This window comes from Hyperolius riggenbachi, chromosome 2, assembly GCF_040937935.1.
Source record: "Hyperolius riggenbachi isolate aHypRig1 chromosome 2, aHypRig1.pri, whole genome shotgun sequence".
NCBI lineage: Eukaryota > Metazoa > Chordata > Amphibia > Anura > Hyperoliidae > Hyperolius > Hyperolius riggenbachi.
Genome location: NC_090647.1, coordinates 317483019 through 317555107, shown reverse-complemented (window position 1 = coordinate 317555107; position 72089 = coordinate 317483019). Strand labels below are relative to the sequence as shown.

At 44.5% G+C, this 72089-nt stretch overlaps 3 protein-coding genes across 3 annotated transcripts in view; all 3 read right to left on the bottom strand.

Moving 5' to 3' along the window:
• Window positions 1-4398, bottom strand: part of SMPDL3B (sphingomyelin phosphodiesterase acid like 3B) — a 45178-nt gene extending 40780 nt beyond the window's left edge. Inside the window, exons 1-2 of the mRNA XM_068265461.1 lie at window positions 4308-4398; window positions 4010-4223 (exon numbers count right to left, since the gene is read on the bottom strand). Coding sequence (XP_068121562.1) covers window positions 4010-4223; window positions 4308-4368 — 275 coding nt within the window. The 5' untranslated portion in view covers window positions 4369-4398. The remainder of the gene's footprint in view (window positions 1-4009; window positions 4224-4307) is intronic.
• An 18902-nt stretch (window positions 4399-23300) lies between these two features.
• RPA2 (replication protein A2) lies at window positions 23301-49843 on the bottom strand. Its single transcript, XM_068269184.1, has 9 exons — window positions 49698-49843; window positions 47617-47735; window positions 35603-35704; window positions 32832-32945; window positions 32488-32562; window positions 29989-30096; window positions 27047-27175; window positions 25702-25796; window positions 23301-24089 (listed from the first exon to the last, which is right to left on the bottom strand). The coding sequence occupies exons 1-9, from the start codon at window positions 49711-49713 to the stop codon at window positions 24005-24007; spliced, it is 843 nt and encodes a 280-aa protein (XP_068125285.1). The 5' UTR covers window positions 49714-49843; the 3' UTR covers window positions 23301-24004.
• A 12687-nt stretch (window positions 49844-62530) lies between these two features.
• The window catches only part of THEMIS2 (thymocyte selection associated family member 2), a 136386-nt gene continuing 126827 nt past the window's right edge, over window positions 62531-72089 (bottom strand). The window contains exon 7 of the mRNA XM_068266126.1: window positions 62531-62555. Coding sequence (XP_068122227.1) covers window positions 62531-62555 — 25 coding nt within the window. The remainder of the gene's footprint in view (window positions 62556-72089) is intronic.

Below are 72089 nucleotides of genomic sequence, written 5' to 3'. Positions count from 1 at the left end.
AGTAGAACATGAAATATACTATGAACCTGTGAGTCAGAGTGTACCCATTTCAAGAGTTTCCCTCTCCTCAGTGTTGAGGAACTTCAAACAGGGTGGCAGGGTCTCTGCCTGTGATGAATTATGATTCCTGGAGAGGATACGTAAAAAGAGAGGGGAAAAAAGACAAGAGAGCATTATATCAGTCCTCTTCCGAAGAATCAGCGTTAACTTCCTTATTTGCAGCCGGTTCACTAGTGCACGATTGGGAACCAACTGATGCAGGTTTGTGAAGTTGCGAGGTGGCCACGGAGTTGAGGTCTTGCAGTGTCTCTACGTTATCCCAGTTAGGAATCTTGATTGTTGGTAGATTCAGATCGGCGCAGAAATCTGCAAGGCCTGCAGAGTGTAAACAGCTTGCCACCAGCAAATACTGCCAAAGCGAAAGGGAACCTCCAATGGTATGTCAAACCTTTCTCTCTCAGAGCCTTAAGTAGAGGTTGTAGGGCACGTCTTTTCGCTAGGGTGATGCCTGATAAGTCATGATAAAGATGGATAGTGTGGTCGTTAAACAAGATCTCGTCCTGGTTTCTAGCTGCGCGCATGATATCTTCTTTGAGTGGAAAAGATTCGAGGCAGCATATAATGTCTCTAGGCTTATCATTATCAACGTTGCGGGGCTTAAGGGCCCTATGTGCTCTTACAAAGCCAATCTCAGTGTCAGAGGGTCTCTCGAGGAGATCATTAAAGATGGCTGATAAGGCTGTCTTTATCTGCTCAGTGGTCACAGACTCGGGCACTCCCCTGACCCTTATGTTGCTGCGTCGTCCCCTATTGTCTAGGTCCTCCAGATGAGAAGAGTGAGTTAGTAGGAGTTCGTTATGTGAAACAGCCGTCTTATGGAGCATGTTGATCTGTACATCTCTTTTGGATCCCGCTGCCTCTACGGTATTCAAGTGATTGCCAATGGCGACCACCTCTGAACGCACTTCAGCTATGGCTGCATGAAGGGAGGTTTTAATATCCTCCGCCATAGCGTGGATGTCTGCTAGGGTAGGGGCTTTGTGTTGTTTATCACCCACCTTCTGGTTCTGCGTTGGAGAGGAGTCTGGCGAGAGCTGCGTAGTGCGGGTCTCTTTTACCGGCGCCATCTTGGGAGTCTGGGTTGCGGCCTTGCGAGGTTTAAAAATCTCCGGTACCGTTCTCCCAGACTGAGCGAGCGGGAGTCCAGAGTCGGCTGAGGTGCTCTGTGAGCTCCGGGTGCTTCTCATGCCAAGCTGGAGATATAACGAAGCTGATTACGAGGTGCTTTTGGTGGGTATAGCGCGGGAGCTCTGGATCAAGCGGCCATCTCTCGTCGGCGTAAAGCCACGCCCCAGAAAAGTGTTTTTTTAAACAAAAAAAAGTCAACCTTCAATTTTTTGAGAAGATCCTGTATATATCGTGCTGATGTGCAATGCATGAAATGTAGCTCTCAAACAACACACTAGCTAAAGCACAAATAATGACAATTAACAAGACAGACAACAGACAGACGGAATGCTTAGCCAATCTAGTCGCTGCTTCAGCGATGGCAACATTCACACTGAGATAGACAAGACTAGCAGGTAGGAGCGTAACTAATGGGCAGTGATGAGCGAAAATGCAAAAATTCTTTTCACCGAATTCTTGCCGAAAAAAAGCACTAATTTTTTTTCGACAGGCAAATTTTCGAATTTTTCCTGGGTTATTTTCGCCTAATGTCCGTTATTTTCGAGCTAAATTAGAAAGCCCCCTTACAAGCTAATTTTTCAAAAAGACCTTTTAGTTTTGGAGAAAATCAATTTTAAATTACGCCTCAATATACATAGTAATTTTAATTAAAAAAAAATATTTTATCAAGTGCACGTCAGTATTATTTATTACAGAGGCAGAGGGAATCAGCAGCTCGGTCAGAGTGACCATCACCCCCATAAGGCAAGAGAAGCAGGCAGTGGTACATATACCATAAAATGACAGTGGTGGGGGGGGGAGCAGCGGCTCGGGCAGAGTGACCATCACCCCCATAAGTCAGGTCCAGGAGAAGCAGGCAGTGTACATATCCCATAAAATGACAGTGGTGGGGGGGAGGGGGGGGGGAGCAGCGGCTCGGTCAGAGTGACCATCACCCCCATAAGTCAGGAGAAGCAGGCAGTGTACATATCCCATAAAATGACAGTGGCGGGTGGAGCAGCGGCTCGGTCAGAGCGACCATCACCCCCATAAGTCAGGTCAAGGAGAAGCAGTCAATGTACATATTCCATAAATTGACAGTGGCCAGGGGAGGGGCAGCCTCCATATACCTCTCAATACAGTTGTCCTTTAAAGGACAACTGTAGCTAGAAGAATATGGAGGCTATCATTATTTCCTTTGAAACAATACCAGTTGCCTGGCTATCTTGCTAATCCTCTGCCTCTAATACTTTTAGCCATAGACACAAAACAAGCATGCAGCAGATCAGGTCTTTCTGACATTATTTTCAGATCTGACAAGATTAGCTGCATTCATGTTTCTGGTGTGATTCAGACACTACTGCAGCCAAACAGACCAGCTGGGCTGCCAAGCAACTGGTTTTGTTTTAAAAGAAATACATTTGGCAGCCTCCATATACCTCTCACTACAGTTCTCTTTAAAAAAAAAAAAGACTTTTGTTTTAGAATACAACACAATCCAGCCTGCTGTAGCTTGTATTTGTGGAGATTTTCAAACCACAAACACACAATAGGCTTCAAATAAATGAGCAGTAGCCAGCTAAGCTCTCTCTACACCTATCATATCCACTAACTTTTCCCAACAGAGGCTGGTGTGTCAGAGACAGAGCTAATATTATACTCAGGGGGCTGTCTGAGAGAAGACATTACTTCCTATCAATTTTCAATTTTTCATGCTAAGCACACGTCGAATATAACAATTATTTTCGAAATTTCGCATGTCCCCTAAAATTTTCATTGCATATTTTCTATTCATCAATAACTATACAGATTCTGCTGAAAACTACTTAGTTTAACTACCTTGCGACCGCTCCACACCCAAGGGCGTGGCTACGGCGGCAGCACCAGGACCGCCTAACGCCGATTAGCTCCAAGTCCTGGGGCTGCAGTTTGCAGGAGATCGCGCGCATCTCCTGTTCGGGGGGCGGAGCTCTGCCCCCTCTTCAGTCTCCGAGCAGCGATTGCCGCTCGGAAGACTGTTGGACGGCATAATCGCCGTCTATTTACATGTACAGCGCTGCGATCGGCAGCAGCACTGTACTGGGGACAGCCGTGTGACACTTGTTGGGGGACAAGAGAGCGATCGGCTCTCATAGGCAGAAGCCTATGACAGCCGATCGCCAGGATTGTCCGGCTGGGGGGGCAATCAGACCCCACCAACAGAAAGCTCTGTTGTTGGTGTTGGTGGTGGTGGTGGTGGTGGTGGTGGGGGGGGGGGGGGGGAAATCACTCCTCTGCTGTGTTGTGCGGCCCTGCAGCTTGGCCTTAAAGCTGCAGTGGCCAATTACAGAAAAACCAGCCTGGTCTTTAGCACTGTGGTCTCAAGTGGTTAAGTGGTAACGTTGTTGTTATGTTTGCACTATTTATGAACCCACATTGCATTTACAATACTAAGGTAGATAGTAACTAGCCAGCCCAGCAACTATGCATGCTCATTTTCTGACCTGATGTGCCACAAACCTCTTCTCAAACACACGGCAAGTACTCACAAAAATGTAGTTCTTCAATTACAGATTGTACAGTCTCTTTTTTCTTTTTAAATTAAACTCACTGTTCCCATGTCTTGACCAAACAGCTTTTTATTTTGTGGAATATTCCTGCTCCCCAATCCGCAGATCTCTGCTACCTCAAACCTGTAAATTTTTGATTCCATACCTCCTGACAGTTTTAGCAATTCATAGCAAACTTGTTGCCACTTCAGAAAAAAATCCACATGCAGCAAGACTTTCCAGTAACCACTGTCACAAAAACAACACTGACTAGGCTGCCTGTTGCCAGGGTTGTATGCACCCTTTGTACTCACCCAGTCCATAGTATGAAGTCTGGATCTGGCAGGATTGCTTTCATTGCATAAATAGAGGAGTTAATAAGTGCACCAGGAGAGTCACACAGATAATTCCCCCATTTCCCAGGATCTGTAACCAGCTGGTCACCTGCAGACGGACACACTTTCCCTGGGTCAGAAGTCACTGTATAGTTAGGGTCCAAGTGTAAGTCTGTTAGATGCCAAAAATAACCTGTAAAAAGAAAAACAAACAACTTGGCACTCAGTCAGCCTGAAAGTTAGAGAATCTATCTGCTCACTAATCATCATGGATGACCTCTCTCTGCAGAGATGACACCAGTCCAAACGGCAAGAATCAAGGCAAAGCAAAGCTTCATGGTGAAGAGAGCCTGTGCACCACCTGTGGATAATTTATATCCCTCCTCCCTCTGGCACGCTGGTCTATCCTTGTCATCAGTGCTCAGGAAGTATATGTGACTCTTGGCAAGGTCTATCACTTCCCTGCAACTTATATCTTAAGGATTGCACTCACATAGGATGACACTCGTGTCAAAGTTCTTTGCGTTACAGTTTTACAACTTAATTATCTAAAGACAATTCGCCTTTTTATTTTCATAAAAAAGATAAGTATGCCTTTAAATAAACTAGAAAGCAGTCAAAAAAGTGAACTGGTTTGCTGCAAATGTCTAAGAGCAGAGGCTGCACTGACAGGTTGTTAGCCTGCAGGCTAGCAATGAATCTGTTACTATGGAGGGGCAACCCACAGCACACAACAGAGCGGCTTCTGGGGGGTGAGTGGGAAGACAATGCGCTTTGGAGTTGCTTAATCTTTATATAATGTTATTATTATTATTTATTGTATTTATAAAGCGCTGTCTGCCTTCTGTGTACAAAGCAGAAAATGTACAACCCCTAGAGAGAGACTGCAGAGTATTGTGCAATGCGGGGAATACACGATTCATTTTTGAGGCAGATAGATGGATAGATAATTTCCGACATGTCCGATCTCCCGTTTGATCGATTCCTAATAGAAGTGAATGGAAAAAGATAAGAAAAACGAGCGGAAGGTAAGTAAATCGACTGAAGAATCGAGCAGCAAAAACAATCGAGCAGAGAATTGAGCGGCAGAAACGAACCGTGTATGCCCAGCATTACATAGCAGTGCTGTATTGTATGCTTGGTTGTTTCATTGCTACCCGTGTGAGATTGCATTGTGTATATGGTGTTTCCACAGTTTGGGTCTAAAGCCCCTGGATGACCTAAGATATACGTGAATAGAGATGGCCCAAACCTCAGATTTTCAGTTCGCGAACTTCCGCGAAAGTTCGGTTTGCGCGAACTTTCGCGAACCGCAATAGACTTCAATAGGGAGGCGAACTTTAAAAACTAGAAAAATGTATGCTGGCCACAAAAGTGATGGAAAATATGTTTCAAGGGGTCTAACACCTGGAGGGGGGCATGGCGGAGTGGGATACATGACAAAAGTCCACAGGAAAAATCTGGATTAGATGCAAAGCAGCGTTTTAAGAGCAGAAATCACATTGAATGCTAAATTGCAGGCCTAAAGTGCTTTAAAACATCTTGCATGTATATACATCAATCAGGGATTGTAATTAGAGTACTGCTTCACACTGACACACCAAACTCACTGTGTAACGCACTGCAAACAGCTGTTTGCGTAGTGACGGCCATGCTGGACTGGTGCGCACCATGACGAGAGTGCAGGTGATGGCGGCTTTCCAGCCCATATAGTGGGGCTGAGGTAGCTAAATGACAGAACAATGACTGTCCAGCTGATCAAATTTGGTCTGTCCACAATGAAGCAACGACCATATTATCTTTGGTGTGCCACCCTCCGAGACACTCATATAGCCGGCGGTCATTGCTTCATTGTGATACGCAAGCCCCTTCACCGCGGCAAGGTAATGATCATGAAGGGGAATGGGCACATGTACATGTCTTTTGTTTTGTTGTTGTAGCTGCAGTGCAGCCAGAAAAATTAGGCAGGCATGTACATGCACCAGAAAAATTAGTATAGCGGCCGCTGCTAGCATGCCTCATTCATTTTGATAAAGGTGAGGTACTGAACACTTTTGTGACTTAGGCGACTCCTCTTCTCAGTGACAATGCCTCCAGCTTCCCTGAAGGTCCTTTCTGACAGGACGCTTGAGGCAGGGCAAGACAGAAGCTGGATGGCAAATTGGGACAGCTCTGGCCACAGGTCAAGCCTGCGCACCCAGTAGTCCAAGGGTTCATCGCTGCTCACAGTGTCTACATCCACACTTAAGGCCAGGTAGTCGTCTACCTGCCAGTCCAGGCGTTGGTGGAGGGTGGATCCGGAAGGGCTAAGGCGAGGCGTTGGACTAAAGAATGTCTGCATGTCCGACATCACCATGAGATCGCTGGAGCGTCCTGTCCTTGCCTGCGTGGACATGGGAGAAGGATTACTGGCAGTGGTACCTTTTATTGCGTTGTGCTGTGACATCACCCTTAAACGCATTGTAAAGCATAGTTGCCAGCTTGTTCTGCATGTGCTGCATCCTTTCTGCCTTCTGGTGAGTTGATAACATGTCCGCCACTTTGTGCCTATACCGAGGGTCTAGTAGCATGGCCACCCAGTACAGCTCATTCTCCTTGAGTTTTTTTATACGGGGGTCCCTCAACAGGCTGGACAGCATGAAAGACGCCATCTGCACAAAGTTGGATCCAGACGTACTATCCATCTCCTCTTGCTCTTCCTCAGTGACTTCAGGTAAGTCCTCCTCCTCCCCCGGCCACGAACAATACCACGGGAACGTCAAGCAGCACAAGCCCCCTGCGAAGCCTGCTACGGTTGTTCTTCTGCCGCCGTCTCCTCCTCCTCCCAAGAAACACCTTCCTCATCATCCGAGTCTGACTCCTCTTCCCCACACGACTCTTCCTCCTCCTCCCTCCTCTGTGCTGCCGCAGATGTTGAAGAAACATCTGATTCTGATGAAAATTGCTCCATGACCGTTCCTGCCATAACTGTTCCTCTTCATGCTCCTCCACAGCTTGATCCACCACTCTACGCACGGCACGCTCCAGGAAGTAAGCGTACGAGATCAAGTCACTGATGGTGCCTTCACTACTGCAACTCACCAGGTTAGTCACCTCCTCAAACGGCCGCATGAGCCTGCATGCATTTCGCATCAGTGTCCAGTTGTTGGGCCAGAACATCCCCATCTCCCCAGCTTGTGTCCTTTTACTGTAATTGTACAGGTACTGGGTGACGGCTTTCTCCTGTTCAAGCAGGCGAGAGAACATGACCAGGGTCAAATTCCAGCGAGTCGGGCTATCACATATCAAGCGTCTCACCGGCAAGTTGTTTCTCCGCTGAATGTCCGCGAAGCGTGCCATGGCCGTGTAAGACCGCCTGTAATGCCCACACAACTTCCTGGACTGCTTCAGGATGTTCTCTAAGCCTGGGTACTTTGACACAAATCTTTGAATGACTAGATTCAGCACATGTGCCATGCAGGGTACATGTGTCAGCTTTCCCAAATTCAAAGCGGAAAGGAGATTGCTGCCGTTGTCACACACCACGTTGCCGATCTCCAGCTGGTGCGGGGTCAGCCACTGATCCATCTGTTTGTTAAGAACAGCCAGGAGAGCTGGTCCAGTGTGACTTTCCGCTTTGAGGCAAGACATGTCTAAGATGGCGTGACACCGTCATACCTGGCATGCAGCATAGTCCCTGGGGAGATAGGGCTGTGTAGCTGAAGAGGAGATCGCAGTACCAGTAGAGTTGAACTACCACTCAGCCGAGGAGGAGGACGACAGCGAAGAGGATGTAGCAGGAGGAGAGAAGGTGGCAGGAGGCCTGCCTGCAAGCCGTGGAGGTGTCACAAGTTGGTCCGCTGCACATCCACGTACTCCCTGCTTGCCATCGTTCACCAGGTTGACCCAATAGGATGTGTAAGTTATGTACCTGCCCTGACCGTGCTTTGCAGACCAGGCATCCGTGGTCAGGTAGACCCTTGATCCAACGCTGTGTGCCAGACACCACTTGCCTCTCAACTTCACGGTACAGTTTGGGTATCACCTTTTTAGAGAAATAATTGCGGCCTGGTATCTTCCACTGCGGTGTCCCAATGGCCACAAATTTACGGAAGGCCTCAGAGTCCACCAGCCATGCCAGCTGTCAGACGCAAGGGGGTGACTGGCAGAAATTGGCTTCTTCCGCTCAAAGATTTCCTTCATGGACCACCTGGCTGCTGTGGGCAGAGGAGCAGGAACCGCTCAATGGCAGAGGCGGAGTGGAGGAGGGTGGCTGTGAAGGTGCAAGGGAGAAAGCGGCTGAAGATGCTGCACCTGAAGGAGGAAGAGGAGAAGGAGGGTGGCTTTTCTTTTGTGTGCTGATTTTGCTCAGGTGCTCTTCCCATTGCAGTTTGTGCCTTTTCTCCATGTGCCTTCGTAAGGCACTTGTCCCTACGTGAGTGTTGGCCTTTCCATGGCTCAATTTTTGGAGGCAGAGAGAACAGATGGCATTGGTCCGATCTGAGGCAGACACATTAAAAAATGCCTAAACCGCTGAGCCCTCCTGGGGTGATGGCACTATGGTGGCATCAGCAGGTGACGTTGAAGGGCATGCTGGCTGGCTGTACATACGTGGCGATACATGGCGCCGGACACTGCCACCAGCTGTTTCTGATGACGAGCTCCCCCTGCTTCTTTCAGGAACTCGTCTCCTCCTACTCCTCTCTGACTGTCCCCTTGGTCATCTTGTCTCTTAGGAACCCATGTGGGATCCGTATCATCATAATCATCCTGCCCAGCTTCGCTTACCTCAGACACCTCCAAAACTGCACCAACAGCAGGTACTTCATCATCATCCTCCTCCTCACACGTTACCTCCATAGTGTCGCCACCTAACTCAGACATATGAGGTGGTGTAACTTGCTTAGCGTCTTCATCTGGTTGTAACAATAATGGCTGTGAATCAGTTAATTCCCCACCAATTGGCTCCTGCGAAGTGTCAAATGCAACGGATGTGGTGCTTATAGTAGCGCTGGTGGCTGCGGAAGATGAGGTGTTCTGTGTTAAATAGTCAACCACGTCCTGAAAATCTTGGGAGTTGATGGGACATGCCTTCTTCTGAGCACTGTACTTTGGGCCAGGGCCATACGAAATCACATCAACACGACCTCGCACAGACCTGCCGGGTGGCCTTGCTCTGGGTCTGCCTCTACCTCTGCCTCTATCTGTTTTGTCTGTTGTGTCCATATCAGGGGGGATGAAGTGAAAGGTATGCACTGACTTGACTAATACAATGTGCAGTCACACAGGTGCAGTTAACAGGTATGCACGGAGTGGTATATCACACCGTGTGCACTCACGCAGGTAGGTGGGTGCACAGAACACAACGGGTAGGTATATGTAGTGATGAGGTGGGTGCACTGAACACAACAGGTAGGTATATGCAATGATGAGGTGGGTGCACTGAACACAACAGGTAGGTATATGCAGTGATGGGTATTACAATGTGCACCTGTCACACACAGACAGGTAGCGGACAGGCACAGTGACACTGCGTGCGCTCATGTAGGTAGGTGGGTGCACTAAAGTTAACAACAGGTAGGTATATGCAGTGATGGGTATTACAATGTGCACCTGTCACACACAGACAGGTAGCGGACATGCACAGTGACACTGCGTGCGCTCATGTAGGTAGGTGGGTGCACTAAAGTTAACAACAGGTAGGTATATGCAGTGATGGGTATTACAATGTGCACCTGTCACACTCAGACAGGTAGCGGATATGCACAGTGACACTGCGTGCGCTTAACTCACTTAGGTAGGTGGGTGCACTGTGAACAATAGGTAGGTAGGTATATGCAGTGATGGGTATTACAATGTGCACCTGTCACACATAGACAGGTAGTGGACAAGCACAGTGACACTGCATGCGCTCAACTCACGTAGGTAGGTGAGTGCACTGTGAATAACAGTTAGGTAGGTATATGCAGTGATGGGTATTACAATGTGCACCTGTCACACACAGACAGGTAGCAGACAGGCACAGTGACACTGCGTGCGATCAACTCACGTAGGTAGGTGGGTGCACTGTGAACAACAGGTAGGTAGGAATATTCCGTGATGGATATTACAATGTGCACCTGTCACACACAGACAGGTAGCGGACAGGCACAGTGACACTGCGTGCGCTCAACTCATGTAGGTAGGTGGGTGCACTGTGAACAACAGGTAGGTAAGTATATGCTGTAATGGGTATTATAATGTACACCTGTCACACACAGACAGGTAGCGAACAGGCACAGTGACACTGCATGCGCTCAACTCACGTAGGTAGGTGGGTGCACTGTGAAGAACAGGTAGGTAGGTATATGCAGTAATGGGTATTATAATGTGCACCTTTCACACACACAGGGAGTCACTGAAGTGTCGCACACATAGTATGAATTATCAAGGCTGTCTATGCAACACAAGTGTCAGTAGGACACACACAAAAAAATAGATCACAAGAACAAGATTAGCTCTCAAAAGAGCTGTTGTGGGGTGCTATTTTAGTAATAAGAATCAGCAAGGAGCAAGCTAACAAGCCTACAAGAGCCTAACTAATCTTTCCCTATGAGAGTCTGCAGCAGCAGCAGCTGTCCCTTCTCTATTTACTGCAGGCACACGAGTGAGTAAAATGGCTGGCGCTGCCTGCCTGCCTTTTATAAGGGGGGAGTGGCTCCAGGAGGGAGTGTAGCCTGATTGGCTACAATGTGCCTGCTGACTGCTGATGTAGAAGGTCAAAGTACACCCTAATGGTGCATTATGGGGGCGAACCGAACTTCTGGTAAAGTTTGTGGTTCTCTGCGATCGCAAACCCCCTGGAGGTTCGCCGGGAACCGTTTGCCGGCCATCTCTATACGTGAACAAAAGCCTGAGTGTGTGCAGCTCGGCAGCAGTGTTGTAATTGGCATAGACAGGGATAGATCTCCTTTCAGTGCAGGAATGTGCGTGCGTATGATTCGTTTGCAGACGACTGCTAGTCTTGCAAGGTGTGGTTAAATCCCTATATAAGGCTGCTCTTCAATGGAATTCTCTGTCCTCCATTTTAAAAATGGCAATTACCCCATAACAGCTTCCTGGTCAGCACGCTGTTAAACTGTCATATCACCCACTTGCACCCACCTTGCACATTCAGTTGTGACAGCTGCCGATATATAACTGAAAGCAACTGGTATATTTCAGGTCTGACAAAATATTGTCAGAGCTGGAAGGGATCACTGTAACAAGAAAGTGAGTGAGCTTCTGAGAGGAATTGACAGTGAGGTTAGTATATAATATTCATTTGCAGCTACGTCATGTGTTTATTTTAAATAATTTTACTCGCTTCAGGTTCCCTTTAATAGAGATTATTCCCTCAAAGCCGTTTGATGTATAGGGGGCAGAACGGCAGTTAATTGTACCAGACAAGTACAGGGAGCAGCTGTTGAGGTTAGTGCAGGAGATTCCTCCCGCAGGTCACTTTGAGAAAAGCAAGATGAAAGACTGCTGTGCTTGCAACTGCGATTGGCCACATATGTGGACAGTCTTGCAGGCCGACAAGGTTGTGGAGTAATATTGCATGGGTCGGTTTTCCCCATGAGATGCTCACTAATTAAGACCCTCAAATTTGCGAAGCTGTTAATGCAGGGTCCCGGACTCCAGCTCTAAAGAGTGTGCTCCAGACTCCAGTTTGTGGTCCAGACTGATGCCTTGGCCCATGGCCTAGATGCAGTACTAAACCAGGTAAATCCAGCTAGAGAGGAACCTTTGGTTTGGTATTTAAAGAGAAACTCCGACCAAGAATTGAACTTTATCCCAATCAGTAGCTGATACCCACTTTTACATGAAAAATATGATTTTCACAAACAGACCATCAGGGGGCGCTGTATGACTGATTTTGTGCTGAAACCCCTCCCACAAGAGGCTCTGGTACCATACGGTACTCTGGGCAAACTGCCACAATGTAACAATGACACACACAGGAAATGGCTGTTTATAGCTGTCTGTTAAAGCCAGAACAGCTACATAATCTGCCCACAGTAACAATGTCACCATGTAATACATGTCAGAATGTGAATCTGGGAGAGGAAAGATTTTACAATGAGCAAACTCTGACTAAATCATGTATACATAATTATTGTAAAAATTAAGCACCTTTTTATATTAAATTATTTTCACTGGAGTTCCTCTTTAAGTCACTGCTACTCAGGGAGGTATCTTACGCCACCATAGAGAAGTGTGTGTGGCGATTGTGTGAAACCTACAAAAGCAGCAGCATTATCTCTATTGTCGAGAGTTCACGGTTGTCATTCACCATAATTCTCTTATCTGGTTACATCAAGTTTCAGGGGACAACAGTAAATTGCTGCGATGGGGCCTAGTTTTCCAGCAGTATAATTTTAGGATGAACGCAAGGAGGAAACCGATCACGGACACGGCAAAGTCTTGTGGTGGCTGGATAGTGTAATGATTAGGGGCTCTGCCTCTGACACAGGCGCCCTGGGTTAGAATCTCGGCTCTGCATGCTCAGTAAGCCAGCACCTATTCAGTAGGAGACCTTAAGCAAGTCTCCCTAACACTGCTACTGCCTATAGAGCGCATCCTAGTAGCTGAAACTCTGGCGCTTTGAGTCCGCCAAGGGAAAAGCGCGATATAAATGTTATTTGTCTATTTGTATTGTCCCACCAGGCCAGGCTGTCAGTGTAGACGCTAGCAGGATGATTTGGATTATCTTTTACGCAACATTTTAAAAGGGGCAGTTGTGATGCTATGTGTGACAGTACACAGAACATGCTAGCCATCATAGCTAGTAGATCCTATGTGGAATCCATGTTGTCCACATTCTTTCTGCTGTGTCTGAAATACCATTGTATATAAAATGTATACATTTGCATTTTATTCCCTTTGAAGAGTGCTGTAATGACATCTGAATAACACGTAGCCAGCAGCCTCATTTATTTAAAAAATGAGAAGACCAGACAGCTGAGGTGTATAGAGACAGAGAATGTGTATAGTGAAGTGTATTTAAATCATTGTCAAAATAAGTGTCATTGCCATTTTTACTTTTACAAATTGTTTTTATACTTTCTGCATTGTTCCACCTTTTTGGAAAATGTTATTTAATAAATTAGTCTTCTGTGTACTAAGCAGAGAATTTACCTCTCCTAGAGATAAAACTGCTTGTGGTGGCGTGGAGTCTTGCAAGATTTGGTGGAAGAGCGACAGCCTTACTTTACCCCTAAATAAGGCTGCTGCTCCTCCACCTCTCAACCTCACAAACCATCACATCCTCTCTGCTGGCTTGCTGTGGGGGGACAGTTTCTCGACAACAGGAATATGCAAGCTACTGTTGCTTGTAAAAATTGCTGTTCCCCTGCTTTCTGAATCATTGACCCAGAGTGAGCAATGAGATATAATGCATGTTTGGAAGTGTGAGACTGCAGGACAGCTAGGCAACTGAAGTCTTTAAAGTAGCAGCAGCAGCTTTCCGGAAAACTGTGCGACTTGCCCTCATTTAGCTGGCATGATTTGATTGGCCAATTCTCAATGACACTCTTTATAATATTCTGACCTTCATTGCTCTGCACGGAGGTGCACATACTGCTCATTGCTAACCTTCAGGTATGTTACCATCAATTTAAGCTACTTTTCTTGCCTCTTCTCTTTGGTCAGTATTTTGAAAGGTCATAATATTTTTTGTTATGGCTGGGGAAACTATCCTCAGTCAGACTTTGTACATTGCAACTATATTAATTTAAACAGGCCCTGGTCTTTCTTACAGACTACAAGTAGTCCCCGACTTACACTTACGGTATACGCCGGAATATACGGTACACAATAAGATTTTTAGATATCACATGCCTCATGTGCAACTTTTGTCTAATTTTTTGCCTGTCTGCCAGCCTCCTCTCCCCTTCTTGGGGGCTAAGGGGACAGTCCTAAGAGCCAATGAAGGGTTAAGTGCAGAGCAGTGGCAGCAGAGCCTTATACATTACCTGCTTCCAACAGGTCTTCCTCACTCAGCTTCAATTCAGTGTAGCTGCACACATGGCAGCCAATCACTGTTGGCCGGGAGCAGGTTATGTAAAATGCTCTGCATTTAACTCTTTATTTGCTCTAAAGACCAGGCACCTTAGGCCCAGGTCCTGAACACGATGACTGGGGTCACAGGGGCTCTATTTTTACCAGGGCTGTGGAGTCGGTACAAAACTCTTCTGACTCCGACTCCAGGTACCCAAAATGGCTATGACTCCGAAACCTCGACTCCGACTCCTTAGTCTAATACTTACCAAGGCTGTGGATTTTGTATAAAAATCATCCGACTCCTCCCTTCATAAAATCTCTAGGTACCCAAAGTTGCTCCGACTCCTCAACTCCCAACGCCCTGATTTTTACTCCCCTTTCCCCACTGCTTCAGAAGGGTATGACATATTTGGATGTATATCTCCATGATTATATCAGATTACACTCCACCAAGCACGATTTGGAATATGTAAGCAGGATAAAAATGACATATAAGAGGCAAAGAATCTTTGACAAGATATTGGCCACATTGTGCACAGGTTGGAAAACAGAGAAAAAGCAAGATGCCATCGAGACCCAGCAAGAAAATAAAAAACATACTATAAACATCCTCAGCACTTCTCAATGAACGGTTTGAAAATGGACGACCTTAAAAACAGACACAGGCAACAACATGAGGGTAAGAGGGGTGCCACAGGCAACAAGAGCTTTGGACATTATGGCCGTGGTGGAAGCCATCTTTAATATGTATACAGAGGCACCACTAAACCATAAAGTTCAACTGGATAACACTCCCCAGACAGCAGGCCCTTCTAGCACAGATTCTAACTGACCACAAGATATCTTCTGCAAGGTACATTCGTTCAAGAAGAAGGAATCCATCATGGCCGCTGCATGTCAAAAGGTAAGAGATCTCAATGGGGCCAAGATTAATCTCCTACCGGATCTCTCAAGCTGAACGATACAACGTCAAAGGGCACCCCGCCCGCTTCGGTTAGTGCTCTGAGATAAGGTATTTATTGGTGGACTTATCCATTTGCAACCTTTATCTGCAAGGATGGCGCAAATCTGCAGTGTTACTTTAAGGCCTCTTTCACAGTGGGATGCGACATGGGTTTGATGCAACGTTAAAGTTGCACAACGTGCCCCTAACGCAGCGTATGTAGGTTATGAAATTGGATGTTATTTTGCACTGCGTTCTTGGTGCGCCGTTTTCATTGCATACTGATGGAACGAAAACTGTACTGAGCATGTGCAACACACAACGCAGCAGATACATTGCTAAACGCACAGCATGCAGCACTTTTTAATAACGCTACACACTAACGCAACGTATGCACTGTGCATGTCGCACAGACTTTGTATTGCTGTGTGTTACTCTGCGTTAAAGTATTTTACGTGCGACTTTAACGTCGCACTGTGAAAGAGCCCCAACTCCCCTAGAGATCTACAGAAAGTTTAGGAAATATTTGATCTGCTGGCCGTTACTCTAGGCAGGCAGGCGAGCGGGCCGTACAAAGACATCTGGTGGGCCATTTGTGGCCCGCCAGTTGGACAGCGCTGCTCTAGGCAATTGGCCCTTTTACCACCAAACAGCAGGCCTCCCTCAAAGAGGGTGGTGGACCAGGGGCAAGGTAAAGTAGGTATCAATCATCGAGCTAGTAAGTACATTCTTTTCTGGCATGGCCAAGTCAAACCTGCCGACATAGCCATAGAATTTCTTTTTTTCTCAATTATGTGTTACATTTAGATCCTATTAGAGATTGTATGGGAAACAGCAGTCAGAGAAATACATGTGATCTAGGCCTATATACATGATTGTATTTAAGATATATAATGAACGCTGTAGCAGACTAATGCTCCACTATTTTCTTTTCTCCGAGTCCTCAGTGAAGGTAAAGATTAAATATAAGCAGCCCCTTTCCTAGGCCCCAAGAATTATTTTCTCTCCATAAAGTGGGTCTTCACAGCGCTTGTTTGACACATTAAGGGGTCTTCGAGCCTCCAGGATGCTTAAGCGGGATCCCACCCAGCAAGACACTGTATAATATATAGGGTCAATACTAATTATATCTTATAACTTTGGATCTCTTCACCTGAAATATATGATAGAATGACCTTTATTTGGTGCAGTTAGGGAGTTAAGTTATCAAACAGGTGGGTAAGGATAGTGAAACAACTCCGTTAGACTCCTCCTCACCCAAAACTCTCCTGACAAAATCCATGTTGCCATACTCATGCTCTCCTCCCTTGGATTAGTAGACGCCTGGAGAATTGTTCCTGTGCCCGGAAGTCTTGGTGGAGATGGTCCTGCAGCAGCTATTCAAATGTATTATATATTTACATAGAAATGACTGGAGAAAGACTTACAAACTTCTATAAGAAATAGACTCAGACCATGTTCGTTTCAGATTAGAGTTAGAACTCTCACCCATAATCAGCGGAGATTGAATGATAATTTGTTCAGGAACCCACTATGTAGCTGCCCTCCTGACATTTTGGAGGGATGGCCTTTCTCAAGCCCTGTCAGTGTACAAACATTGTCTTTTACAATCGCGCTATTTATACTAACATGAATGGAGATTTAACTAATCATATGCTACCGCCACTCTGTGGCGACCAATCCCCATCTGTCTCGCCAGGCAGACCGCATGGGTAACTTCTCATACATCTGTAAAGCATATGCATATGCTGTGACGTCTCATCCTACATGATGGGGCGGTCTGACATACCCCTAGGCCACGAACGCACCACACCACCGCTGCTGGGTCCTCTGCTATTTGGTCGGCGGTGGTGTGGCGAGACATCCCTCCGAAACGTCACCTACAACTGTCATGTGTTCTTTATATCCTAGGTTCTCAACATGCGGTACGCGTACCCCAGGGGGTACTTCTAATGGGTCCAGGGGGTACTCGGGCTTCATATACTTGACCAAGAATAACAAATTTAGAGATTTAGAAAATTATAATTCTTATTTAAACATCAAATTAGTATTTTAGCTACCGTATTTTTCACCGTATAAGACGCACTTTTTCTCCCCCAAAAATGGGGAGAAAAAGTCCCTGCGTCTTATACGGCAAAGGCAGGGAATCCCCAACTTAATAACGCCCGCCGTTCCGAACCGCCGCCATGTTGGGGATTCCCTGCCTGCTATCCCCATGCCTGCCCGAGTCTCCTGCCCCCCCCCGGATGGAGTGTTAATAGCGGCGGCAACTTACCTTTGGCAGGCTCCTGCGCTGATCATATATCATCGCGCTGCCCCCCCGCTAGCCTCCTCTGCCTCCCCCCTCTGTATCTGGCCCCCCCGGGTGAATGAATAAGTATCGGCAGCTTACCTCCGCAGTGCGCCCGCGATGACTGCAGACGTCCGGCTTCCAGGCACTTCTCGCTCTAGTGGCCGGCTTTGAACTGCGCGTCATCAGTTCAAGCCGGCCACTAGAGCGAGAAGTGCCTGGAAGCCGGACGTCTGCAGTCATCGCGGGCGCACTGCGGAGGTAAGCTGCCGATACTTATTTATTCACCCGGGGGGGCCAGATACAGAGGGGGGAGGCAGAGGAGGCTAGCGGGGGGGCAGCGCAATGATATAGGATCAGCGCAGGAGCCTGCCAAAGGTAAGTTGCCGCCGCTATTGACACTCCATCCGGGGGGGCCAGGAGACGCAGGTGGGAGGGAGGAAGGCTGGGGGGGGGGTAGAGGACATATGGGGGGCACTGGAGGACGTATGGGGGGCACTGGGGGACGTATGGGGGGCACAGGAGGACATATAGGGGCACACAGGAGGACACATGGGGGGCACAGAAGGACACGTGGGGGGGCACATGAGGACACAGGACACATGGGGGGCACAGAAGGACACATGGGGGGCACATTAGGACACACGGGAGGACACATGGGAGGTACAGAAGGACACATGGGGGCACAGGAGGACACATGGGGGGGGGTACATGAGGACACAGGACACATGGGGGCACAGAAGGACACGTGGGGGGGCACATGAGGACACAGGACACATGGGGGGCACAGAAGGACACATGGGGGGCACATTAGGACACACGGGAGGACACATGGGAGGTACAGAAGGACACATGGGGGCACAGGAGGACACATGGGGGGGGGTACATGAGGACACAGGACACATGGGGGCACAGAAGGACACATGGGGGGCACATTAGGACACACAGGAGGACACATGGGAGGTACAGAAGGACACATGGGGGCACAGGAGGACACACAGAAGGACACATGAGGATATGGGGGGCACAGGAGCACACATGAGGACACACAAGGATATGTACAAGACGCTCCTGGAATATGGACGCACCAGGTTTAGTATTTTTTTTTTCCTGGTTTTTGCCCTCTAAACCTGGGTGCGTCTTATATTCCGGAGCGTCTTATACGGCGCGAAATACGGTAATTAAAAGCAATAATAAATGCTTGCATTGTTTAGAACCAATTATCATGTACTACGATTAAATATATATTTGTCAAGGGGTACTTGTGATCATGTTTACTATGCTAGGGGGTACTCGATGAGTACAGGGTTTTAAAAGGGGTACACACTTATAAAATGTTGAGAAACACTGCTTTATATCAATAAAAGAGCTTGCTTATATAGATGGTGCCGGTCTATCTACTACAACATTAAAGCAGGTTACTCCCCCCCTTTGCCTGTAGTGAGTGCTAGGTGTGTAATATAGTCCAGTTTCTGGAGCTCTGCTCATCAATGCAGATAAATCATTCAGGTATAAGGTTTGTTTGAAAGCGCTGCCATGTCTCCCACTATGCAAATTAAAGCAGGTTAAAGTGAACCTCCGGACTAAAAATCGACTCAGCAGCACTGAAAAGGCTTTGTGTTTCTTTAACAGTTTCACAGCATCAGAACTTTGTTTCTCTTATACAAGCCTCATTTTTAGCTGCACAGAAGAAAACTGCCCAGGCTTTTTTCCCCTGATGCTGTGCAAAGCATGATGGGATTTCTGATTTTGTTCTCGTTCTGCTGTTTTGGTGCAATTTTTTTTTTTTTTACATTTTGAATTTGACATTTGAAGCCTAGTGTGTGCAGCTGGGAGTGGTAATCAGGATACAGGACAGTTGGAACTGTGTCTCCTGCTCCTTATCACCTCCTTTCAACCAAAAAGATGGCTGCCCCATGACAAAGATGGCAGCCCCCATGAATCACAAACCTTTGCCTGTTCTTTTAAAACAGGGTGGGTAAGAGATTATATTACCTATCTATTCTAATTAACATAACTAATGTAACTTGATGACAGTATGTTTGTTTAGGCTGAAGTTCCCCTTTAAAGGGAACCTTAACTGTGAGCGTTTTTTTAAAATGAAAGCATTCCATTATTACTTACAGGTAGCTGTATCTATTCTTTCTAATTTCGCCGCTCTGCTCTCCCCCGTTATCCCTCTGTGGCACAGTTTCGTTTTCATGACGTCATCAAGATGGCGGCGACAGCGAGATATTACTTCCGGGGCAGCGTGGAGCCCCGGCTGACTAGCGTTCAGCGTGTTCTCCCTGTCATAATGTGCTTCTGCTGCGTATGAGCACGCAGATAGAGCGTCTCATTGGGGAGCATGCGCATCCACTGTCTAGTCGCACCGCACAACGTGCGGGGCTGCCCATTCTGACACTACACCGGCTGTGTTTCCTCATTGTGCAAAGCACCGCCCACTATTTGGTAGTAAGAGGAACATACAGCCGGCAATATAAAGTTACTTGCAAAAACTTGTAGAAAGCAGTACTTGCAAAACTTTGTTCAAATCCATATATGTTATTGCTATTCACTTACTTATTAGATTAAGGAATTGCCCGCTTTGATTACTGTGAGTCAAATATCTAACAGCTTGCCTTGAGCAATGCTGCCACGCTATTTGTCTCGTGCGAGAAGCTGAGGGGAGTGCTCTCGCACGAGTATGCTACATGGACTAACAGCATGACAAGCGTGGTTCAGTCTGATTCACGCGCACGCTATGATTCTCAATGCGCCTGCGCGCAAGGTGGACTACTGCGCAGGCACGAAGAATAGACGGGCGTTAGAACCAAGTGAGGGAGGCAGATTAGACAGTACTTCCGGGGAAAGTACTGGGCGACTGATCAGTCGTCTGGAAAAGACGCGGCGCACTACAGGGCTCAGAGGGACTAATGGAATCAGCAGACAGTGCGGTAAGCATCTGCTGTGCAACCTACATTGACTGCAATGGTTGTTTTTAAACTAAGTGACGGTTAAGGTTCCCTTTAAAGGGGAACTGAAGTAAGAGGTATACGGAGGCTGCCATATTTATTTCCTTTTAATCAATACCAGTTGCCTGGCAGCCCTGCTGGTCTATTTCTCTGCAGTAGTATCTGAATAACACCAGAAACAAGCATGCAGCTAGTCTTGTCAGATCTGAGTTTAAATTCTGAAACACCCGATCTGCTGCATGCTTGTTCAGGGGCTATGGCTAATAGTATTAGAGGAAGAGGATCAGCAGGGCTGCCAGGCTACTGGTATTGCTTAAAAGGAAATAAACATGGCAGCCTCCATATACCTCTCTCTTCAGCTCCCCTTTAACCTACTTGGCGGTTACCCCGAGCTACAGGGGTAGCCGTCAGAGGTTCTATGCAGAGCAATGTGCACAGCGGGCATTTCAACTCCACTCCCGGGGATTCCAGACATCGGCCACCATCATTCTTCCTCTCCTCCGAGGCTCTGCTTCCACCTGGTGAGATCGCAGTCTGTCTTCATGACGACAGCCAGCAATCTCACTATAGGGTTACAGCACCACCTAGAGGACGGAGGGAAAACTGCAGTACTGGAGCCCAGAGAGGTGAGTGCTGGGGCTGCTGCAGACTCACTCATGGTATGATTTGTACATGCTTTTAAAGCGGAATATAACCCTGCATTTCAACTTTGCTCTAAAACATAATTAACAGCATATTCTATGCAAAAAGCATTTTTTTTTTTACTAGACCAGCATTGGAAGGGTTAAACACAGAGGTTTAAGGTTCCCGGAGAGATATGCAGAAGTTCAGATTGTTACATTCTATTTAGTTATATGTATCTATTGAGAAATATTACACACTCTTTGGCAGTCCTCCAGCTCCTGATAGAGTGAGTCACATTCAACACTTAGATACATTTATGTAAACAAAATGTATCTTTGTCAGCTTCGGATGCGTCTGCAGAAATCTCCAGGAACTTGAAAAAAAGCTGTGTGTAACACTTCCAATGCTGGTCTAGTAAAAAAAAAAAATGCTGGTTGCATATAATATACTGTAAATAATGTTTTAGAGCAAAGTTGAAATGCAGAGTTATATTCCGCTTTAAGGTCTAAAAGCACATGAAAAGAAACTGTACTGCTTTTAGACCCTAAAATCATAAGGAATCAAACCGCCAGGGAGGTTAATAGCAAAGGCCTATTTTCTTACCTTTACATTCCCAGGGCTTACCATTTCTGCTATTATTCTGCCCCGGGAGGATTGTTAATAAAATGTGACTTAAATGCTTAAGCTAGCACTTGGCTAGCTATCTATGCCCCCGCAAGTCCCGCTGCTCTCCCCGATTGGCGTCGTTATATGTACCCCCCAGGGATCCCGTGATGGCGCAGCCTCCCAATCAGCTCCCGGCTTCGCTATGGGGAGGATCAGGACTGTGCAAGACGTCATATCCGAACGTCGCCAGTGACGAGTGAAGCTAAATGGAGTAGCTGCGGCTGTCGCGGAGGGGTAAATATTGCCAGCGGCGGATGGGGGGGGGGGGTGGTTGGGGGTCAGAGAGGTGCGGCGGGGCTTGGGGCACATGGTTAGCTAGCGCAGTGCTAGCTAAAACATATAAATAACATTTTATTCAAAAAAATCCTCCCACGGACACAGCCTCTGACCGCCAGGGAGGTTAAAGGGAACCTGAGGTGAGAGGGCTATTGAGGCAGACATGTTTATTTTTTTTTTAAATAATGCACATTGCCTGGCTGTCCTGCTGACCTGTTGCTTCTAATACTTTAAGCCATAGGCCCTGAACAAGCATGCAGATCAGAGGTCTATGACAAATCTTAAAGAGATTAGATGCATGCTTGCTTCTTTTGTGTGATTTTGACCCTACTGACTAGAAGGATCAGCAGGCCTGGCATTTAAAAAGGAAATAAGTGTCAGCTTCCCTATGTCTCACGTCTTGGGTTCCTTTATATATATATAAAAAAAAAAAAAAAAAAAAAAAAAAAAAAAAAGAATTCTGATAGATCGTTCTGAGGAGCAACTTTACCTTAGCTCCTGATGTGGAAGTAGAATGAGAGACTCCTCCACACATTTGTACATAAGCAACTAAAGCAAAGTGAAAACTTAACTTTAAAGAGACACTGAAGCGAAAAAATATATATGATATAATGAATTGGTTGTGTACTATGAATAATTACTAGAAGATTAGCAGCAAAGAAAATATTCTCATATTTTTATTTTCAAGTATATAGTGTTTTTTCTAACATTGCATCATTCTCTAATATGTGCAGATTACACAACACTCAGGGCTCTTTCACACTAGAGGCTGCGGTAGAAAAGGCTGAAAGTCAGCCTTTTGCTTAACGCCAATACATAGCGGTTTCAAAGCGTTTTGAAAGAGTTTTACAGCCCATATGAAAACGTCCTTTTTTTTTCTTCTATAAAAATAAGTGAACAAGATAGCTGTAAAACGCTTTGAAAAGGCTTTGAAAACGCTGAAGTTGGCGTTTTCCATTGACTATCATTGAAACGCCAACAGCCAACTTCGGCTGTAAACAGCCCTGAAAAAGCTCCTGGGAGCGTTGAAACGCAACGCTCCAAAACGCTGAGTTAGATGTGAAAGGTAAAATGAAAGTCTATGGACTTTTTACCTAGCAAAACGCCGAAAAATCCCTCCGGTGTAAAAGGGCCCTCAGCATTCAAAATGATTCTTTCAGAGCAGTCTGTGAACTAATGAACTCTCCTCTGCCAGAGGAAAAGTAAATAGTTAACTAACAGTTGAGATAATATAAGTCAGAAAACAGCCCTCTCCACCACTTTTGAAAGTTGTAGAGATAATGGCTTTTTTGTATAGAGATAACAACTGGAGTTTCTTAACTCTTCCTGTACTAGAAACAATTAGACTGATGTATCTGATCTTAATGTTTTATTTCTTAGCTGTACTACACATATAAATCATAATATCAGGTTTTTTTTCGCTTCAGTGTCTCTTTAAGTCGGAGTTATCAGGATCAGCAATGATAGTATTTTAGCTCTGAGCGAGGAAAGCTTCCAAATATTTAACCATTGAGGCAGTGAACAAGAAAACCCATTTATTCATGGTTTCCAACACAATTTAAAGTTTATATGTAAGCGACTATAGAACACATTAAACAAATTGCAAACCTCCTAATACAAAACATTTGTAAGTCTGCTACGCATATTTTAAACTGCTGAGATATACAGAACATTGTGGAAACTGTCACTAATAGCAGATTCATCTCAATATGAAAGGTAAGCAGAGTGCCAAAAATTACATTTCCCAGTTTGAAAAACATGCCAGTTTTCAAGTAGGCATTGCTCAGCAAACGTTTTCCACACAGCCAGCATTGTAAAGATGGCCAACTATGACGATATCTTTGGGGAATGAGGGCAATATTTATGCTACTCTGGAAATTTTCTGTAATTAGCTAGATGAAGAATGATGCTCATATGCCAAACTAGTACAGAGCAATAAAGCAGAATTCCATGGCAAGCCTTCCATTTTCTGCTTCTGTAACTTCAGTGTGAGCATTGCATATTCATTTTTTACTACTCCTCTAGAGCGGTTTCTTGGGCTCTAAACAAGGCAGAAAAAGAAATCGATATTGACTGCAAGGGTTTGTGTCATTTTTGAGAGTGGTGCACAAGAGTCCTCTGCATGGCTAGATACAAGCCAAACTTGCCAAGAACGGCCAGCTGCTGCTGTGTGTTCATGTAGGCAGCCAAAAAAGTCCTTGTTTTCTTTCCATAAACTATTAATCTGCATCTGTTGACTTGTAATGGTCATCATCTATAGTGGAATAAATGTGGCCTTCATTGCTGAGAAAGTCCAGTGTTTGTCTATGGGGGGAGAAAAAAAAATGATATGAGTAATGGAAGATCAAACTAAAATGGAGATACATAAGACGAACTCAATGTTCACTAGTGATGGAATCGCGAGTAGATAACTACTCTAATTTGTGATTCTAATGAGGCTTAATTGCCTCAGCTGAGCACATGGGAGACAGGGGGTTACTTACCCATAAGTCTGTCGGCTTCTATGCCTCCCTAACGTCTTGCATGCGTCCTATGGGACGTGTTCCCAAGACTCACTACCATGCACTTCCTCCTTCAAGCCGGAAGGAGGAAATGCGCGGTAGTGAGTCTTGAAACGCGTCCCGTAGGACGCATGCAAGACATTTGGGATGCATAGAAGCCGACAGACTTATGGGTAAGTAACCCCCCGTCTCCCATGCGCTCAGCTGAGGCAATTAAGCCTCATTAGAAAAACAAATTTGAGTAGTTATCTACTTGTGAGCCTATCAGTAATGTTCACACCTTTTTCTAACTAGTTCTCTTAAAGAGTAACTGTCAGGCTGCAGAAGCTAATTTAAACCTCTATTCTCCTGTGTTAAACAGTTTAGACAGAAGCCAAAAAGACATTACTAAAGATAAAAATCTCTCTTACATTTAATGTGTTCTTATCAGCAAAGCTAAGCTCCTAAGGAGGACTCAAGCCGCATTCCATACTGCAAAGCATTCTGGGGCCCTCCCCTCGGCTGCTAAGGAGAAGACGGGATCAAGTTTCAGCAGCTTCTAACTCAGTCCAGCCACAGCACAGATAAATCTCCGGGGCAGAGTACACTGCAGGAGTCAGCTATTGTTCCTAGCCACATGGCTCATTAATATTCACTGCACACCGTGTTGTTCAAGAACGAGCTTATCTGTGATCAGAAGCAGGCAGGACATGACGACACATTTGGCTTCACAAACATGGAACCTGCCATGGGCTGTCAGGAGCATCATTCTCTGCATATACTATATAAATATTCTGTGAAATCCAAACGTGGACAGTGAAATGCATATGTAATGTAAGTACAGCCAATCTTTAGCTACTGATATATGTGTTTATTTTCTCTGAGACCTTATACCTAACAGCTCCTCTTTAAAGAGACTCCGTAACAAAAATTGCATCCTGTTTTTTATCATCCTACAAGTTCCAAAAGCTATTCTAATGTGTTCTGGCTAACTGCAGCACTTTCCACTATCACAGTCTCTGTAATAAATCAATGTATCTTTCCCTTGTCAGACTTGTCAGCCTGTGTCTGGAAGGCTGCCAAGTTCTTCAGTGTTGTGGTTCTGCTATGCATTCGCCCCTCAGGGGGGAAAGAAACACACACATGATCTCTTGAGATTCAAAAGGAAGGCTGTATACAGCCTGCTTGTGTATGGATGTATTTTCTATGTGTGGACATACTGTACATCAACCTACTTCCTGTTTTGGTGGCCATTTTGTTTGTTTATAAACAAACTTTTTAAAACTGTTTTTAACCACTTTTAATGCGGCGTGGAGCGGCGAAATTGTGACAGAGGGGAATAGGAGATGTCCCCTAACGCACTGGTATGTTTACTTTTGTGCGATTTTAACAATACAGATTCTCTTTAAAGGATTATAGTCTCGATTCATACTTACTTAATAGTATTCACATTCATTCCATGAAGCTTTGACTTCAGTTCATCAAAGCCCATTCCTTCATTTCCTTTGCAACTTTTTATTATACTCAGGACCTGGAAAAAAAAAAAAAAAAAAAGTATTCATTCATAAAGAATTTAGTTCAATTTCCCCAAACACTAGAACATCACTTCAGCCTCAAAAACATGTTTACTATAGAGTAAATCTAACTGTATCCAGCAGAATTTTGGAAGCACTGTGTGTTCAGATGTTTTGAATACACCTAGTTCTTACAATACAGGACACCATGCATCTATTCACGTGGCAATATAACAAAGATATCAGCTGTACTACTACTAAAGTCGGGAGCATGAACAACTTGAGGACACATCAATGTCACAGCAGTCAATGATAAAGTGATGTTAGAGAGAACATGGATAGAAACTGAACACAGCATTAATTTTCTTCATGTAAAAAAAGGTTTGTGAAAACTATTTCTATAATATTTATTAAGCAATAAAATGGACAGAGCTGCCTCTAGCCTTCATAGTACTCTCCCCCTCTCTGCAGCCCATTGCAGTGGTCATTTAAAAGGAACCTTAACTGAAAGGGATATGGAGGTTACCTATTAAACAATACCAGTTGCTGGTTAGTCCTGCTGATCCCTTTGGCTGCAGTAGTGGCTGAAACAAGCATGCAGCTAACCAAGTCTGGCAGAGCACCTGATCTGCATGCTTGTTTAGGGGCTGTGGGTATTAAGGGGCACAGGGTCAGCAGGGCAGGCAACTTATTTGAAAAGGAAAATCCATATCCTTCTCAGTTTAGGTTCCCTTTAAGTCAATAGCACTACACTCTGCCTTCTCAGTGTGACAGATGTGCTACAGGAACTGCAGAAGCTAATGCAGAAGCTGCATTAATACCTCAAGTGCCTTAATTTTTTTTGGTCCTTGAGTCGCACTGCAGCTATAAGTGTGGTGCACCTTTTTAGCTCTGGTGCAATGTGATTGTCCTAAATCACACCACACCAGTGTAACCAGGACCCATAAGACATTATAGAGCGGACACGTTTTGGAAACTCCGAAACAGGTCAGCTCTGTAAAACCTGTAGTTTCAGGATCCGTCCATCAATAAAGGTGGTGTCTCAGGGTAATGTGTGGATCATCTCTTATCAGTTTGTGGGACTTGCTTTCCTGAATCGAGCACTGTCCCAGAACCCAAAGGGGTGCAGCAGTATTCCCTTATCCATATACAAAAACCTTTGGGACACACTGTACATTACCCACAACCTAGATTTTACTTTTAAATTTAAAGCATTGCAACATGAAAATTAGTTATGTATGCAAGAAAGTTGTACAAGTTAACAGACCTGGTTTTGGTGAGGAGTCAATCTATTATTCATATCATTTCCTCCACCAAAGCTGCCTCCTGTATCCATGTTCATGCGTCCAGGTGTGTTTACTGCTAGGGAAGTCCCACCACCACCACTGCTATTAGTCTACAAAAAAGGAGGGAAAGAAACAAAGATAATCTTATTTTGCCATTACATACAAAATCTTTTTCTTCTGTTCCTGAAAGGATGTATGAGGCCCTACTTTTCTCAACAGAACAAAAAAACTAAAAGAAAAGCTAGTCAGCCTCTGTAAGAAGCTCCTGGCCTTCATGCAACTCATTGGTGGTATCAGGATAAAAAGACAATTTCTTGGCATGTGGACTGCCACAAACATTGATTATCTGAATTATCTGGTTGAGTATTGCTAACATTTCTATCAAGCCAGAGACAATTCAGAAATCTACATTTTGTAAAACATGGTTGTCAAAAAGTTGCTCTAGGCATCATGAGACACTGTATCAGTGGGGTCCTATTCCATAAATTGCCATATTTGTGCATAAGGGCAGAGCATAGGTTAGTTTTGAAAATGCAACGTAGCATAAGAGAAAAAAAACAAAACCATAAAATGATTAATAATTATTCAGAATACCCATTGTAACCTTAATTATCCTGGTTTCAGCATCAGAAATGTCTCTTATAGCTATATTTGCTGTATATAAGTATGTAACCCCACCCTCCCAGTGAGAATTAGGCTAAGCTATGTTACGCAGCTTTTTGCCCCAAAGCACTCTGGAAGATCAAGCGATGTTCACTTCACAGTGGTAGGGACATTCCCACCTTGATTCACCTTGTAAGCTGGAATAGTCAGTGAGATGCAAAGGATTCGGAGTTGAAGGAATATGTAAATTGTGTATACAAATTTATGCAGCTTGAAAATGGAATAGGCATGCAACCTACATTTTTCACACTGAACCAAAACATCCAACAGTTGCTGGTTAATTAACAGCAGTTGTGCAGTTTGGCTCAGTTTCAAGTCAGTGGACAATTGCATGCTCATGCAAACAAAGGGAACCTGAAGTGAGAGGTATATGTATGGAGGCTGCCACATTTATTTCCTTTTAAACAATACCAGTTGCCTGACTGTTCTGCTGAGCCTCTAATACTTTTAGCCATTGGTCCTGAACAAGCATGCAGATAAGAGGTTTCTGATAAAAATGTTACCTGAATGCTTGTTTAACCACTTTACCCCCACGCGTACGGATTTCTCCGCCCCTTTTTTCCCTCCTAAAAGACCAGGGACGGAGAAATCCGTACCTTCCGCGCTACCGCCGCTGTCCGCGCTCCCGCCGCTCGTGCGCGCGCACCCGCCGCTCGTGCACGCCGCCGCCCGCTCGCCCGGAGATCAATGAACGGGAAAATCCATTCCCGTTCGTTGATCTAAGCCCCCGCAATGATCTGCTGCTTCTTTCAGAAACAGCGAGATCATTGTGAGTCTCCCAGCCTCCTACTGCTTCCTGTAAGCGTCCTTCCGGACGCTTACAGGTCGCATGTAAACAAACACTCTGTGGCCATCTTGTGGCCAAATAGTAAACTACACCCTAAAAGCATTTTACATATACAAACATTACATTTACACAATAAATTAACTCATTACCTCCCACACTCCCCAATTTTTATTTTTTTTTGTAATTAAAAAAAAAAAAAAAACACAATAAAAAAAAACAACAAATAGTTACCTTAGGGACTGAACTCTTTAAATATTTATGTCAAGAGGGTATAACACTGTTACTTTATAAACTGTGGGCTTGTAATTAGGGATGGATGCAAAACTGAAAAAATGCACCTTTATTTCCAAATAAAATATTGTCGCCAAACATTGTGATAGGGACATAAATTAAATGGTTTTATAACCGGGACAAATGGGTTAATACATTTCATGGGTTTTAATTACAGTAGCATGCTTTATTTAAAAACTATAATGGCCGAAAACTGAAAAATAATAATTTTTTCCCACATTTTTTCCTATTTCCCCATTAAAACACATTTAGAATAAAATAATTCTTGGCATAATGTCCCACCTAAAGAAAGCCTAATTGGTGGCGAAAAAAACAAGATATAGTTCATTTCATTGGGATAAGTAATAATAAAGTTATAGACGAATGAATGGAAGGAGCGCTGAAAGGTGAAAATTGCTCTGGTGGTCAGGGGGTAAAACCCCTCAGTGGTGAAGTGGTTAAGGTGTGTAATTCAGATACTACTGCAGCCAAAGAGATAAGAAAGACTGCCAGGCAACTGTATTGCTTACAAGAAAATATGGCAGCCTCCATATACCCCTTGCTTCAGGTTGCAGTTGATAATCAAGAGCTGGCTGCTTCCCCTCTGTGAGTGCTTTATGCTTACTTACAGTGATACTAAGTTGCAAACTTGTTTATATTTGGTTCCTATCTTTTTTTCTCCATAATTTTATCACCTGGGTTAGGCAAAAAAAAGAAATCCAAAGCTCGCCATACAGGCATCGATTTTTACCAGCCATCATGCCCTCTGTGCCCCCCAAAGCTGGATCCACCACTGAAGGCAAGCCTCTGGATCTTTGAGAGGCCTCCTACCCCACCGCCACTGGGCATGTACCCTTTTTTTTAGTTTGCATGCCTACATCACTTCATGCACAAGCACAGCCATACTTGCGTAGTAGCATGAGGCCACTCGTGAACGAGAGAGTTCTACTTACTGCAGGGCAATACTCAAGCAAGTGCAGAAAGGCTGCGCTTGTGCAAAGCCACAAGAACAGACCAGGCAAGCTCTTGCAGGATATGTTCACAAAATCCGAGTGTGGCAACGGTGAAGGCAAGGACGACACGGGAAGCCTCTTAACTACCAAAGGCTTTACTCTATCTAGGTAAGCATTTGAGCACTCTAAACATTCATGAAAGCATGTTAAAAAACTTTAACAATTTAAAAGTTTATAAAGTGGAACCTACCTGAGAGTTAAGACTCATATGGGCATGAACAACTTCCAACATATGCGACACAAACTCATTCATGTCTTCAACAGGTGCGATCTTAAACGCAACCACACTCTTCTTGTTCTGAAACAAAAATAATGCATCAACTTGATGAACATATTTGTTCTGTAAAGGGAACCTTAATTGAAAAAAAATAAATAAAAATTAAAGTTGAGTTTTACTTACCTGGGGCTTCCAGCTTAAAGGGGTCAACAGGCATAATAAAACATACCTGATTTACTTACCTGGGGCTTCCTCCAGCCCCTTGCAGCTGACATTTCCCACGCCGCATCTCTGATTGCAGCCACCAGCCTAGGGTCCGCGCCGTGTGCAGAGGCCCACCTCCGCTATTGCACCTGCATCGCTGTCAGGGACACACCGTGTGGGGACCACGGGTCGGGAGCTGCCAACAGAGCTGTCAGCGTGAGACAGACAGCTGCAAGGGGCTGGAGAATGCCCCAGGTAAGTAGATCAGCTATGTTTTAACTTGCCTGATGACTCCTTTAGCTTCAGTCCATCTGATCACCTCTGTCCTCCTGGAGCCACATTGCTGTGTTGCTGTCACCCTATGCACTGTCCCGGCCGTGAGCGCCGCCCTCAATCGTGCTACCATGGCCGGGGTGTTCTGCGCCTGCAGTTTGTCCAACTTTCAGCTGCGGAGGCACAGAATGCTTCTGGCCACGGGAGCATGATTAAAGAGGCATGAGGCCAGGGCTGCACATGTGCAATAGAGGGGTCTGAGAGCGTCAGAATGGTGCAGACTGGAAGGACAGCTGGGTACCAGATAGACTGCAGGGGCCTGGAAGAAGCCACAAGCAAGTAAAAAAAATGTTTTCCACCACTTAAAGTTCCCATTTAATATTTAGATAAAGAAAATTAGGGTTAATGCCACACAGAAATCTAGACTGTATCAACAGCTATGCATTGTCGCAAGGGGTTAGTTAAAATGTGTTCAAATGACAACACTGAACGTCACCAAGATAGCCTAAAGATTGCAGTTTGAGGACAGACTGGTATGAGTTGATTGTCAATGTCACAATCATTTCTGTACCTTCCCTAGTCCAACGTATTTTTATCCCTAGGAAACAAACAGTTTAATTTGCATGTCAACTGTTTGAAGCTGTTGATTTCCCCTATGCCTGTTATAGGTTAACCCATATGCTGTATAAATGGAAAGCAAGTCAGAATATCGATTTTGCTTAAAAATTTAGTTTAAATGCATGAGGTGAGCGCGTCTAATGCAAAAAGGTTATGTGCCCTACTTTATGCTCCGAATGAATGATGAATAAGTTGCAGCATTATGTATGGTACAGAGTTAGCGTGGGGACTTACCAGAATAAAGAGCTATGACTTCATCAAAAAACAGCAACATTTGTTTGTTTTAATTTTTATCTGGTTATTGCAACTCATTTTCAAACATTTTTACTCTCAGTTTAAATGACTTGCTAGAAGGCATCTTTTAACGTGCAAATAAAAATAAGCCACTTCTCTTAGGCAGAGTCGATCTTTCATCAAGAGGACATGCCTTGAAATCAAAGCAGGGCTGTGGAGTCGGAGTCGAGGCAATTTTGGGCACCCGGAGTCGTAGTTGAGTCGGAGTCGTGGTTTCAGAAACTGAGGAGTCGAGTCGGAGTCGCAGGATTTTTGTACAAAATCCACAGCCCTGTTAAGTATTAGACTAAGGAGTCGGAGTCGAGGAGTCGGAGCAATTTTGGGTACCCGGAGTTGGAGTCGGAGTCGTGGTTTCAGAAACTGAGGAGTCGGAAGATTTTTGTACCGACTCCACAGCCCTGAATCAAAGCAAAGGTGCCCATAGATTATTCTATTTGCAGCATCGATTTCTGGCTGATTGGATCGTAATCTTGCAGAGATCAGTGCCGCAACGATGCTGCCCGATCATCATTTTAATCTTTTTCCAGCCGAGATTGATCCACCATACTGGTAAAAGCTCCCTTGAAAGTGCTCGGTCAGGTGCGTGGCACTAGCAACGCTCAGTTTCCCCGACAACTGACAGACCTCTAGCTGGCCTCCCCCTTGTAAAAATATGCAATACAAGTGCAGATGCACATGGCCACCAGCATTTCCAGCAGACACGGAAAACTTAGAGCGGTTAATTAGCATTGGTGGAACATATCTGATGCTTTTACACAAACATAATTGTGTGATTGACATGCCGCAGGTTACTTGCCTCTGAAGAAGTGGCCCTTACGAAGGCCGAGAAACATGCGTTAGGCTGGTTGTCTAATTTTTTTTAGTGCCTACTCTGTATTTTATGGAAGAAAGACTGTCCTTTTGCTATTTTTTGCACTTAAAAGGGTATGTTTTATACTTTATATCTACTACTGGCCATGAAACCCTTTTCAGCTGTACTCTTCTTCAGGTAATATGCAGATATTGCAAAAAGCCATACTATTTAGCATTCAATATTACATACGACATAGACATGCATTTTTCTATAGCTAAACAGTGTGTTACCTGAAAGGAACGAAGGTGACCTGACACTTTCACATAACTTCCAGGAGGCACAACTGCATTTTCAGTACTCGCTTCCTGCAAATGGCAAGGAACACATATGATGCAGAAGCACGCACAAATATTCATATGCAAAGACACTATCAAAGAAATAACGTTATCTCCGGGCTCTTTTAAATCAATCTCCAATCCCCGTTTCTTTAACAAAATTGATCCAATTGCTCATTAAAGACTCTTAAACTGCATTCTGCTGTATTCAACCATTACATTTAATCAGGCCAAGAACATAACCACACAAAATTCAGCAAATAGGATGCCTGCCAATAAAATAAATAAATTGTACTTACATCTGTATCCACCCACTGTCTGACATCCATGGGTGCTGCAGTCATATCATCTACTTTATACAGGATATTTGTTGGTGCTTTTTCTGCTTTTCTCACTATGCCAACTATTGTTACCTAAAAGAAGCACAATGGATACATAAGAACACCACATTAACAACAGGTGGTGAGTCATGACACCAACATACTAAATACTGTTAGTAATTTTTAGTTACAATTTAAAAGGAAAAACATGGCTGGTGACAAGGATTGTAAAGTAAAACCCCGTTTATTCAGAGTTTTCAAGCAACCAGAAAAAAAAAACTCCTGGCACTGCAGGATGTAGAAATCTACTTTTACACATCTTTATATAGTAATAAACCTTTTACATTAACTACTTTGGCCTCCTGGACATAGTACCTACGCCCAGGAGGTCATGTGCGCGTCCGTGCGCTCCCGGCCGCGGTTCATTAGCCTGGCAATCAGTGAATCGGGCTATGGTGCCCAATCACTGATTGCTCTCCCCCGCTGAAAAAGCGACAGCTTCTCTTGGAAGCTGTGCTTTTTCTGGCTGTAACGTCCCCCATACGTCGCTCTAAGCGTATGTTACGCTTAGCGTGACGTCATGTAAACAAACTCATGGCCGCCATCTTGTGGCCAAAACGTAAAACTACAACTACAAGTGAAAAAAAAATAAAACTCAAGACACATTTACATTATAAAACAATGGCTTACATCCCACCCTCCCAAAAATACCCAAATAAAATGTTTAATACAAAAAAAAAAAAACACCACATTACAATAAAAAAAAAAAGTAAATATTTACCTAAGGGTCTAAACTTTTTAAATATCAATGTAAAAGATGAAATATTTCTAATTTTTTTTTTATTATAAAAACTTGTAAATAGTGATAGATGCAAAACGGAAAAAATGCACCTTTATTTCCAAATAAAATATTGTCGCCATACATTGTGATAAGGACATAATTTTAACGGTGTAATAACCGGGACATATGGGCAAATACAATACATGAGTTTTAATTATGGAGGCATGTATTATTTTAAAACTATAATGGCTGAAAACTAAGAAATAATGAATTTTTTCTTATTCTTCCTGTTAAAATGCATTTACAGTAAAGTGGCTCTTAGCAAAGTGTACCCCCCAAAGAAAGCCTAATTGGTGGCGGAAAAAACAAGATATAGATCAGTTCATTGTGATAAGTAGTGATAAAGTTATAGGCTAATAAATGGGAGGTGAAAATTGCTCGGATGCATAAAGTGAAAACGACTGAAGTGGTTAAATTAAGTCTACCCTTTGAGAGAAGATAGAGAGACAAACCCCTCTTGGGCATACTTACCTCGGGAGGGGGCAGCCTCTGAATCCTAATGAGGCTTCCCCCGTCCTCTCTCCCTTGGTTCCAGCCCTCGAACACCACAGAGACATTTATCTATCGGGATCCAGCACAGGCGCAGTAGCAGCTCTCCAACTGGGCTCAGGCAAAAATATCCGAACCTGATCGGGCCCACTCTACTGCGCAGGTGATTCGCGCCTGCGCACTAGATCGGATCCAATTGAGTTCAGCCATTTGTGCCTGAGCCCACTGGAAAACTACTACTGCACCTGCACTGGATCGCGGTAAGTAAATATTTACCTCTCTGGTGTTCAGGGGCTGCCAGCACTGGAAGCAAGGGACAAAGGAGGATGGGGAATTCCTCATTATGATTCAGAGGCGTCCCCCTCCCAAGGCAGGTAACCCCAGGAGATGTATTTCTTTTTACAGATACTCTAACGTACTTTGGCATACATAATACTGCACTTATATGAATATGTTCATAGCATTTGTACATTGTTATTGTCATATCAGCTGTTCAGTCTGCTGAACTGGATGAGGCAAGTCACTACCCTTGACAAAGTTACATGCAACAATCTTCAACCATATTGGGCATGATCCACAAAGCTTTTTCACCCGTTTTCAACTTATCGATGTTACATTTTTAATCTCTCAAAGATCAAAAATACACTATATAAAATATAATTAAGTTACTCAGGAACAACTTACTTTGAGTGATTATTTTGCCTTTAAATGTGCTTAAAGTGAATGTTTACCGTTAAAAAAAAAAAAAAACTCAGATACTCACCTAAGGAGAGGGAAGGCTCGGTCCTAATGAGCCTTCCCGCTCCTCTCCCGGTGCCCGGTCCCGCGCAGGATCCCCCGTGGCAGTATTCGACCAGTTCGGTCAAATACTGCCACTTCCGCATGCCGAAGGGAGCTTTCGGAAGTCTTCGGGAGCACTCGGGCTCCCGAAGACGGGCCGCTCCATACTACGCATGCGCGAGCGCCCTCTATGACGCACTCGTGCGTGCGTAGTATGGAGCGGCCCGTCTTCGGAAGCCCGAGTGCTCCCGAAGACCTCCGAAGTCCCTGCGGCGGCGGACGCGAACAGGGGAGCCAGCGCAGCACCGAGGGCACCGGGAGAGGTGCGGGAAGGCTCATTAGGACCGAGCCTTCCCTCTCCTTTTATGAGTATCTGACTTTTTTATTTTTAAAACTGTATCCACTGGCTTTAAGTTATTTTTATTAAAATAGGTCATTTATGAGTTTTGAGAATTAAGGCTATTAATGTTGAACTTCAAAGAACCATATGGTTTAACTGTTCATGTAAATTCACCTTCATCCCCAACACTGTCCAGCTATTCATAATGAAAACTGGACTGGGAACATTGTAAGTAAGCATGGGATACAGAATCATTAGTATACCAGTAAATCACAATTTTTCATTAAACAATAAAGTCACCTGAGAGAGCTCCACTTCTCCGATCTTAAATACTTCATCGTTTTGCGTAGCAGACAATAGTTGAGAAACTGTACAGGGGACAATTTGCTGTGCTCTGGACCTCTGCAATAAATCACAAAAAGTTATTAACACATTATCCATTTACCTTCACAATACAATACAAAATATCCACAGTAAAACTATATTTTCAACTATACCCCACTTGGCCAAAAGTATATGTGAACAATATGATAACATTACACATAGCTGATGTTAGAAGCCTGAATGAAAGTAGTAGTCCTTATTAGAGGGAAGCCTCTGGAGAGTTCAAAGCCTACCATGCAAAAAAGCCCCCCACCATTTAAGTATATCTGAAGATAGCTTGTTGGATTTTCTCTCATGCCTGTGCCCCCCTCTACATATGAATGCTGCAGCACTGTGCCTGATTAGTAGCATGGAGCCGCTCCGCTCATGCATGGGATTTTTACTGTGCTGGCTCCATGCGGTTGCGCTTGTACACAGAGGGGAGAGCATGGCTGCAAGTTAGAAAAGGGTTCCCCGTGAGTAGGATGACATGGGAAGCCTATTATCTAGAGGCTTCCCTCTACCTCGGTAAGTATTTACATTTTTTTCCCTCATAGGTTTACTTTAATTCAACCACTCATTTTTTTAGTAGATATGGTAGTACATTTTCATCAACTTGCAATGCATAGTTTTTTGCATTGCACCTCTGTAATTTTTCTAATATTTCAAATATCTGCCTACTGGCTTTTAGAAGATCCTTCTTCAGTAGCAGAGGAAATCGCCTAACCCAGCCCGCTTCCTCCCCGTGCATTTAAACAAATAACTTATAGACTTCTTGTAAACCTAGGCTTCATACACAAGCAAGATGGCTCTAAGTCGAGGCAGCTGGTCAGGGCTGCATCTACAGAGAATTCTGCATGTGTATGGAAGCCCTGATGCACTTCCAAGTTATTCAGATTACTGGCTTGTCTCAGTTGAATGCAGGTTGAGGCTATTTTTCGCCTCATTAATCCTTCCCACACTGCCCTTCTGCCTCATCCATGGCAACAGAACACATCAGTAGCAGCAAGTCTATACAGTACTCTGCCCCTGTCAACTGAGGGATCAGGCCCGGAGTGCTGCAGGCCACAGTACTAGAGCATGTTGATGCATCCTCAGCTTTTGAATAAATATTTGTGACAATGATTACATTGCAGCCATGAAGAAGACAGACTTCTTGCTACATTCTAGTTCTGCTTCAGTGACTAAAGCTACCCACATGCAAATTACGACAAGCACCATATACTGGAAAGTATATAGCCATGACATCTGTCTGATCTAAACAGAAAAATGATAGGATAAAGAGCCCAGATACAGTACTTACCAGTAGTAGGGTTTCAACGAGTCCTCCAGGACAGCTTCCTCCTAAGAAAAGACTGATCCCTTCCATAAAGGAAAACGCAGGTAATACATTTGAACAATGGAAGGATACAAAGGCCCATCCCTGTTCTTAATCAATAGTTTATACGAGAGATACCTACAACCATATATTAAACATATGATAGTTAACATTTAAACATCGGGTAGGGGCAGTGGCGGCGCCAGGGGGGTGCTCAAGCACCCCCTAAATTTGTCCAAGCGCCCCCAAAGCGCCCCCTGGCGTGAACTGACTTCAGGTGTCTAAGAGACGCAGAGTCCGTTCACAGCGGCAGCCCGAAGCAGCAGAGCAGGGCTACGGTAAGATAGCTGCCCGAAGCCCTGCTCTGCAGACTTGGAGTCTGCAGTGCAGAGCTTCGGGCGGCCATTTCCCCGTAGCCCTGCTCGCCGGGTAATGCAGGCTGCAGGAAGGAAGAGGATCGTGGGAGCTGAGCTGCGCGCCACAAGGAGGTCGGGAGAGGAGGAGGTCGGAACAGGAGGTCTTCTGACTAGGTGAGTAAATGGGTTTTTCTTTTCTTTTTCAGGTGGTGCTGCTGATTGGGGTCAGAACTGCTGAGCATTGCGCATATTGGGGTCAGAACTGCTGAGCATTGCGCATATTGGGGTCAGAACTGCTGAGCATTGCGCATATTGGGGTCAGAACTGCTGAGCATTGCGCATATTGGGGTCAGATCTGCTGTGCATTGTGCATATTGGGGTCAGATCTGCTGTGCATTGTGCATATTGGGGTCATATCTGATAACGATTGTGCATATTGGGGTCATATCTGATAACTGTTGTGCATATTGGGGTCATATCTGATAACGGTTGTGCATATTGGGGTCATATCTGATAACGATTGTGCATATTGGGGTCATATCTGATAACGATTGTGCATATCAGTGTCATATCTGATAACGATTGAGCATATCGGTGTCATATCTGATAACGATTGAGCATATTGGTGTCGTATCTGATAACGATTGTTCATATTGGGGTTATTGAACGTGTTTTTTGTTCAAATCTGCTCACATTACGTGTATTTTCTTGAGAAAACCTGCACAATTATGTGAATTTTCTGGGGAAAGGGTCACCAAAACTTGGGCCCTCTGTCTTTGCGTTACACTTTTAAAGGGAACCCGAGGTGAGAAGAATATTGAGGCTGCCATATTTATCTCCTTTTAAGCAATACCAGCTGCCTGGCTGCCGTGTTGGTCCTCTGCCTCTAATTCTTTCAACCATAGACCCTGAACAAGCATGCAGCAGGTCAGGGGTTTCTGACAATATTGTCAGAACTGACAAGATTAGCTGCATGCTTGTTTCTGGTGTAATTCAGTTCACTACTGCAGCCAAATAGATCAACAGGGCTGCCAGGCAACTAGAATTGTTTAAAAGGAAATAAATATGGCAGCCACCATATCACTCTCACCCTGGGTTCACTTTAAATTACAGTTAGCCCCGCCCTCATCCAGTCATGAGCACGCCTATTCTTTCACCACGCACGAATGTTGTAGCCACGCCCATTTTTTGCCACGACGCAGGTCATCAGCTCCCCCGGAAATTGGTCCAGCACCTACATAGCACCCCCTAAAAAAAATTCCTGGAGCCGCCACTGGGTAGGGGTATAAGTTAGCTGTCCTGGAGGACTCATCGAAACCCTACTACTGGTAAGTAGCCGGGCCCTTCTATTGTCTTTCTGGATGGCCTCCTCCTGAGACGAGCGATAAATTATCTTGGAGGGGGGGGAGGGAGCTGTGAGAGCAAAGTACCTTCCTCTTGAATGGACAATATATCCACTCGGTAGTGCTTGATAGAAGTTGCATGACCTGCCCATGCAGCTGTCCTACAGATTTGTTTCAGTGATGCTCTACACCAGCCTTGCTCAACATTTCTACCCTGGCAGAACCCTGCAAATAACTTTGGGATCTCAAATAACCTCTACATTTAGTTTGGAGGAGGCATGGTCTTTAAAAGTATGTGTGGCTGTTTACTTCACTACCCCCTATTACACTGCCACTCAATGGCTTCTGACCCCCACTTTAGTGCTTCTTGTTAAAGTACGATCTATTATAATGTGCTCTATTATACTTCCCCGACGATGGGGGAAAATGTCAAAAAACCCTGGGTTTCTAGGGAACCCTGGTTGAGAAAGCCTGCTCTACACCTTTCTGCCCAAGAGGTTGCCCGGAGGAACGTGCATTGATATTGGAAGGCGTATCTATGCCCCATTACCGACGATATGCCCATACAATCAGATCTCTGATCAGTCTAGAGATAGTGTTCTTTGATAAACGCTGGCCCCTTGTCGCGCTTGCAAATGCTATGAACAGCTGACTAGCCATTCTCCATTGCTGTGTTCTCTCTAGAAATATAGGCACTGCTCCTTACATTTAGAGTACTTCGCTTTCTTTCCTTGTGTTTTGAGGATCCATGACAAATGAGGACAGTACAATCTCTGCGACCTATGAAAAGTCAAGGCTACCTTGGGTAGATAGGATAGTATTCAGGCCTGATCCAGCCTATCAAAATGGATAATCATATTTAGATCCTTAGTAGTAAGGGCCTGTATATTGCTAACTCTTCTGGCTGTAGTTATAGCTACATGTATTAGAAAAGCGTATTTTTTTTTAATAGGCACTTCAAAGGTTTTGGAGGTGGAGAAGTACAAGAATCTAGGCAGATCCCAGGGAGGTGCAAACTTAGCAGTAACTGGCTGCGATCTGGTCACACACCGCTAAATAATCTGAGGCTGGACACCCACTTGCCTAATATCCTGGCAATGCTCTTCAAGAAGCATTTTGTGTTTTTATCCATGGGATTTCTATGCTACCTACAACTTCAAGAGGAGAGATCTGCCTCCTTTAAATACTGAGCTAGGGAGTATGAATCTTTGGACAATAAGCATGGTCTTCATCTCTAAATGGGAATCTCCTTTTAACCGTTGGTGCTCAGGAGGTTTTGTAGACTAATAGTCCCCCACTATAAAACTATTAGATTAAATGCGATCAGTAAATATTAGCTCAGCACTAGGCTAGCTAGAATAGGTGCCCCCCCCCCCCCCACACACACACACACACAACTTTCCATTTGCCCAGAATCCCCCTTATCAGTCCGCTTATACATTACCCAGCCAGGCTCCAGCGATTGCTGCAGTCTCCCCGGACAGCTCTGCTCTTCTCTATGGGACTGATCAGGGGGATTCTGGGCAATCGAGTGGTGAGGGGGGGGGGGGGTGGAAGGAAGGGGCACCTATTCTAGCTACCCTAGTGCTAGCTAATATTTACTGATCGCATTTAATCTAATAGTTTTATAGCGAGGTTTGCTGAGGCTATTGAAACCTCTAGGGCGGCATGCCCAACACAGTGTCGGGCGTACCGCTTTGAAGGTTAAAGGACTGCAAAGTGTTAGTACCGGCGCTAGCTAGAGATGGGTATGGCCCTTTAAATGGATTTCACCTCGGCGCTGCTCTTTGAACTGGGTGGTGCCAGTATGCTAATATGGGAAACACAAAAGGAAAAACGGAGCGCTCCGATGGTGCGTTACCACTTTTAATGAATTAACACGCTTAAAATCAATGCACTTACAGTGTATGTGCAAGAGTTGCACATTTAAGAGGCCACCAGCGAGTCCCCTCTGCGTCCTGTGCCTGGCCAGGGCTAACAGGGTCCGTGCGGATGGTAGGCAGGTGTGGAGGAGGACAGCCGCCGGCTCACGATCCTCTCGGCAAGCTGTCTGACGTCACTGAGGCCAGTCAGTGACGTCTGTAAGTGCATTGATTTTAAGCGTGTTAATTCATTAAAAGTGGTAACGCACCATCGGAGCGCTCCGTTTTTCCTTTTGTGAAGGTTAAAGGACAACTGTAATGAAAGGGATATGGAAGCTGCCATTTGTATTTACTTTTAAAAAATACCAGCTGCCTGGCTATCCTGCTGATCCTCTGCTGCCGATACTTTGAGCTATAGACTCTGAACAAGCATGCACATCAGGCGTTTTACATTTTTGTCAGATGTGACAAGATTATATACATGCTAGATTCTGGTGTGATTCAGACACTTCTGCAGCCAAATAGACCAGCAGGGCTGCCAGGCAACTGGTATTGTTTAAAAGGAAATAAATATGGCAGCCTCCATATCCCTCGTTACAGTTGTCCTTTAAATGAACGTGGTATGGAAAGTTCTCTGGATCTCTATACTCACCTAAAATGATTTTCTTAATTCTTGGATTAATCTGACTTTCCAATCCTCTGTAAATATTGTCTTGCACCGATGAGGTTAGAATTTCTACTGAAATCTTCTCAGAATTATATATAGCTTTCCATAATTCCATAGTATCTTCCATGCTAAATAAATAATGTGGTGTACTGGTAATCTTTAGTCTCAAGGGATGCCTCTGAATCTCTAGTCTCTCCCTCCTCAACAGACACCTCAGATTCCTCCTCTGATAAATAATCCTAAAGTGGATTTATTAAAGCAATCTACGGTAAAGGTAGCCATACACTGGTCGATTTGCCATTAGATCGACCAACTGACAGATCCCTATCTGATCAGAGAGAGATCGTATGGCTGCCTTTACTTCAAACAGATTGTGAATCGGTTTCAGGCTGAAACCGATCACAATCTGTTGAGCTGTTGAGCTGCTCCTGCCGCCTGCCCCCCGTATACATTACCTGAAGCTGGCTCCGGGTCCTCTTCTCTGCGCTGCACCGCATCCCAGCGTACACTATGTCACTCCGTGACCAGGAAGTTCAAATAGAGCGCCCTCTATATGAACTTCCTGGTCACTGGAGTGACACAGGAAGTTCATGTACGCTGGGATGGAAGCAGGAACAGAGCGGTGCAGCGCAAAGAAGATGCCCGGGAGCCAGCGTCAGGTAATGTATACTTGATCGGATCGGCCGCCGCTAACGACGCGCTCCTACCCGCGGGCGATCGACGGACCGATCTGATTTCGGGAGGAAATCGGATCGGCGGGTGCGTTTAGCGTGAACAATTGGCAGCAGATTCGATCCCAGTGATCGAATCTGCTGTCGAAACAGGCGCAAATCGGGCCAGTGTATGGCCAGCTTTAGCCTGGGCCTATAATTGTGCCAGGAGTTAAATGTGATTCTGACTTATCTGTCAGTGCAATCTGAGAGAGATTGTTATCGATGAAGATTTCAGGTAGACTGCAGTATATTCTTTGCACTAGTCTGAGGGAGAAGCGGTGGCGGTTATCGTGTCTGATCCACAGGCAGTGGCTATACTGGAGTTGGAAAAGCAGCTCTGAACGCTGCAAACATGGTTGAAAGTTTTTTTTCATAGTTTTTATCAGGTCCAACATAGCCTTACTTGTATCAGTTCCCTGTGACTGTGCCCTATTAGGCTCCGTACACAGGTAGGTATGCTCTAATACTACATGGAAGTGGTAAAATTGGCCAGTCATCTGTATATAAAAAAAATTGTATGTGTGGACAGACCTTAAGATTTAGCAATACATCTTTCACAATTGGATCTAGTGTAATCTGCAGGGAGTTTTATGTCTCATCTAGCACATTTATTAGTGTTTAAGGCCCAGTGCACACCAAAAACCTCTAGCAGATCTGCAAAACGCTAGAGGTTTTTGAAGCGATTTCAGAGTGATTCTAGGCATATGTTCTAAACATGCCTAGCGTTTTTTGGAGCCTTTTTGTGTAGCACATTTCAAATATTGTTACAGTAAAACTGTTACTGAACAGCTTCTGTAACAAAAACTCCTGGAAAACAGCTCTGATCTAGCATTTTTCAGAGCTGTTTTTCACTTTCCTATACTTTAACATTGAGGCAGAAACGCCTCAGAGATCTAAAAAATGCTGCAGCGCCCGAGTTTGCGTTGGTGGAGAAAAAAAAAAAAAAAAACGACCCGTTCTGGAGTGCACCATCCCATTCACTTTCGTTAGCCAAGCGGTTTTCCCCCTACAAGAGTTTTTTAAAAAACGCTTCAGAACCGCTCTGGTGTGCACCAGCCCTATTTACATGCTTGGATGCCTAAACAAAAACAAGTGACAGGTAAAAATAGGCATTGCTAACTACTCTGCACTGGATCTGCATGAAAACAAAACTGAGCGGAGAGACCTGTTGAGCTTCTACAGATGGCTCAGAGGCTTATGCTAGGTACACACCATACAATTTTCTGGCAGATTTACTTGCCAGATCGATTTTCAATATGTCCGATCTGAATTTTGATCGATTTTTCAAATTCTCGATTATTTTATAAACGTTTTTTCACTCGATTTTCACTCAGTTCTATGGAGGAAAAAAAAACAAAAAAAAAAAACACTCGAGCAAAAGCAAGATTGAAAACACAATCGGAAAATTGATAGAAATTCAGATCAGACATGTTGGAAATAATCGATCTGGCAGGTAAATTTGCTGGAAAATTGTATGGTGTGTACCACGCATCACACTGGCTGTTTGGCCAAATATGTGGGCTGTTCAGACTACCCCATGCCTCATAGATGGACTCCTTTCGCGTCCCACATGGCTGTGCAAATACACAGCACTTCCAAGACCGGCAACGCCCCTCCACTGATGGACGTTCAGCTGAACGTCCTGCTGCCCATACTCTATCCTGATGGGATGCCTGGCGCCAAGATTCTCCTCCTCCATATCTATCACGCCGCCGGATTGCCGCAATACAGAGACAACTGAGTGCGGGGGCAGAGGGACCCACACCAGTACCACTGTGCACTAGTGGATCGAATGGAGTCTATGCAGGTAATCCCTGTGCAATTGCTCCGTCCATGCTGCAAAACAAGGTTAGTCCTCTGTGCCAGGAATTAAACAAACATGCAATCAGACATATGCCCACAGGATTCCATGTGGCTGGATAGTGTACTATTTAAGAGCTCTGCTTTTGACATGGGAAACCAGGGTTCAAATCCTAGCTAGTACCTATTTATCTCTATTTATTATATTTATAAAGCGCCAACATATTACGCAGCGCTGGACATTAGTTAAGGTTACAGACAAATATTTTAAGGTGACATACAGCAACAAGACAATACAGGAATACATGCAAACCAGATCACCCAGCACAGTAGGAGTACAAAGTAATGCTTAGTCACTGATGGCAACATGGAGATTAGGCAAGTCGAGTTCAGATCCATAGGATGGGGGTACAGTAATGGAAGTGCATGAACAATGAGGAGACATGAGGAGAACCCTGCCCGAAGGCTTACAATCTAGAGCAGTGGTCCTCAAACTAAGGCCGGTGGGCCGAATGTGGCACCCTGAGGCTTTTTTACTGGCCCTCTAAACAAAGATGTAGCTGACCACATCTATAAGTAATACATTTTCTAAGTATTGGTGGTCCACATATAGAATAGCAGAGCTGGCACCACCCATCCACATGGAAGCCAGAAAGCAGCAATTCGCTGGTTTCCAATCAAATTCCACATCAGGTGACACTGCTGTCCAATTGGACTGCAGGTTGTCACCTGGGTATGCTTCACTGTCTGGCCCGCAAAGACAATTTTATGTATACTCCAGCCCCCCAGCAGTCTAAAGTATGTTGACCCGGCCCTCAACTCAAAAAGTTTGGGGACCCCTGATCTAGAGGGAGAGGTAGGAACATGAAAGGTAGGGCACCAGCGTTCAGCTGTGGGTTTAGAGCTCCAGTGAAAGGGGGGGTAGGCCAGAGTGAAAAGGTGAGTTTTGAGGACCATCTTGAAGATGTTGAAGGAGGGGGAAACCCTAATGGGGGGAGGTAGGGAGTGCCATAATGTTGGAGCAGCTATTGAGAAGTCTGGAGGCGTGCATGGGACTGGGTGATGCGGGGGAAGGTCAGGTGAAGTTCATTGGAGGAGCGAAGTGAGCGACTAGGTGTGTGTGTGTACCTCTGAGTAAGATTGGAAATGTACGTTGGACAGGTTTTGTGGACAGATTTGTAGTCAGACAGTATTTTGAATCGAATTTGGACTGGATAGGAAGCCAGTGGAGGGATTCGCAGAGGGGAGCCACCGTGGCGGAGTGGGATGGGAGGAGTGGATAATTCTGGCTGCCGCATTCATGATGGACTGCAGTGGGGCAATTCGGGTCATAGGGAGACCAGACAGAAGAGCATTGCAGTAGTCAAGGCGGGAAATTATTTATCTGTAAGAAGTCCTTGGGCAAGACATCCTAACACTGAAAGCACGTCCCAGTGGCTGAAGCTCGAGCGCTTTGACTCCAACAGGAAAAAAGCGCTATATAATTGATAGGATAGGATTATATCCACACATACGCTTTACATGGTTCCTACACAACTTGCGCCCATCTGATGTAAGAAACAATGCAAAAACTGTTGTCTGAACAGGGGTGAGCCTTTGCATCTTCAATTATTCAAATTATTGCCTGTGCTTCCATTAGGGGACCGATCAGTCCTGGAGGACAAAAGGAAGAACAAAACATTCCCCATGTCTCTAAAAATAAGATTCTCCTCCAAGTAGTACCACTAAAATTTCTAACGTGAAATCAATGAGGAACTGGTCTGAATTACCAACTGTCATCATGCGCAGTGGTTTTGTTAATTAAAAGGATACATTTAAAGGAAACCAGAGTGGAAAAAAAAAAAATACATACCTCTTTAAGGCCTGATCGCTGCCTCGATCTTCAGTATAGGATCCAGGAAGCGGAGGACGGTGCCGAGGAAGCGATCAGGCCGGAGGAAGTCATGTATGAATTTTTTATTTTGTCATCTCTGGTACATTTTAAAGAGACTCTGTAACAAAAATGTTAGCCTTATTTCTTCTATCCTATAAGTTCCTATACCTGTTCTAATGTGGTCTGTCTTACTGCAGCCTTTCCTAGTTTCACAGTAGCTGTATTATCTCTGTTATATAACGTAATCTTCTTTCCTCTGACGGCTTTGTCGGGCTAAGGCACTCAGGCTGGAATGTGCTGTTCTGCTTGTGATAGGACAGAAGCTATACACACCCTCTCCAGGCCCCCTGCAGGCTCTGTATGAGTCACAGACTGAGCTCCTCTCAGCCTATCACATGCTGTTAGCAGCCATGTCTTGTTTGTAAACACTGCCTAAAACTGGCAAATACAAGACAGGATTGCAGCAGGGAGTGGCAGAAACAGCACAGAGGGGCCCAGGAGAACATAATGAATAGCATGGCATGCTTTTTAAATGTAAGAATTTTAGAGTACAGATTCTCTTTAAGTTATGACAAAATTAACATTCAATTATTCCCAAACCGTGGACATTTTAGTGAACACTGTAAATACTCGAGTATAAGCCGACCCGAGTATATGCCGACCCCCCCCCCCCCCCCCCCCCCCAACAGGAAAATAACATTGACCCAAGTATAAGCCGAGAATAGAATGAGGCACTTACTGAGGACCTCCTAGGGCTCTCTGATCACTAACCGAAGACTCTGACCCCAGCATCTTCAGCTGAAAAGGTATGGTTTGACCATTGGCTCCTTCCTGGATTTCACATTACAATTGCTCTCTGTGCAATGATTAGGGCCCATAGAAAAAGCAGTATACAGTTACAAACTCATCCTCCACAGTATCTCCAGCATGTGTTGGTGCTTTATGTGCAGCAGCTTGTGACCACCTGCCAATTTACCACAGAAGTACCTGCAGCCATCTTCCCCCACTGTCCCCAGCCAAAGCAGTAGGCATAGTCACTGTATGCTGTCAGGTTCTGTCCCCACAGCCCCGAGTGTCCCCAGCATGAGCTTACATACAGTAATTGGCCAGCAATACTTGCAGGCAGCTGTTACCCGCAGATGCATAGTTACAGTACTGTGCAGCTGTTTTCCCCCACTGTCCCCCTCCAAAGTAGTATGCAACGTTACTATATGTCCCCGGCATCTCCAGAGTCGTGCAGAGCGGCGCAATCACTCACCGGTTCTCGCCGCCAGGATACCTCTTCAGCTTCTCTGTCGTCTCTTCTCTGACGTCCTTCAATGGCACTCGCAATGTGAGACACCACTAGAGGGTGACATAGAAATGAGAAGGATAGAGAAGCTGAAGATGTATCCCAGTGGCAAGAACCGGTGAGTGATTGCGCCGCTGTGCAAGACTCTGGAGATGCCGGGGACATATAGTAACGTTGCCGCATAGTACCAGAACTATGTATCCGTGAGTACTGCTGGACACAGCTGCGGGTAACAGCCGCGAGTATTGCTGGCCAATTACTGTATGTAAGCTCATGCAAGGGACACTCGGGGTGATGAGGACGGAGATGGACAATGTACAGCATCTGTGTATACTACTTAGGCGGGGGAGTGTGGGAAAACAGCCGCGAGTACTGCTTTCATATGCCGCTGCACAGTAAGCAATAACCAGCACATGGGGACAAATACAGACTTGTTTACCGCTCCAGCGGGGGGAGGCACATGCTGAGGACCTTCGGGGAAACCACTGATTAAAGCATGACTTATTATGTATAGGCCAAGACCCCCACTTTTGGGACATTTTTTGGGGGGAAAAAAACTCAGCATATACACGAGTATATACGGTAACCATTTACCTTAAAAGGTTATAGAATTGTACATTCTTTTTAGATCATCAAAATGTTCCTTCAACCCACTCCACTGAAACAATCTACAGAAAACCCATTTTCATACACAAATTATGGCATATTAATTATCATACGTTACGTACAGCTTTCTTTTCCCCTTGGGTAGGTGCAGGAGATCCAAAGCCTCCAGGTGACTGCATATATCCACCACCTCCTCCTCCTCCTCCTCCACCACCACCTCCATAGCCTCCATCAAAACCACCTAACATGAGGGACAAAACAGCTTAATTGTACAGTATACTAAACATACTAAGCAAAAAAAAAAAAAAAAAGACATAGCGATGTTAAATTACTACAAAAGGATAGCTGCTTACCACTGTCTGCAGCTAATTTCAAGATCTTACCAGCATATTTATAGAGTGACACGATTGCTGCTTCGGTAGTGTACTTGAAGGCCATAAGTTTAACATTTCTGACTTAACAGGTTTTGCTCCACAGGAAAATTACTTAACATAAGCAGAACCCAATCTTTGCACAGGGCTAATCAGATTCAGAAACTAAATCCTGGTACACACATCCAATTTTAATTGACCAAGCAATCAATGGCAAACTTCTACAACCTCCATGTAATACAAGAGCTTACCTGCACAATCTATTCATAGTATGCCAAATATGTTGAACCTCATATTGCATGAAGGTGGTAACATTGGTCAGTGATTAACCAATCAAAATTGGATGTGCGTATGAAATATTAATTACCTTACAGCCACAAGTTTTAGAACAAATGTAGACTGTTGAAGTTACATGTGTCTGTTGAGATATACTCCCCATCCTGTACAGTTAAGCCTGCCATACACTGATCGACATCTGATCAGACAGGGATTTGTCACTGCCGCACATTGCACATCTATGCTAAATACTGGTAGATTTCAGCTCCAACTTTCCCCCAGGTGTCCCCTCTGCTAATATTGCTCTCCCTAGGGCCCATACAGAGTAGTGGCACAACAGAACAAAGTCACATTCACTTCTCCTGTAGGCGCAGTTCATCCTCTGTGCTTCCCATTATTTCCAAGTGCCCATACCCTGTACCCAGTGGCATGTGCTTAATCACACCAGGTCAATGAGTATGGACATTACAGAACACAGGAGGGAGTGCCCTGGCTAGAGAGGTGAATTGAACTTTGCTCCACTGCACTATAAGGCCTGGAACCCACTACAAAACGCTATCACCAATCACAATCGCTAGCGTTTTGTATGAGCAGTTTGTAAGCGATTTCATGAGTGTTTTAGGGAACGATTTTAGAAAGTGTAATCAATTTGCCAGCGATTGTGTAGCGATTAGTGTTTTAAAGTCTGATTGGTCCTTTCAATTTTTAATTTTGTTACAGTGTACATTAACTTTAAAACGCTAGCAAAATCACTCTGTGCAAGTTTTGATGAGCGATTACGCCAGTGATTATATACTTTACATTGAAGTGCAAACGCTAACAAAATGCTGCATGTCCTGCGCTTGAGATTTTGCTAATCGCAATCACTTCTGTGGAATTTGCACTATCCATTTACATTGGCAGAGCGTTTACAGAAATCGCTAGCGATTTCTCACACTCCCTAAACGCAAAAAAAATAATCAAATTGCTCTAGTGGGTTCCAGCCCTTACTCTGCAGGGTCAACCAGGAAGAGCAGTATTAGATGGGTGGGGGAGATACCTGTAGGCCTATCACAGGCTCCAGATCCCCTGCATAGATTCCACAATGTATGGGCCTGCGCCCCTTTTAACAATTACTACAAAATAAAAAATTACAAATCGGATGACGTGTTGGTCAGTCAATCCTCGACATATTCGATTACAGTGTCACTAATCTTCCGAAAAATATCAGTACATGGGCACCTTTGCTGGAGGGGAAAAGCTGTCATGCTGCAACATGTGCAGAGTACCCAAAAAGGCCGCAAAGCTCTCCCTAACTCCGCACATCTGCATAAAACTTTGGATTTAGTTCTACTTTAATAGAAGACATAAGGTTACGTTCTTTTTAAATTAGCAGCCTGTTATACGTATATAGCACGTCTTGCGTGTTACATCCAGGTGCTGCGCTAAGTACATAACAGCAACACCAGAACTCTCCACACTCCAAGACATGTAGCGCTGATCGGGAGCAGGCGGACTGCTGATAACCAGTAGCCACACATCACAAGTACATGAACCATGCGGAATCCCGGACTCACCGTGGTTGTTCCACATTGTGCCCGAAATCCTGCTTCAGCCCCAACCAGCCTCTATTGGCGCGCTAACCTTTCCGAGCCAATCATAAAGACTCCGCCCCCAGACCATCTCCCGCCACCAGTCATGGCTATCCCCTTACTGAGCGCCCTCTTCCCCGGACCTATCAGAGGCTTCTTGTGCGCTTGCGTTATAGAAGCGTCATCAGGTAGCGCCGCACTTGAGCGACATATTGTCCAATCCATCACTCAGTCTCACTCTCAACAAACTGTCTGTCTAGTGTCTAGAGATAATAATTTGACAGCTGCGAGAAAGGGCTGTCTTGTCTCGTGTAGAAAACTTTATTTCATGAACTTCTGGTTGAGCTTCTGCTGATTCTTATCAACGTAGAATAGAGAATTGCGCAAGTCACATTCTAGTTCACATCGTTATCTGTTATTCACGTGTTAGACTGAGAATGTATTGTGTATGTATAGGTGTCCCCTGAGAATTTGGTGTGTGTATATAGTGATCCTGAGATGAGACCCTGGGGCGTCTTCCAGCCCCCTTGATGCTCCTCTGTCCCTCGCCATCTCAGGATAAAAAAGTCCCCCTAGGGAGTACTTACCCCAGAAGGGGGAAGTTTCTGCATCCTAAGAGGCTTCATCCTCATCTAGTCCAGGGACCTCCGAAAATACCCTTGTCCCTGCTTGTTGAGAGCCTCACGCATGCATAGTATCAGCTTCTTGTGGCCCAAATGCAGGGCTGGTTCTCTCATCAAGCAAGGTGGAACATTTGCATCAGGTGGCAGAGATTACAGGGACAGCATGTTTGTACTGTGTTTTCACTTACAGCTTGCAGTCAGAGTAGGATGAGAAGTGATAGGAGAGCCAGTTGACAATGTCATCACTGGGGCAAAAAAGCAGCTTGTGCTGTGTGTGGAGTCTGACAAGGGGGGGGGGGGGGGGGGGGAGGAGAGCAGCAGTGTGTCATTTGACTTGCACAGCAGAAGGGAAGAGGTGGCACTGCTGAGTGAGGTGGAATGAAGTGGGTGAGCAGTTTGTTTGGTGATGTGAGAATATTAAATGAAGCAGAATAAATTGTCGGGTGCTGTGCAATCATTCCAAATGGGGGGCGTATATTTGCCTCAGGCAGCAAAAAGTTTACAGCTGGCCCTGCCCAAATGGGTCTGCTCTACTGCACCAAAGTCCGAGCGGGAAGCTGATACTGCGCAGGCAGGAAGGTGTAAATATGGTGGTTGTTTCTCCAGGGCAGCCAGCTCTGTCTGCAGAGGCCAAGGAGGAGCCTCATTAAAGGATACCCGAAGTGACATGATGAGATAGACATGTGTGCCTAGCACACAAATAACTATGTTGTGTTCCTTTTTTTCTTTCTCTGCCTGAAAGAGTTAAATAGCAGGTATGTAAGTGGCTGACTCAGACAGGAAGTGACTACAGTGTGACCCTCACTGATAAGAAATTTCCCTTTTTATCTCTTGCTCTCAGAAGCCATTTTCTGCTAGGAAAGTGTTTTATAGTTGGAATTTCTTATCAGTGAGGGTCACACTGTAGTCACTTCCTGTCTGAGTCACAACTAAGTCAGCCACTTACATACCTGATATTTAACACTTTCAGACAGAGAAAGGAAAAAAAGGAACACAGCCTAGTTATTTGTGTGCTAGGCACTGTACATACACATGTCTATCTCATCATATCATGTCACTTCAGGTATCCTTCAAGATACAAAGAGCATCTGATTTTTTTTTTATTAAAGTCACAGGTGTCTTTTAATGACTGGTTCATTTAGGCATCCCACAATGTTAAAATGACAGCTGTGGCGCACATCGCTTAAATTAAACCTTGATTGAAATAAAAAACGCTTCTCCCAGTCCCTTGCAGTTGTCCTGTGCCCATGCCATAACTTGGCGATCCTCTTGTCAGCTGTAGCGGTCTTTGATCATTTGTATGCGCAGCCCCAGGCCACGTGCCTACTCATCATGATCCCGTGCAGTATGTAATTCCTGGCTACGGGAGTGCAATCAGGCCACGCAGTAGCCTGCGACCGTCCACAATTGTCCAGCTTTGAGAGGGGCACTGTGGTTGACTAGAGTGTCGCAGAAGGATGACGTGGGAAAAAGATGACTACAGGGGAGTGCAAGAAGTTCCTCCAAGTGGAGCAGAGCTAGTCTGAACTGCACAGGTGCAAGTTTCAAACTGCCCCTGCATAGTGAAAGAATATGCTTGTGAATGAGCACTTCCTTTCTCTGTACTCATGCGGAACATGTGCTTGTGCAGTGCATGGCTACTGCTAAGGGAAGCTTCCTGGTTTTCATATTCGACTGGAGGATTCAGTTGACTTTGAAGATAAAAAGGGGTGGGGGGGATACCGAAAACAATGAGATGCGCCAGAACACTTCTAAAAAGGTAATATAGCCCACCAAGAGTTTCAGTCATTTTTTTCAGTCCCCAGTTCAGGGGTTTATTAAAGAGGAGCGGTCAGCCATACTATCTCAGAAAAAAACACATATAGAAGTAGATAAATACTTGCTTTACTTACATAAGATATCTATTGCACTGTCCACGTTTAAATTTTCGTGATTTTTCTACAGTAAAAAAAGAGAAAACATTTAGCCTTTCCCATTTTAACTGTGGCTATTTTGAAACCAATCCTGATGTCATATCCTCCCTTACTCTTATCTGCCTGATTGTGTATGCATTGCCCACCCTCCACTGTAGAAAGTGCATCGTCTCAGCATGAGAAATATTGGCCAATCAGAGAGAAACAGAGGTGTGAGAGGGGGAAAGAGGCTTCAGCTAATCAGGCTGCATTAGTTAAGTTGGAGGGAAAGTAAAGAAGAAAAAAGGACAAGCCAACATGCCCTGCAACTTCCTTTTTGCGTACCAAATTTTGTGTGTACCAAATAAGAATCAAGTAAACTGGAGAATGATCATTTATCAACAAGAAAAGTAATAGTGATTTTAACTTTTGGATTGCCTGGTTAGCATCCTTATTACTTGTTTACCAGATAAAAATAAAGAGTTGATTTTGACATTTACATTTACATTTTAAATTAACTTCTGTTTTGCAATGTTGCCAGCAGGGGGAGCTCACTTTCTTCAGTCAGTCACTGTATTTCGTGTGTCAAACTGGTGGTGTTTAACTCCTGGTTTGGCCTCTATAAATTCTTCTGATGCCTTTAGTCCTCCATCAGATGCAGAATGTCTGAAACTCTCCTCTGAGGTGGTGGCAGATATACCCTGAAATAGTGTGTAAGTTGTAATTACCATACCTCACAGGTTCCCTTCTAGTCGGGCTGCTGCCCAAATTACGTCGATTTCCGTGCACCGATTGCGACCACAGTTTGCATGGTCTGTGTGCTGAAACCGATTGGAAGGCAAATTGCGTTCCGACCACTAGGGCTCCTGTGACAGTGTTTGGCAGTGGTTGGGATCTGTGTTGTGCTGAAAGTATCTAAGATAGCGCTAGCGCTATCAAGAAACAAACTAATTTGTTGGTGTAGCTGGAATGCAATATATTTTTTATATATACAGAGAGACTGTGTAGCCAGTACCCCTCCCCAGAGGTTTTATTTTATTTGGCATGGAAATGTCCGGGAACTACAAGAACATGTGCCTGGCGGACCTGCAAAATCTTTGCCAAGCGAGAGGCATTGACGTCGGCCGCAAGAAACAACAGGACCTGGTAACGGACTTGTTTCATTGGGATACCCAGCAACTGCGGGAGCCGGGTGTGTCCGCTAAAGTGGATAACGGCCCATCTGACTCAAGTCGAAGGGAACCAGAGACTGGAGATCCTGACCGTACAGAGGTTGAGCATCCTGCGGGCCAGGGCCGGATTTTCGACCAGTCAATACAATCAGGAGCTTGGGGCCCCATTAAAGGGAAGGTTCAGGGAGGGTGGGTAAAAAATAAAAATCAATTTCCACTTACCTGGGGCTTCCTTCAGCCCGTGACAGGCAGGAGGTGCCCTCGCCGCCGCTCCGCAGGCTCCCGGTGGCCGACCCGACCTGGCCAGGCCGGCTGCCAGGTCGGGCTCTTCTGCGCTCCAAGGCCCGGAACTTCTGCGTCCCACGCCGGCGCGCTGACGTCATCGGACGTCCTCCGGGCTGTACTGCGCAGGCGCAGTAGTTCTGCGCAGCACAGCTCGGCGGACGTCCGATGACTTCAGCGCGCCGGCGTGGGACGCAGAAGCTCCGGGCCTTGGAGCGCAGAAGAGCCCGACCTGGCAGCCGGCCAGGTCGGGTCGGCCACCGGAGACCACCGGGAGCGGCGGCGAGGGCACCTCCTGCCTGCCACGGGCTGGAGGAAGCCCCAGGTAAGTGGAAATTGATTTTTATTTTTTACCCACCCTCCCTGAACCTTCCCTTTAAGAGTCAAAGGTCCCCATCAGCACATACTCCAGCCTGTCATATTGCGCTGCCACTGCTGGCTCTCCTCCTGGTTACCCCTCCTGCTACTGCCCGCTCTCTCCCTTCCCTCAGAGAACCCCAGCTGCCCGTATACTTCCTGTCATCGTCACTGTGAATCGCTCCCACTCATCACTGTGAGCTACCACGTGGTCTGCAGCTCTCTGTCTGCAAAGCAGTGAGTGAGGGGAGCTATAACGGAGACGTGAGCAGGCTGAAAACTGAAGATGGGCAGAGCGACCACAGGTCACGGATGGACGGTCACTCAGCTGTAGGGGAACAGAAGCTCTGCACACAGGTCCTTACCAAACAAAGAAATCACACTGACCTGTAAGTAAACTAAACAAACTACAATATACAGAAGATAATCGGACTTGCCAGCTCCTGCTGGGTGCTTTTGTCTCAGCCTGCCCTGCCTGATTTATTGCCCATTTACAGTCACTCCACTGTGACATGTGAAAAATTTCCTTTCCTCCTCCACTCTTTTAACTTTCTTTCCCATCACACTCTTGTCCAGCACAGGGTGGGAGAATCTATACCCTTTCTTGCCCATCTTGTTCCCTCTCTCCCTCTCTTTTCCTCTGTGATCCTGGCCCCCTCTCTTGCTTTCCCCTCCCTCCCCATCTCTATCCTTTCCTCCTCTCTGGCTAGTCTTCATTCATCTCTCTACCTTTTCGTAGCTACATCACTAACTGTCCTCAGAGGAGCTCACAATCTAATCCTACCATAGGTGTGAGGTTGTGTGTGAGGGAGTTCCTGGAGTTCCAGAGGAGGCTCTTCAGCTTGATTGCTCAGTCCGATTTCAGAGCTTAACTCCTGGGCAGCATTGGACTTGAGGCCCCTGTCTAAGGCCTAGGCCTTGCAGGGTCCTTCCCTGTGCTAGCCGGCTGCTCCGGTAATGGAGCAGCCGGCTCATACCCCCCCTAGCCTAGCTTACCTGGAGGGGGGAAACGTGACTGGCAGAGCTGTCGCGGATGATGTTGTGGAGTGGATAACGGCTGTGAATATCTGCAACACAGAACTCACAAGGCTAAAGTTAAGCTTTATTGAAATCAAGCACAAATACGGTGTGTCGTGGAACAACGGTTTGCTGCAAGCAGATAAGAGGCTGGTGGAGATAAGGAAGAAATACAGTGTGCAAAAGTCATACCTAAAGCAGCTGGAAGAGAATGGTGGCCAGTTCGCGGAGAGACTGCGATGCCAGAGAAATTTCAAGCCCTTCTTGCCAGTGGAGGGCCTGGACAGCGAGGTGGAGGAGGAAAATGGAGAGGAAGACTCTGTGCAAAGCATGAGACGGGTTACCCATGCTATGGAGGAAGACCTAATGGCTGACGAGGTGATGTTTGTGAGTGAGACCCCCACCCAGGCATCTGTCACTCATGCTGGGGTGACCGGTGGTGCTACAAATCAAAATGCCCCTGGGAGCTCTGGTGTGGGTGTGGAGGGTGCCAGTGGGGTGATCAGGAGGACATCCATGAGGATTGCCCAGAGAAAGGCCATGGAGTGTGAGAGTCTTGCCCGGGCATCTGCCGTTGGTGCTGGAGGAACTGGGGGTGCCAATCCACAAGGTGCCTCTCGGGACTTAGGTGCCGATGGTGAAGGTGTAAGGAGCGACAACGAAGGAGTTGTAGAAGAAAGTGAGCAAAGTGAAGAAGAAGCTTACCTTGCAAAGGTAGAGATGGCTGCAGATGGGGAGCTCCAAGATGGCGCTGACAGTGCTGGAGGACACAGAGAGAAGGGTCCCTGTCTTATAAAAACTTGCCCTGGTGGTCTAGAGGATCCTGCTGTGTCTGCGCAAGTTGGAGCGCAAATCATGGCTACAGAGGATGTCCCTGTGCTTGTGGAGCCGGTTGCTGGAGTAGAGCTTGTGCCCAGTGTGTTTCCCCATCAAAATGGTGCTGGGAGAGGCGAAGGAAGCCGAGAAGAAGGCTCCTCCAGTGAACTGGAAGTCAAAAGCTGCCAACAGGAAGTGGTCACAGGTGAACTTCTGACTGAGGACGTTAACATGCATGAGAAGGGAACTCTAAGCCTACTCCCTAATGGTGAGAAAAAGCTTACTGAGCATGCAAATGTGGTGGGCGGGGCTATGTGTGGTTCTGTTTCTGCACAGCAGGGTTTGCCTGGTGGACGAACGGAAAGTGACATTTCCAATTGTGATAGTAAAAGCTTGTCTAGCCAGCAGGAGGAGATATCTCCTAAAGAAAGTTTGATTAATTTAAGAGATAAAAATGTTGCCATAAGTTTGAAGGTGGTTGAATCTATGGGCATAGACAATGGTAGCCTGGATGTTTTTGAGCCTTATGGTGATTGCCTAGCGCCCCCTATTGGGAATGATGTTAATATGAGAGAAAATAATGATGATAAGAATGTGAATGTTAATAGTGATACCTCCATTACCTATGATGTAATTGTTAAAGGGAAGAGAGCTAGATTAGTGGAAGAACTTAGACAACAAAAACAAAAGACCGAGAGCCCAAATTGTGTAGTATATTCAAACAGATTAAAATTATAAAAAGTAAATTAGTTATACTCACAAACATGGGTTGCCCCTAGGCAACCACTCCATGTGCAGGTGGGGAGAATTAGTACCTGACCCCACTCAGGTATAAGATGTCGCTCTCTGTAGAAGAATAGTAGGAAAGATCCTTACCACCCTAGGTGGATCGCTTTGTTAGGAGGATATAAACCAGAGGCGCCAAAAGAGTAAAACCATGATGAATAAAAATGGGGGGAGATATATTCACGACTCACCACCCATAAAAACCAGATTACACCTCAATGTTTAGTAAGATCAAAACAATTTATTGGTACTCCCAGGTGCTACGCGTTTCACGGGATTATCCCGCTTCCTCAGGCAATTAGACAGGAGTACAAGCTATAAAAAAACACACAGAACAATATCATAAATCACTAAGGGACCCCGAAAGCTTGTAGTTAAATATACACAGTCTAGCAAAATGGTCAATGTCCTAAAAAGACAACAATACGAAGTACATTGTAACCATATATCATGTCAAAAAAACAGAGTTCATTTAGAACTACTATTGCAGTTGCATTAATAAACATTGATCAAAAGCTGTCACTTTGTTATAAAAGTACATCAAAAGGAAATATGCTGAAGTACATTGACTTATATGTCAAGTGCACAATGTCCTGCTCATAAATCAACGGCTCATAACGTAATTCTATGCGGAATGGTGTAAAAGGGACTTACCACTTCGGGGTCTGGTAAACATTTAACGCCTCAATGCGGAGTGAGGCGTACTGAGTGCTACATATAGGGGATGTATTCGCGGAGAACGCCGTCTCCGCGAGGTGCTGTGTTACTTCCGGTAGGCTGAATGGAAGTGACGTAGGTCACGCATGCGTCTGAGGCCGTGGGCGCCATGATGGATATGGGTACATAGTCATTAAGCGGCAAGTGGTCAGTTAGATGCGTCAATTCAGACGCCTATACGCGTGCGTCAGGCCAAAGTAGATGAACATACGTGGTGCTGGTACGCGTTAATCCAGCGGTCATAAGCGTACATTAGAACGCACATGCGGCTATAGGGCATGTAGAACAAGATTGGCATAAGAGCGTCTGACTGACTATTTAAGTCGCATGAAGCATATAGATGCGTGTATCTGGATGCCAATAATGACCCTGATTTGGACTGGCCAAACTGATAAGTGTAGAATTGTGGTGAACTATAGGCAAGTATAAGGGAGTACAGAAGCGACAAAGGGAGGGGTTTTTGGGATGATATCAGCATGCAAAAGATTAAGAACGGGGGGAAATATATCTAGGGAGAAATTAGTTTAAAAAACCTGAATAATATTAATATTGAATGCATACGTTATCATTTCCTTAAAATTGGGAGTACCAAACACTGAACATACATAATATATACATGTAAACACAATAGAAGCAATAAAAAAAGGTGTGTATGAACAGAGCAGTGTACATAAAATATAAAATGAAAGTATAAATACACCCACAACACGGAATATGTATATATAATATATATATATATATATATGGATGAAGACCCCACGAATGGAGGTCCATATATCATGATGTAAACATAGTTCAGATCAAATAAAATAAAAGAGAGGACAAGGATAAAAACCATTTACTCGTTATCAATTGTGGGCCAAATATGGCGCACGGATGTTTTAGAGCATAACTCTGTATTCATTTTAGGTATTTAAAAGGCCTTTTCCAAAACTTCATTAAGACCATTGGGGACCAGACTTTTAAGAATAGTAATCCAATAAATCTCCTTCTGGCGCAAGACTTCAAACGTATTTGGGATGTGTGGTGAAATGGCTTCGATGAACGTAATACGGAAAAGTTGAGGGTTTTTTTCATGGTGTGTGCCAAAGTGTCTGGAAACACTATGCAGTGCCAGGAAATTGATAATGTTTCTCTTATGTTGGCCGACCCTACTGCGGGCCTCCTGAGTAGTACGGCCCACATATTGAAGGCCGCATGGGCAGGAGATGAGGTAAATGATGAAACGGGACTCACAGTTAATGAATTGTTTAATAGGATAGATACTGGATGTGGTAGCCGAGTGAAAACTATTGGTTTCATTTACAAACTGGCACGCCGTGCAGCGGGGTTTATAACAGGGAGAAGATCCGGGCCTGACATTACTTTTGGAATTTAAACTTCTTAATCGACTGGGGGCTAGCATGTTCCGCAGGTTTGGGGCTCTTCTATAGGTTAAGGATGGTTTGTCGGGTATTGCAGTTTTCAAATAGGGGTCCTGAAGTAGGATATCCCACCTGTTTTGCAAGATAGATCTAATAGTCTTGTGTTGAGCGCTAAATCGGGTAATGAACCGTGGGAAGGGGGAATCACGGGGAATGGTTGTTGTGGATGGGATGGGTTCTATCTGAGTTGCTCGAAATTTAGCGTCCCTAAGTAGTTTATTGGGGTACTTGCGTTCAGTGAATTTGTTTGTTAGAATTGTAGATTGTGAATGGAAATCCTTGTGGTCGGTGCAGTTGCGGAAGATACGTTTATATTGACAATAGGGGGTGTTGGTGGTCCAGGGTCTGTGGTGGTGACTATTGAAATGAATATAGTTATTTGCATCTACTTTCTTGAAGAAAGTTTTTGTTTTGATTCTATTCCCGTCCGTGACCAGAGACAAATCTAGAAAATCAATAGTGTTATGATGGTGTTGAGCTGTAAACTGAAGACCTGCTGTATTATGGTTTAGAAAGTGAACAAAATGTGTGATACTGTTGAAATCTCCTTGCCAGATAAAGATTAAATCATCAATATATCTCTTGTAGAAGATAATATTGTTTTCAAAAGGATGTTGGGGGTGGAGTTTGAGATGTTCCAGCAGGCCCATGGACAGGTTAGCAAAGGACGGTGCAAATGAACTGCCCATGGCCGTCCCGGTGTGTTGATGATAAAACTTCTCTTGGAAACTGAATGAATTATGTGTAAGGATGAATTCGGCACATTGTGTAATGAAATTCCTTTGAGCCTGGGGCATGTGTGGTTTATTGTTAAGAAAAAAGTCAATAGCTGTCAGACCGAAGTTATGAGGTATATTGGTATATAGGGAAGTTACGTCACAAGTAAGCCAATGGTAGTGTTCTTGCCAGGTGATATCTTTTAGTAACTGTATAAGGTGCTGTGAGTCCTTAAGATAAGATGGAAGTGATTGAACATGGGGTTGGAGGTGTTGGTCAACAAAAACAGATAGATTGCTAGTGACAGAATCAATGCCCGATATGATCGGTCGACCAGGTGGTTTGATGAGTGTTTTATGTATTTTGGGAAGGTAATAAAAAAATGGGGTTCTGGGGTGCTGATTAATGAGGAAGGTCCTTTCATTTTTTGTGATAATGCCCTTGAAAAAATTATCATTTATAAAGGATTTGAGTATTTTATTATATTCTTCTGTTGGATCATGGTCGAGGGTAGCATAATGTATAGGGTTGTCTAGTAGGCGTGAGGCCTCTTCTAAGTAATCAGCACGATTGAGGAGGACTATACCACCCCCCTTATCGGCAGGTCTAATAACGATATTGTGTGTTGATTTGAGTCTGTTGAGAGCCAGATGTTCTGCATATGTGAGATTGGTGGGGGGGCGGTTCTGTAAGTTAATCTTTAGGAGGTCTTCTAGGACTAGATCATGAAAAGTCTGTAGTAGATGGCCCTTTGATGCTATGGGGTTAAACCTGGAGCGTCCTTTTAATTGGGTGGTAATGTATTTTTCAGTGGCGACTTCCACTGAGTTGACTGTTACAGGTGGTATGGTGGGATTGTCTGTGATGATCAGACCATTGTCATGATTGGTGTGTTGCTCCTTGAGTTTCTTCATAGTGAAATGTCGCCTTAATGTAAGCTTTCGTACATAAGTATTCAGGTCAGTGTATAATTCGTTCAGATTGGATGTATTTGTGGGGCAGAATGATAAGCCTTTCTCTAATAGTTTTGTTTCTTGGTCAGATAGTAGATGATCGGATAAATTGAAAATGCTTCTTAGTTGTGAGTCGGGACTGGTAACCGTTCCAGTGTTTTTTTGGGGACGTCTGTTCTTGTGTGTTTTGCCTTTGCCCCGGCTCCCTCTTTTCCGGGGTCTGGGTGCGAACGCTTCATATTGTGTCTGGGCTTCAGGACAACTCGATTGTTGGTGGGGCTCGGTAGGGGGAGGACCAAGGTACTCTGGGATAGAGAGGCTGGTAGGTCTAAAAAAACAGCTGCAGTGAGAGTATTATCTGGGCTGTTAGTGATGTCTGGTGTGTCGTTCAAGGTTGTCGGGTTTATGGAGGACTCAGAATTTTGTGTTGATGTTTCGTATATGCTTAATTGGGAGATATTCAAATTGTCTATTGTCGTGTTATTGGCATGGCCAACTTGTGCATCCAACTTGAAGCTAGGACCAAGTGGCGCGGACAGAGAGGCAGGTGGTGGTCCCTTGAAGAACTTGTAAAGTGGTTTTAGATTGCTCGACTTTGGAATGTTCTTAATATTTTTAACCTTTATATTGGGTAGTCTATTTTTGATTTTTGTAGTAGGTAATTTATTCTTTTTACATTTAATTTTAAAGATTGGATCTTTTTTAGTTTTTGGTAGGAGGATAGTGTTTATTGGTGGTGTTGTCTCAGGGGCCGCAGAGGGGTCGGCCAAACACGTTTCCTTTGTAGCGGATAAAATGTCCTTTGGCACAGTGAATAGTGTTTTTTCCAGTGTGGTTGTGTGGGCGAAACTAAATTTTGGTGGAACATAGGCTGGGGGTGGTGGTAACGGAGTGAGTGGTGCTGAATTTGGTGGCGGAAAAGTGGGTGGTGGTAGGGGGCATGGTGGTGGGTAAGACGGGAAAGTGATACTCATTAATGGCTGCAGGGGAGGACGTGAAGGTGCAGGATTGATTGGAGGATCAGTTATAGGGAAACGAGTTTTTCGCTCGCGTTCCCTATGTTCCGCATATGCCAACCGATCTCTATTTAACTTCCTTAATTTCGTGTCAATGGTGTCAATCTCAAATTTTTTTACTCGTGAGATAAGGTTAGACATAAGGGATTGATAGGTGTTGTTTTTGGAGTGTTGGGCCAGTGTCTGTCTGAGATCGATAATAACGGGTTGGAGGTCATCAACTATTGAAGTCCTCTTTTTTATAATCCGTTCCATCATCCCGCCGGTGCAGGATTCGAGATAAATATACCATTCCTCCGTGTATAGGAGGTCTTTAGGAAAAGAGGATAATGTTTTTATACGTATACCGTCCGGTGAAATTTTTTCAGCAATATATGTCTGCTGCATGGCAATATCCGCTAGATTGAAGAATTCCTCCTTCAGCACGGACTCGAGTTTGTGAAAGACAGGTTTGAGATCGATGTTGGGGACCACGGGGTTGTTTACTGTCGGTGTATCAGGCGGGGCGAGTGTTTCGGTATTGCATTTGAATTGTGCAAATAAACAGGTCCTATGCACAGCGCGTTCATCGATAAAATCCATTCCGAGGGCTGCTATCGGGTCTGACGCTCCACAAGGTATGGGGAGGCTTTGGATGCACTTAGACAACAAAAACAAAAGACCGAGAGCCCAAATTGTGTAGTATATTCAAACAGATTAAAATTATAAAAAGTAAATTAGTTATACTCACAAACATGGGTTGCCCCTAGGCAACCACTCCATGTGCAGGTGGGGAGAATTAGTACCTGACCCCACTCAGGTATAAGATGTCGCTCTCTGTAGAAGAAGAGTAGGAAAGATCCTTACCACCCTAGGTGGATCGCTTTGTTAGGAGGATATAAACCAGAGGCGCCAAAAGAGTAAAACCATGATGAATAAAAATGGGGGGAGATATATTCACGACTCACCACCCATAAAAACCAGATTACACCTCAATGTTTAGTAAGATCAAAACAATTTATTGCTACTCCCAGGTGCTACGCGTTTCACGGGATTATCCCGCTTCCTCAGGCAATTAGACAGGAGTACAAGCTATAAAAAAACACACAGGACAATATCATAAATCACTAAGGGACCCCGAAAGCTTGTAGTTAAATATACACAGTCTAGCAAAATGGTCAATGTCCTAAAAAGACAACAATACGAAGTACATTGTAACCATATATCATGTCAAAAAAACAGAGTTCATTTAGAACTACTATTGCAGTTGCATTAATAAACATTGATCAAAAGCTGTCACTTTGTTATAAAAGTACATCAAAAGGAAATATGCTGAAGTACATTGACTTATATGTCAAGTGCACAATGTCCTGCTCATAAATCAACGGCTCATAACGTAATTCTATGCGGAATGGTGTAAAAGGGACTTACCACTTCGGGGTCTGGTAAACATTTAACGCCTCAATGCGGAGTGAGGCGTACTGAGTGCTACATATAGGGGATGTATTCGCGGAGAACGCCGTCTCCGCGAGGTGCTGTGTTACTTCCGGTAGGCTGAACGGAAGTGACGTAGGTCACGCATGCGTCTGAGGCCGTGGGCGCCATGATGGATATGGGTACATAGTCATTAAGCGGCAAGTGGTCAGTTAGATGCGTCAATTCAGACGCCTATACGCGTGCGTCAGGCCAAAGTAGATGAACATAGGTGGTGCTGGTACGCGTTAATCCAGCGGTCATAAGCGTACATTAGAACGCACATGCGGCTATAGGGCATGTAGAACAAGATTGGCATAAGAGCGTCTGACTGACTATTTAAGTCGCATGAAGCATATAGATGCGTGTATCTGGATGCCAATAATGACCCTGATTTGGACTGGCCAAACTGATTAGTGTAGAATTGTGGTGAACTATAGGCAAGTATAAGGGAGTACAGAAGCGACAAAGGGAGGGGTTTTTGGGATGATATCAGCATGCAAAAGATTAAGAACGGGGGGAAATATATCTAGGGAGAAATTAGTTTAAAAAACCTGAATAATATTAATATTGAATGCATACGTTATCATTTCCTTAAAATTGGGAGTACCAAACACTGAACATACATAATATATACATGTAAACACAATAGAAGCAATAAAAAAAGGTGTGTATGAACAGAGCAGTGTACATAAAATATAAAATGAAAGTATAAATACACCCACAACACGGAATATGTATATATAATATATATATATATATGGATGAAGACCCCACGAATGGAGGTCCATATATCATGATGTAAACATAGTTCAGATCAAATAAAATAAAAGAGAGGACAAGGATAAAAACCATTTACTCGTTATCAATTGTGGGCCAAATATGGCGCACGGATGTTTTAGAGCATAACTCTGTATTCATTTTAGGTATTTAAAAGGCCTTTTCCAAAACTTCATTAAGACCATTGGGGACCAGACTTTTAAGAATAGTAATCCAATAAATCTCCTTCTGGCGCAAGACTTCAAACGTATTTGGGATGTGTGGTGAAATGGCTTCGATGAACGTAATACGGAAAAGTTGAGGGTTTTTTTCATGGTGTGTGCCAAAGTGTCTGGAAACACTATGCAGTGCCAGGAAATTGATAATGTTTCTCTTATGTTGGCCGACCCTACTGCGGGCCTCCTGAGTAGTACGGCCCACATATTGAAGGCCGCATGGGCAGGAGATGAGGTAAATGATGAAACGGGACTCACAGTTAATGAATTGTTTAATAGGATAGATACTGGATGTGGTAGCCGAGTGAAAACTATTGGTTTCATTTACAAACTGGCACGCCGTGCACCGGGGTTTATAACAGGGAGAAGATCCGGGCCTGACATTACTTTTGGAATTTAAACTTCTTAATCGACTGGGGGCTAGCATTTTCCGCAGGTTTGGGGCTCTTCTATAGGTTAAGGATGGTTTGTCGGGTATTGCAGTTTTCAAATAGGGGTCCTGAAGTAGGATATCCCACCTGTTTTGCAAGATAGATCTAATAGTCTTGTGTTGAGCGCTAAATCGGGTAATGAACCGTGGGAAGGGGGAATCACGGGGAATGGTTGTTGTGGATGGGATGGGTTCTATCTGAGTTGCTCGAAATTTAGCGTCCCTAAGTAGTTTATTGGGGTACTTGCGTTCAGTGAATTTGTTTGTTAGAATTGTAGATTGTGAATGGAAATCCTTGTGGTCGGTGCAGTTGCGGAAGATACGTTTATATTGACAGTAGGGGGTGTTGGTGGTCCAGGGTCTGTGGTGGTGACTATTGAAATGAATATAGTTATTTGCATCTACTTTCTTGAAGAAAGTTTTTGTTTTGATTCTATTCCCGTCCGTGACCAGAGACAAATCTAGAAAATCAATAGTGTTATGATGGTGCTGAGCTGTAAACTGAAGACCTGCTGTATTATGGTTTAGAAAGTGAACAAAATGTGTGATACTGTTGAAATCTCCTTGCCAGATAAAGATTAAATCATCAATATATCTCTTGTAGAAGATAATATTGTTTTCAAAAGGATGTTGGGGGTGGAGTTTGAGATGTTCCAGCAGGCCCATGGACAGGTTAGCAAAGGACGGTGCAAATGAACTGCCCATGGCCGTCCCGGTGTGTTGATGATAAAACTTCTCTTGGAAACTGAATGAATTATGTGTAAGGATGAATTCGGCACATTGTGTAATGAAATTCCTTTGAGCCTGGGGCATGTGTGGTTTATTGTTAAGAAAAAAGTCAATAGCTGTCAGACCGAAGTTATGAGGTATATTGGTATATAGGGAAGTTACGTCACAAGTAAGCCAATGGTAGTGTTCTTGCCAGGTGATATCTTTTAGTAACTGTATAAGGTGCTGTGAGTCCTTAAGATAAGATGGAAGTGATTGAACATGGGGTTGGAGGTGTTGGTCAACAAAAACAGATAGATTGCTAGTGACAGAATCAATGCCCGATATGATCAGTCGACCAGGTGGTTTGATGAGTGTTTTATGTATTTTGGGAAGGTAATAAAAAAATGGGGTTCTGGGGTGCTGATTAATGAGGAAGGTCCTTTCATTTTTTGTGATAATGCCCTTGAAAAAATTATCATTTATAAAGGATTTGAGTATTTTATTATATTCTTCTGTTGGATCATGGTCGAGGGTAGCATAATGTATAGGGTTGTCTAGTAGGCGTGAGGCCTCTTCTAAGTAATCAGCACGATTGAGGAGGACTATACCACCCCCCTTATCGGCAGGTCTAATAACGATATTGTGTGTTGATTTGAGTCTGTTGAGAGCCAGATGTTCTGCATATGTGAGATTGGTGGGGGGGCGGTTCTGTAAGTTAATCTTTAGGAGGTCTTCTAGGACTAGATCATGAAAAGTCTGTAGTAGATGGCCCTTTGATGCTATGGGGTTAAACCTGGAGCGTCCTTTTAATTGGGTGGTAATGTATTTTTCAGTGGCGACTTCCACTGAGTTGACTGTTACAGGTGGTATGGTGGGATTGTCTGTGATGATCAGACCATTGTCATGATTGGTGTGTTGCTCCTTGAGTTTCTTCATAGTGAAATGTCGCCTTAATGTAAGCTTTCGTACATAAGTATTCAGGTCAGTGTATAATTCGTTCAGATTGGATGTATTTGTGGGGCAGAATGATAAGCCTTTCTCTAATAGTTTTGTTTCTTGGTCAGATAGTAGATGATCGGATAAATTGAAAATGCTTCTTAGTTGTGAGTCGGGACTGGTAACCGTTCCAGTGTTTTTTTGGGGACGTCTGTTCTTGTGTATTTTGCCTTTGCCCCGGCTCCCTCTTTTCCGGGGTCTGGGTGCGAACGCTTCATATTGTGTCTGGGCTTCAGGACAACTCGATTGTTGGTGGGGCTCGGTAGGGGGAGGACCAAGGTACTCTGGGATAGAGAGGCTGGTAGGTCTAAAAAACCAGCTGCAGTGAGAGTATTATCTGGGCTGTTAGTGATGTCTGGTGTGTCGTTCAAGGTTGTCGGGTTTATGGAGGACTCAGAATTTTGTGTTGATGTTTCGTATATGCTTAATTGGGAGATATTCAAATTGTCTATTGTCGTGTTATTGGCATGGCCAACTTGTGCATCCAACTTGAAGCTAGGACCAAGTGGCGCGGACAGAGAGGCAGGTGGTGGTCCCTTGAAGAACTTGTAAAGTGGTGAGTCGTGAATATATCTCCCCCCATTTTTATTCATCATGGTTTTACTCTTTTGGCGCCTCTGGTTTATATCCTCCTAACAAAGCGATCCACCTAGGGTGGTAAGGATCTTTCCTACTCTTCTTCTACAGAGAGCGACATCTTATACCTGAGTGGGGTCAGGTACTAATTCTCCCCACCTGCACATGGAGTGGTTGCCTAGGGGCAACCCATGTTTGTGAGTATAACTAATTTACTTTTTATAATTTTAATCTGTTTGAATATACTACACAATTTGGGCTCTCGGTCTTTTGTTTTTGTTGTCTAAGTGCATCCAAAGCCTCCCCATACCTTGTGGAGCGTCAGACCCGATAGCAGCCCTCGGAATGGATTTTATCGATGAACGCGCTGTGCATAGGACCTGTTTATTTGCACAATTCAAATGCAATACCGAAACACTCGCCCCGCCTGATACACCGACAGTAAACAACCCCGTGGTCCCCAACATCGATCTCAAACCTGTCTTTCACAAACTCGAGTCCGTGCTGAAGGAGGAATTCTTCAATCTAGCGGATATTGCCATGCAGCAGACATATATTGCTGAAAAAATTTCACCGGACGGTATACGTATAAAAACATTATCCTCTTTTCCTAAAGACCTCCTATACACGGAGGAATGGTATATTTATCTCGAAAACTGCACCGGCGGGATGATGGAACGGATTATAAAAAAGAGGACTTCAATAGTTGATGACCTCCAACCCGTTATTATCGATCTCAGACAGACACTGGCCCAACACTCCAAAAACAACACCTATCAATCCCTTATGTCTAACCTTATCTCACGAGTAAAAAAATTCGAGATTGACACCATTGACACGAAATTAAGGAAGTTAAATAGAGATCGGTTGGCATATGCGGAACATAGGGAACGCGAGCGAAAAACTCGTTTCCCTATAACTGATCCTCCAATCAATCCTGCACCTTCACGTCCTCCCCTGCAGCCATTAATGAGTATCACTTTCCCGTCTTACCCACCACCATGCCCCCTACCACCACCCACTTTTCCGCCACCAAATTCAGCACCACTCACTCCGTTACCACCACCCCCAGCCTATGTTCCACCAAAATTTAGTTTCGCCCACACAACCACACTGGAAAAAACACTATTCACTGTGCCAAAGGACATTTTATCCGCCACAAAGGAAACGTGTTTGGCCGACCCCCCTGCGGCCCCTGAGACAACACCACCAATAAACACTATCCTCCTACCAAAAACTAAAAAAGATCCAATCTTTAAAATTAAATGTAAAAAGAATAAATTACCTACTACAAAAATCAAAAATAGACTACCCAATATAAAGGTTAAAAATATTAAGAACATTCCAAAGTCGAGCAATCTAAAACCACTTTACAAGTTCTTCAAGGGACCACCACCTGCCTCTCTGTCCGCGCCACTTGGTCCTAGCTTCAAGTTGGATGCACAAGTTGGCCATGCCAATAACACGACAATAGACAATTTGAATATCTCCCAATTAAGCATATACGAAACATCAACACAAAATTCTGAGTCCTCCATAAACCCGACAACCTTGAACGACACACCAGACATCACTAACAGCCCAGATAATACTCTCACTGCAGCTGGTTTTTTAGACCTACCAGCCTCTCTATCCCAGAGTACCTTGGTCCTCCCCCTACCGAGCCCCACCAACAATCGAGTTGTCCTGAAGCCCAGACACAATATGAAGCGTTCGCACCCAGACCCCGGAAAAGAGGGAGCCGGGGCAAAGGCAAAACACACAAGAACAGACGTCCCCAAAAAAACACTGGAACGGTTACCAGTCCCGACTCACAACTAAGAAGCATTTTCAATTTATCCGATCATCTACTATCTGACCAAGAAACAAAACTATTAGAGAAAGGCTTATCATTCTGCCCCACAAATACATCCAATCTGAACGAATTATACACTGACCTGAATACTTATGTACGAAAGCTTACATTAAGGCGACATTTCACTATGAAGAAACTCAAGGAGCAACACACCAATCATGACAATGGTCTGATCATCACAGACAATCCCACCATACCACCTGTAACAGTCAACTCAGTGGAAGTCGCCACTGAAAAATACATTACCACCCAATTAAAAGGACGCTCCAGGTTTAACCCCATAGCATCAAAGGGCCATCTACTACAGACTTTTCATGATCTAGTCCTAGAAGACCTCCTAAAGATTAACTTACAGAACCGCCCCCCCACCAATCTCACATATGCAGAACATCTGGCTCTCAACAGACTCAAATCAACACACAATATCGTTATTAGACCTGCCGATAAGGGGGGTGGTATAGTCCTCCTCAATCGTGCTGATTACTTAGAAGAGGCCTCACGCCTACTAGACAACCCTATACATTATGCTACCCTCGACCATGATCCAACAGAAGAATATAATAAAATACTCAAATCCTTTATAAATGATAATTTTTTCAAGGGCATTATCACAAAAAATGAAAGGACCTTCCTCATTAATCAGCACCCCAGAACCCCATTTTTTTATTACCTTCCCAAAATACATAAAACACTCATCAAACCACCTGGTCGACCGATCATATCGGGCATTGATTCTGTCACTAGCAATCTATCTGTTTTTGTTGACCAACACCTCCAACCCCATGTTCAATCACTTCCATCTTATCTTAAGGACTCACAGCACCTTATACAGTTACTAAAAGATATCACCTGGCAAGAACACTACCATTGGCTTACTTGTGACGTAACTTCCCTATATACCAATATACCTCATAACTTCGGTCTGACAGCTATTGACTTTTTTCTTAACAATAAACCACACATGCCCCAGGCTCAAAGGAATTTCATTACACAATGTGCCGAATTCATCCTTACACATAATTCATTCAGTTTCCAAGAGAAGTTTTATCATCAACACACCGGGACGGCCATGGGCAGTTCATTTGCACCGTCCTTTGCTAACCTGTCCATGGGCCTGCTGGAACATCTCAAACTCCACCCCCAACATCCTTTTGAAAACAATATTATCTTCTACAAGAGATATATTGATGATTTAATCTTTATCTGGCAAGGAGATTTCAACAGTATCACACATTTTGTTCACTTTCTAAACCATAATACAGCAGGTCTTCAGTTTACAGCTCAACACCATCATAACACTATTGATTTTCTAGATTTGTCTCTGGTCACGGACGGGAATAGAATCAAAACAAAAACTTTCTTCAAGAAAGTAGATGCAAATAACTATATTCATTTCAATAGTCACCACCACAGACCCTGGACCACCAACACCCCCTACTGTCAATATAAACGTATCTTCCGCAACTGCACCGACCACAAGGATTTCCATTCACAATCCACAATTCTAACAAACAAATTCACTGAACGCAAGTACCCCAATAAACTACTTAGGGACGCTAAATTTCGAGCAACTCAGATAGAACCCATCCCATCCACAACAACCATTCCCCGTGATTCCCCCTTCCCACGGTTCATTACCCGATTTAGCGCTCAACACAAGACTATTAGATCTATCTTGCAAAACAGGTGGGATATCCTACTTCAGGACCCCTATTTGAAAACTGCAATACCCGACAAACCATCCTTAACCTATAGAAGAGCCCCAAACCTGCGGAACATGCTAGCCCCCAGTCGATTAAGAAGTTTAAATTCCAAAAGTAATGTCAGGCCCGGATCTTCTCCCTGTTATAAACCCCGGTGCACGGCGTGCCAGTTTGTAAATGAAACCAATAGTTTTCACTCGGCTACCACATCCAGTATCTATCCTATTAAACAATTCATTAACTGTGAGTCCCGTTTCATCATTTACCTCATCTCCTGCCCATGCGGCCTTCAATATGTGGGCCGTACTACTCAGGAGGCCCGCAGTAGGGTCGGCCAACATAAGAGAAACATTATCAATTTCCTGGCACTGCATAGTGTTTCCAGACACTTTGGCACACACCATGAAAAAAACCCTCAACTTTTCCGTATTACGTTCATCGAAGCCATTTCACCACACATCCCAAATACGTTTGAAGTCTTGCGCCAGAAGGAGATTTATTGGATTACTATTCTTAAAAGTCTGGTCCCCAATGGTCTTAATGAAGTTTTGGAAAAGGCCTTTTAAATACCTAAAATGAATACAGAGTTATGCTCTAAAACATCCGTGCGCCATATTTGGCCCACAATTGATAACGAGTAAATGGTTTTTATCCTTGTCCTCTCTTTTATTTTATTTGATCTGAACTATGTTTACATCATGATATATGGACCTCCATTCGTGGGGTCTTCATCCATATATATATATATATTATATATACATATTCCGTGTTGTGGGTGTATTTATACTTTCATTTTATATTTTATGTACACTGCTCTGTTCATACACACCTTTTTTTATTGCTTCTATTGTGTTTACATGTATATATTATGTATGTTCAGTGTTTGGTACTCCCAATTTTAAGGAAATGATAACGTATGCATTCAATATTAATATTATTCAGGTTTTTTAAACTAATTTCTCCCTAGATATATTTCCCCCCGTTCTTAATCTTTTGCATGCTGATATCATCCCAAAAACCCCTCCCTTTGTCGCTTCTGTACTCCCTTATACTTGCCTATAGTTCACCACAATTCTACACTAATCAGTTTGGCCAGTCCAAATCAGGGTCATTATTGGCATCCAGATACACGCATCTATATGCTTCATGCGACTTAAATAGTCAGTCAGACGCTCTTATGCCAATCTTGTTCTACATGCCCTATAGCCGCATGTGCGTTCTAATGTACGCTTATGACCGCTGGATTAACGCGTACCAGCACCACGTATGTTCATCTACTTTGGCCTGACGCACGCGTATAGGCGTCTGAATTGACGCATCTAACTGACCACTTGCCGCTTAATGACTATGTACCCATATCCATCATGGCGCCCACGGCCTCAGACGCATGCGTGACCTACGTCACTTCCGTTCAGCCTACCGGAAGTAACACAGCACCTCGCGGAGACGGCGTTCTCCGCGAATACATCCCCTATATGTAGCACTCAGTACGCCTCACTCCGCATTGAGGCGTTAAATGTTTACCAGACCCCGAAGTGGTAAGTCCCTTTTACACCATTCCGCATAGAATTACGTTATGAGCCGTTGATTTATGAGCAGGACATTGTGCACTTGACATATAAGTCAATGTACTTCAGCATATTTCCTTTTGATGTACTTTTATAACAAAGTGACAGCTTTTGATCAATGTTTATTAATGCAACTGCAATAGTAGTTCTAAATGAACTCTGTTTTTTTGACATGATATATGGTTACAATGTACTTCGTATTGTTGTCTTTTTAGGACATTGACCATTTTGCTAGACTGTGTATATTTAACTACAAGCTTTCGGGGTCCCTTAGTGATTTATGATATTGTTCTGTGTGTTTTTTTATAGCTTGTACTCC

Bases quoted from the DNA above. Each gene is read 5' to 3' on its own strand.
- RPA2 (XM_068269184.1), bottom strand. The intron at 35,705-47,616 runs GTACGTAACGTA...GATTTATTGCAG, and splicing joins CCCAAGGGGAAAAGAAAGCT to AGGTCCAGAGCACAGCAAAT. The intron at 32,946-35,602 runs GTGACTTTATTG...TGCTTCTTTTAG, and splicing joins GAGAAGTGGAGCTCTCTCAG to GTAACAATAGTTGGCATAGT.